Below are 72,089 nucleotides of genomic sequence, written 5' to 3'. Positions count from 1 at the left end.
GGAGAAAAGTGGCGCATGAGGAAAAAAAGGATGTACAAGAACAGAGGATACAGTCTGAGGGGAAAACAAGCAGTACAGATGGAATATTATGAAGAGTGAAAAGTGTATGAGGAAAGAGACAGAAGTATGTCAAGAGAAACAAAAATAAAGAGAGAGATCAGTATGAAAACACAAAGAATATGAGGGCTGCAGAGTGTATGCAGGGAGTCAAGGAGGAGTAAGAGAACAGAGCAAACACTATCAACAGATTTAAGAAGTATAAACAGAGACGATAGAAAATGAAAAGAGAAAAGGAATATGAAGAAAAAGAAGAAAATATGAACACAGAGAGAAGTAGTATAGGACAAAAAGAAATATAAGAAAAACTCAATACTACAAGCAGACATGCACAAGTAAGAGAAAAGAGAGGAGAATATGAAAACAGGGGGGAGTATAAGAACAGGTGGGAAAATGAGGAGACGAATATGACAAAAAGAAAAGACGGCAATATTAGTAGAGAATGCAAAGTATAAGAAAAGAGAGGAGACAAGTGAGTACAGAGAGAAGAGTATTAGAAAAAAAACAAAAGTGTGGGAAAACAAAAGAAAGTACCTACAAAGAACAGTGAGAATAACAAGAAACAGAGAATATAAGAACAGACGAGTATATATGAAGAAAGACGAAACACTGTAAAAAGACACAGACACAAAAATGTGGACAAAAGACAATTGTAAAGGAAGACTGACCGTATAAAGAGAGGGAGTACTATGAGAAGAACTATGACAACAGTGGTGAATATAAAGACAAGAGAGAATATAAAGAGGAGGACAAATATGCAAAAAGAGGAGCAAGTATGAAAAAAAGTATAAAAATAGAACAGTGTATAAGAAAAACAAGATAGTATAATGATAGAGGAAGGAGTAAGACGAGACAGGAGGGAGTATAACAAGAGAGTGTAGAAAATATGCAAAAATGTTCGAATATAGGGCCATATTATCAAGCCTGGGCGATAAAATTACTGCTGGTTTATCGACACCAAACTGCTGCTAAAGTGTCGATAATGGGCTTGATAATAGGCTCTTTGGAATTCCAATTGAAGCTCATGTTAGATGTCCTTCACATCTAACATGGGCTTCGATTGGAATTCCACAGAGCCTATAATCAAGCCCATTATCGCCACTTTAGTGGCAGGTTCCTGCTGAAAAAGAGACGATAATTTTATCGCCCAGGCTTGATAATATTGCCCATAATTCCTTAATATACACACATGCACAGTGTAATATTACCCCAAAAATTATAAGACCATACATTTTACCAAAACACATTCACTACTGTAAAACGTTTAAAAAGGTGTGATTATAACTCCTTAATGTACACACATGCACAGTGTGATATTAGACACAAAAAATGAGACCATGTATTTTACCATTTAATACTGAAAAACGTTTAAATAACTATACATATTCCATATATATACTTACAACATTTCAGTGAACAGCACTGACTCATTTTCTAAATACATATAAAATGTAACACATTTTTTCTGCCACTATTACATCAAAAAAACTAAGGGGCATATTATCAAGGACCGGTGTTAAAATTATCACCATTTAATCGGCAGGAAACTGCCAATAAAACGGCGATAATTGTCTTGATAATACGCCCTTGTTAATTCCCATAGAAGCCCATGTTAACATCAGAACATGGGCTTCTATGGAAATTAACAAGAGCTTATTATCACGCCCATTACCGCTGGAAAGGGGCGACCACTCGGTCCCCCCGAACGTATGGCGGAGTACCACGATCCCCCCGGGAAGCCATCTTGGGCGGGAGGCGAGTCTCGGCTGGTATGCCCGAAGCGGCGTAGCCGGGGTGCGCCTTTTTCCCGCCCTAGAGTGGGTTGGCCTAGACACTGACGCGGCCGGCCACGCCCTTGGGGCAGGCAGGGGCGGGTTTACGCCCGCCCTGAAGACGGATAAAAGGAGCAGCAAGCCAAGAAAGCATCCTCTTGTTCCTGTGCTCTGAAGCTGCACCTCCTCGCTGCACGTGAGCTCGAGACGGAACGAAGAGCCAATTTTGACCCACCCACCAGCCCCTGAGGACAGCACGTGGTTTTGAATAAAGTCTGATGGATAACTCTGATTTTGTTTACAGGTTGTGGTTTATTATCGTGATGACTTTTGAGTATGCAATAAAGAATGGTCAATTTGTGTTATGTTTTGCATAATAAAGTAATTCTGCTTTAGTGTTATCAGTGAGCATGCTTTTAATAAAATTGTGGTGCTACTGTCTTTTCTGATTTAGTCATTTAGTAATTTAGTTAGCATTGTCGTATTTATTTTGGTCGGGCGGTAAGGTCATGATCGGTGAGCACTAATTGGAAGATCCCTATGAGTGGGCGTCACCCAGCACGGATGGGAGCGCTCGGGGGAGGTGGCCATTGGCCCCTCAACGGGGAGGCGGTCCCTTCTAAGGATGGGTCGCCGAAAGGAAAGGAAAGGCGGTCAAGGCCCCTTCCTGGGTAGGAGGGGTTACAGCCCCCTCCTGGGGAATTTCCCGGGGCCAGGACGTCTGCGACGGCAGATGTGGTAAGTTGTGTGGGGTTTGGGGGGGGTCTACGCTACCTTCTAGATACCTCACACGAGTCCTCGTACGACCTCTAAGTGGCGTCGAGTTTTATTGGGGCCCCCGTCAAGTCAAGGGAAATTGGTAGTTGCACTTGAGGTACGCCTCTGTGCGGTCGCCCTTCACAAGTGAGGGGGATATTTCGGGGTTAGGGATCTTGACACCGGTGACGACCTTGCCGTTGGCCCTTAAACGTTAGGATGTACAATTTCAAAATTTCAAGTAATGTTTTGTAGGATGTTAGTTCGGCTAGGAGAACCTTTGTATTAGAGAATATGTTAAGGTTAGCCAAACATCGCAATGTGGTAATGAAATTGTACATATTATGAAACTGTTTATTTTATGTTTTAATTTTGTTTCATATTTTAATAAATACGGCCGGGAGGGTCACTCCCTCCCGTTTTCCAAAAACTTCATCACCGTTTCCAGTTTCCCATCCTTGGGGATTGTGTTGAGAGGGGGTGGCGGGTATCTCAGCCATATGTTTTATTTGCAGTTTCCTACCAATAAAACGACGCTAATTTTAACACCGCTCCTTGATAATATGCTCCTAACACAATACAACAACAAAGACCCACAAGAAGCATGTAAATCAACTCAGACTATATACAGAGGGAAAAAAAAAGAGGACAGAACCGGGAGTATCAAGAAAAAAATTAAATATGAAGAGAAAGGGAAGAAAATAAGGAGACAAAAGAAACAGGCATATTATAAAGACAAACAAGGGCAATATGACCACAGAGGACAATATAAGAAAAACACAGTAGTACAGAGAGTGAGAGAAAACAGTACCAAAAGAGAGAGGGAAGTATAAAAAGAAAGGCTAGAAATTACGGAAAAAGGGACAAATAAAGGGCCATATTATGAAGAAAGGAAGACACATTATCGCCGCTTTTATCGGCAGGAAACTACTGCTAAAGCGGCAAAAATGGGTTTCATAATATGTTGAAGCCCAGGTTAACACCATAACCTGAGCTTCCATCGGAATTCACAAGAGCATATTATCAAACCATTATCGCCGCTTAAGCAGCAGTTTCCTGACGATAAAAGCGGCAATAATGTATCGCCCTTTCTTGATAATATCGCCCATAATTCCTTAATAAACACAGACGCACAACATGGTATTAAACAAAAAAAACATAACAGCATGCATTATAGCAAAACACATTTACGACTATAAAACGTTTAACAAGGGACGAATATAGGGGCATATTATCAAGACAAGCAATAAAATTATCGCCGCTTTATCTGCAGAAATCTGCTGATAAAGCGGCGATAATGGCCTTGATAATATGCTCTATGGAATACCAATTGAAGCCCATGTTAGATGTGAAGGACATCTAACATGGGCTTCGATTTGAATTCCATAGAGCATATTATCAATCCCATTATCGCCACTTTATCGGCAATTTTCTGCTGATAAAGCGGCAAAAATTTTATCACCTGTCTTGATAATATTCCCCATAATTCCTTAATGTACAAGGATGCACCACACACATTCCCATACAATTTATCAACTCACCTTTCAAATTGATTTCCATATTAAGAACAATACCACTCACACAGTAGATATTCTTATACAGAATCTCTCTAGTTCAGTGTTTCCAGCAAAACCATGAAATGGAAAATGTTCCCTCTCATTTTACACATACATACATATAAACAAGAAATTAACATCCTTCACACATTTATTCAAAACGAAACACATGTTTCTATTGCTTTAACATTGCAAACCTTTCCAATTGATATAACGTTCCACCCTACCCCCAACAGATCATGCAAAACTCAACTGTCAACAGTGGTCAAAAGTTCAGCACTGTATAAAACACTGCTCCTCAACAATTTTTGACTATTCATAAGCACTTACTTATAAGTACCAATAAAGAGAAAAGGTTTCATTACAAGCAACCAACATATAAACACATAAACTTGATAGATAGCTGAAAAATATGTATTTTTTATATATTTTTTCTTGCTTACGTACGCTTATGTGAAACGACTTTCAGAATTCACACAGTACACCTACACTAAATATACCGCAAACAATTTTTTTCAAACCCAGAGACCCCATCCCCCGGTGCTTAAATATAATGTTCAGCACCGTGGGGAGAGCCCCCCACGGTCCCAGCCGACTTCCTGCATCCTTCGGGAGCCAGCATTCCTTTTTGTCAGAGAGACCAGCTTATAGGCTGCTCTCTCAGATGAAAAGCAATCTATTTTCCTACTTGAAAGAGAACTCTCGCCCTACCATAGCAAACAGTAGTGTCCCAGGGATAGGCACCCCATAACACTAGAGGAGCCGGTTAGGTGGTCATCAAAGGCTCAACAAAGCCCATCCAAAACTTTGATCTTGCATATCATTCTAAACCCCCCTAAGCAGTCCTAGGGGACAGGAAGTCCTATAGCAAATAGCAAACTTTTCCTGTCAATCTACACACTCAATCTACACACATATATATTTCTTTTTTCAAAACTGCATGTTGTCCACCATTTTAGAAAAATCTTACTTTTCAAACTGCCATTTCATTTACAGAGACCTTCAGAGTGCATCCAGATCTCTCTTAAAGATGTTTACAGAGTGGATTGTGGGACACAGCTATATTTTCTGGAGCCAAAGGTACGCACAACAGAAAAGAATTCACAAAGACCTACATTTACCAAATGTAGACATTAAATGGATTGGACAGAGAGTGGCATCAATTGATGCCATTGGTGAAATCCTTTTTACATCTCCAACACCCTGACCTCATAATTGTGCACTGTGGTGGCAATGACCTAGGCACTTTGACTGGGGTAGGTCTGGAAATGCTTATGAAGGACACCTTTCAACAATTGATGACACTGTTCCCCAAAACTGCCTTTGTATATTCTCATATATATGCCAAAGGCAGAAATGGAAATGGTCCAACCACTATTGCCCACAGAAAAAGCTAGGAAACATGTGAATAAATCTGTTTCTGCCTTTCTCCGAGACTATAGAATGGGGTCCATCTACCACAACAATCTATGTTTCAATATGGATGGCATCTATAGGAGAGACGGTGTATATATTACAAATGAGGGAAACAGAGTATTCCTCTTGAACTTTAGACTCTGCATTGGTACTTACTTGTAGGTACTAAAATCTCCCAATAAACACAAGGGCACTTTTTAGAGCCACCCAACATCTAAACACATACACTTCATAAATATCTGCAAAATATTCTTCTTTTTCTTCCTTCAGTACGCTTATGGGACGACTTCCAATCTTCGCACTGTAAGTGGTACATACGTGCTTGGTACGCGTACCATTATTCAACCATTAAAAAAATAGCCTTTATCACTAATTTTTCATAATGCCCGATGACCCCATCCCCGGGGCTCAAACGTAACGTTGCTGACCTTGGGAAGACCCCAAGGCCTCCTCGGTCCCAGCTGCCTCCCTACTTCCTGCGAGAACCGTCATTGCTTTTCGTCACAAATAGCAGCATCCATGCTTCCATTCTACTTTCAAAGATGATTTCAACACTTATACATTTTATAAAATAATATAGTACTGCACGCTAAAGGAGAAAAGTCAGCCCAATTATAATAGAATAAAAAATAGAAGAAAAAAAATACTTCCACACTCAACAAACTCGTGAGCAGACTTCACAGTTTAATTTAAAAGCACGCTACCACAACTAGTTTTTGAAACGCATTATATAATAAAATACGTCACAAAATAGTCTACATACATGGTGACTATTTTGTAACATCACATACAAAAAGAAAGCCACTCTTACGCTACCAGGAAAACACAACAACAATATAAAGCACAAATTTCCATTGTAGTGATTTCTCAGTTGCAGGTCTAGTTGTCGGATAGACACACACACTCCCTCATGACTGGTATACACCCACACCACACCCATTCAGCGTATCCATCACTACACACATAACCCTATGTATATAAAAGACGGAGCACACGTGTTGTGCGCCATTTTAGAGTTGTTCTCAAAGCATTGAACAAAGGGCACACTACCACATGCGTGGCCTCTTTAGTCACTGAGTTAGTGGGGCAGTAGCACTGAGTGGGTGAAGAACCTGCGATGATGATAATAGGAGCACGAGTATGTTGTTACCCATAGAGATATCAAGACTCGGCACCATATATGAGACTTCTTTATTGGAGATCGGGACTACATCATGCAGAACGTGTCTTTGCCACGAAAAGGTGAGCAGTGAGGCTTGAGTATGCATCGGAAGAAGTCAAAGGGTTGTAGCTCACTACATACAAAAATGCAACTTAGTATATTATACAAACACACTTCTTCATAATGTATTAATTTACATGTTTAATTTTTTTCCCCAATAGCAGTAACGTTTTTATTATTGCTGAAATGTCCGGAATATATTCACAATACAAACAGTTCGTAGAAATCTGACAATCAACGTCTATAAAACCGCGATATTGTCTAACTCCAAATTAATACAGCAAGAATTAACAATCATAACAACTTTCTTTTAATATCTTTTAGATGTACAGCTTCAGGATGGATTATGTAACACAGACAATGGCAATAGCACAAGGTGAGCAAAGAAGCCTGTTTCTGAAACAACGACAAGTTATCTGTCAAAGGAGAGAATATGTAGTATGCAGCAGGCGCGAAAAAAACATTGAGCTAACAGGGCTTCAGCTAGGATGAGATAGCTTCCTGGACCCACACACAGTCGCACCCGAGTACGTCACAGATCTTTTAAAGCATTTTGCTTGTTAATAAGGCTTTGATAATCCCCCCTTACACCCCTGCAGCTCCTCTCTTCTTTTTGCTTGAACTAAAGCCCCCATCCCAATTTTTTTTTAGCCAGCCACCCCCGATATTTTTCACTGTGATTGCGCCTCTGGCTTCACGTACCCCTCCCCTATCGTGTGTGTCTCTGCCACATTTTAATGTCCTTTTTTGCCTTTCTCTTTCTTACTCTCTCACATAATTTCTCTTTCTTTTTTAAAGATTTGGACGCTGCTATCTCCACTCTGCTGTATACAACCATGTCTGAATTGAAATGATTAACTCTCTTGATTACAGTGAAGGCTTCTTCCACACGTAGAGCACCATCTTTCAATAACGCCAATGGCACTAGGTGACAAAGAATTTTGCTTCCGAAACAACAAATTATCTATGAAAGAAGTGAGTGGGTACTGTGTGCACCAGCTTCACTGTGTAAAATATATAATTACCCCCCAGCAGTGACTACAGATAGGTTACAACAGTCTGACAAACAGATCTACAAGCTTATTACGCCACTTTTGTGTCACTTTTAACATAGGAAAAGTGACGCAAGCAGCGTGTGAATCTACGTCTAACTTTTCAAGAAAAAATCTCAACTCCATACTCTGCGAGACAGTTTTAATGTTGTTTTCTCTCTCTTTCTCTCTCTCACTCTCTGTGACATCATTTCTCTTTCTCTTTTAAACTTATAGAAAATGCTATCTGCTTTGACCTGTAGAAAAGTATGGTTTTTACAATCTGATGTACTTGCAAGGTGCATCATATTGTAAAACAATGCACAAAAGAAGGATTTCCTGCATAGATGGGGAATGTTCAGATGCAGGAATGCCTCCTAAAAGTGAATAAGTAAAATGTATAATATTTCATTCAGTCACTTTTAGACTTATACTACGTAAAAATCCTGCACCTGTTTGCAAAAGAAAGCAAAGGGGAGTAAGTGAAAGTCAGTGCAAAAGGGAAGGGGTGTGAGAAACAGACAGGAGGAAGGGGAGTAGGGGAAGTGGAGTACGAATGAGTGAAGGCTTAGTGACAGTAAAGAAATGGATAAGAGGGTGAGGGAAGGGGAATAAGGGCGAAGAAAAAAATTAAGAGAGAGGGAAAGTGAGTGAGTGAGGAGGAATGGTAGAAAGAGTGAGAAAAGAAGATTAAGTGTAAGGAAGAGACAGGGAGAGAGAGGGAGAGCAAGGAACTGAGAAAGAGTGAGGCAGTTATTCTGTCACAAAAAGAGAGTGATGACAAACTTTTTTTGTTTCTCATACTTACCTTATAAATAATGAAAACTTAGTGTTGAGAAAGTATATTTTTGTTTGTTACACTTACCTTCTAAGAAATAAAAAAAGTAAATTAAATATTTATTATAAATATAATATCTGTGAAAGACAAGAAAAAAATAAATTATAATATATACAATATATATTTCACAATATAAGAGAGAAGGCAGGAGATTAAGAGTCAGGAAAGGGGATTGAGGGATAATGTAGGAGTGAAGGTAACCGAAAGGGAAAGAGAGAAAGAATGAAGGATAGAGAGAGAGAGAGAGAGAGAGAAAGAGGGAGCGCACCAAAGTTTGCCGCCATCTGTGTGCACCAGGAGGAGCTTACATTTACATTACGGCTCCCGCAGCGTGGGACACACGCAGGCAAAACCTGGCCCAAGGGCAGACCCATCAGTGCCTCTCTTCGCTAGAAAGAGGCTGGGCTGGGCCCCCCTCTTAGTTTTGGTGGACGTACCCAGGCTTTCGTTGCAGCTTTTTAAAAAAGGTACTGTTGTCAACAATATTTTTGTCAGCTAAGGACTCTGAGACAACCATTGTACTATGGTTATTTTTTTTACTATTTCTACCTTTGTGATTTCCCGAGTACTGGGTAAAGAGTGAATTCTGGGTTTTCTCGTTGAAGTACATATAGCTTAGCACTTGTTGCACCAAGATTGATCCAAGGTTATGCAAAAGAGAAAGGTTCAAGATGAGAGTGGGGAAACAACTAAGGGAGGGCTAAAGCAAAACATCAAGAAAAAAAGCTAAAAAGGCACATAAGGCTATCACTAACAATTGTGTCATTGACCAAAGGTAGATTTGTGAAGACAGAGACACACAAGGAGAGAGAGAAAGAGAGGGAAAATGAGGGACTGTGAGGGAATGAGGCAGTTATAGTGACCGAGACACAGGAAGAGACTTACACACCGAAGAAAAAAAGGGGAGTAAGGGAGGGTATAAATGAAGGGGAGTGAGCAAAAGGGAGTAAGGAACTGAGAGAAAGGGATTGAGTGAAGGTGAATGAGGGATGATGTTATTAAAAGAGAGTAAGAGGTGAGTGAGAAGACACTAAGCAATACACTAACACAAGGGTAGTGATAGAGGAAAATAGGAAAGAGCAATGAGAGACAAACAGGAGAAAGAGGGATTTGGAAAAGATGATTGAGAATGAACAGAGAGTACTGATAGTGACAGAAAGGCTGTAAACGTGAATGAAGGGCAGTAAGTATAGTGGTTGAAGTGGAGGAATAGGACTCAGATTGAATGAAGGGGAGTGACAGTGAGGGAAGGGATATAAAGGTAAGGGAAGAGGAGTGATGGAAAACAAAGCATATTGAGAAAGGAAAAAGAAATAAGTGACAAACAGAAAGATTTATGGAAAGAGAGAAAAAAGAAAAGGAAGAGTGGTGGACAGAGAGGGAGACAGTAAAAGAGACAAGCAGAGGAAGAGTGATGGACTGTGAAAAACTAAATCAGTTATAATGAATGACACAGAGGAACAGACTTACAGATGGATGGAAGAAAGGGGACTGAACGAAAGGGAGTAATAAAGTGAGAGAAGTGAAGTGAGTGAAGGTCACTAAGGGATGATGTGAAGGAAATACAGTAAGAGGGCAGTGAAAACAAACTGATTGATACAGCAAGACAAGAGTAGTGATGGAGGAAGATAAAAAAAACAAGTGAAGGACAGACAGGGGAATGAGACAGTTGCACAAAATAAGTGAGAGTGAAGGAAGAGTACTGATGGTGAAAGAAGGAGGGAAAAAGAGTAAGATGAGTAAAGGTGAAGGAGTAAGAGAGAAACTGAAGAAAGGATAAATAGAAAGACAAGTAACAAAGTGATCCAAAAGTATTTTTTGTTTGTCGTACTTACCTTATAAATGTAATATCTGTGGAAGATAAGAAACAATAGAGTTATAATATATATTTCACAATACAAAATACAAAATAACTTGTACAATATGTTATATGTTTTATTTTGCTGTTCTCAGAATATATTGAATTTCACTAAAAACAGTGACTTCAATACTACTCATCATATGACAGCAGGCAAAAAAAAACACAATCAAAATGATTGTGTTTAAAAAACCCATACAACATTTCAATACATAATGTCAAAATTAGGAAAAAACATATCTTAAATGTTTTCTTCCAAACAACAATTTCTAACGTAAATAAAAACATTTACGAACTAATTAAACCTTCCTACTTCCTTTTTATACTTTCAAAGTAAAGTTATGTATAAACATATATTACCAACATTTACCCGAAATACACATTTTAATCCACATACTTCTCCACATGGCCAAATAGTATATAAAAATTCCTTTTTTTGAAAAGTACTTAATAGAACTCTTAACCTTCCATTTCGCGATCTTCTGAATGATCACCTTCACTCATAAAGTAATTTTTAACAGCAGACTAACTTTTATTTACTGCACTAATCTTCCTAGGCCAATTATTTTCCCTAAAATTTGGGTTCTAAAAACACTAGGTAAGAATTTCGTAAGTCAAAAGGCAAACATTGTCTGAAAGTCAATTCAGTATCATTACAATAAGTCCAGTCTTTTTTACATTTTAAATAAGTAAGCTGTATAATGTCCTGATGTTGTAGAAGGACCATCGTGAAAAATAATTGCAACAGTTACAAAAGTTCTTCCTGAAATTGATAATTGAGAAGCCACAAAATTTTTAATTAAAGTTGTCAATTTAGTTCCATCAGGTCTACATCGTTGGAACATTAAAATTACATACTGTCCATATCTTTGTATAAATAATGTTGATAACATTTCTGAGTTACATTGGGTACAGACCATGTTTTGATCTGCTTCCCTAAGTAGATTATTAAAAGACACTGATTTGCAGTCTGGTAAAGTCAAATATACAAATCTTTCAGTGTCTATTATAGTACTACTTGAAAAGGAACAATTGTTACAGTCATGTTGCCATTTATAAGAAAGGCCAAAAAGATTTTCAATATCTATACCTTCATCTTGCAATACAACAAGCTTATACATTAGAAATTCCTGACAATCTTGCTGAATATTCTGTGAAAATTGATTTACACCAGAACATATGTCTAAAACATTTCGGATATCAGAAACACTTTCTAGTTTTGTTTTATCACTGCTACATTTCTCACAGACAGAATTCAACAAAGAACAAAATCTTTGATCCCGATTTTCAACAATCTGTTCTTGTAAAGTTTTGAGAAAAAAACAACATTAACCACTACATTAGCATAGCAGTTGACACCAGAACTGTTTTCAAACTGAAATCCAACAACATCTTCAACAGAATCCTTTTCCTTACTGCTTACAATTACTGGTACATCTACTTTTATTCTTTTTGCTACAACCTCGCTACAATTTTTCTCATTTCTTCTTTTTTGACCTACCACACGCTTTTCAAATAAAGGATATTGAGGTAAATTTGGAGCATATTCTCTTCCTAACCTAATATATTTTTTTACACAATTTAGATCTGTGCTAATCTTTCTGTCATCAAAATCAATCAAGTATAATCCAGATAAAGTTCTGACTCAAAATAAAGCAACATATGCCATACCCTCCTTGAACACAGAACTTCCAATATTCACCAAAGCACTATCTACACTTAAACCTTGAGATTTATGAATAGTCACCGCATGTGCCAAACAAACAGGAAACTGTTTTCGGCGGACATCTAAATCTTTGACAAGCAAAAACCGATCAGAACAACGACTCAATTGTTGTACTTCTTCAATTTCATCAAATTTGATTTTCAAAAATTCAATTTCATCTCTATTTCGGTAATTCACAAAATCAACAACATGACCCATTGCTCCATTTACCAAACCTCTTTCAACATGTAAATTCCGTCGTAAAATTATACGACAATTTAAACATGCATACAGACTCTTTTCAAAACCAGCAGTTTTAGATATTATCTTCTCTCAAGAATCCAATTTTGACTTCAACTTTTCTGACAAAATAATAGTAGCTCCTTCATGCTCTATTCTATCAATAGCTTCCAGTTTTATAATTTCTTGATTTTCTAACTTTAACATTTTGTTGTTGAAGACTGAACATTCTTGCAAAGTTGGCATCAAGCATATCACTGATTTATTTTCAGCAATTTTTCTACAAATATTCTCTGGCAGAATATTTTCGTTTGGAAACAAATTTGAAAGTTATCGTGCCCGTAACGCTTTCTTGCCATGTTCACTTATTTTCCAATTCTTATATCTTGAAGAATTCTTTTATAATCATCATCCTTTGCCAAAGCATATTTTGAAGGAGTTCTGTATATTTGAAATATAACCATATATTAATATTTCCAATGCTTCCTAGGCACTTCCTGGTATCTTCATGTGTAAGCATTTTAAACACTGGTTGTCCTTTTACAGGAGTCAGCTGTAGTAGATCTCCAAAACAATGATGTGTTTGCCTCCAAATAACACATCATACTCTGTTTTAAGAATTTGTTGCATTCTTAAATGCACAAAAGCAAGCATTACATTTGATACCATGCTTACCTCATCAACAATGAGAAGTTTCATTTTTTTGAGGACTCTGGAAACTTCACAACAAGCTTCTCCAGATTACTTGTGGTATTCTAATTTATTTTCATGCTCTACTGGCAGCATCAACAAATGATGTAAAGTAATCCCTTTAATGTTATGTGCTGCCAACCCAGTTGGAGCGGTAACAACACAAGAGAGCGATGGCTCAGTTCTTTTTTGTAGATAAGTTGCAATTCGTTTAATTAGGAAACTTTTTCCAGTTCTGGCTTCTCCACTCACGTACAGTCGGACAGGTTTAAATGACGTACATAAGCACTCTTTTTTCTCATGACAAAAACCATGCTCAATCTGCTCTGTCACTTCGTCATATATTTGTTTTTGTTCAACATTTAGTTGTTTCTCCAATTCTTCTAAGTTTACAAAATCCTCCTGAGCTTGTTCCATGGCTCTTTCCACCTCATCCATGGCAGTGGCAGCTTCATTTTGGATAATTGGTCCTCCTAGTGGATCCTGACTCAATGAAGCAGAACTCTGACTGTCTTGAGAACTGTCTCTAGCAATCTCTGCTACAATTGTAGCTTCTTGCTGTATTTCGTCATTCAACATTTGCAGATAATTTGTAAAAACAGGACATTCTTTGGTATTTTTGGTTCATTGAATGAATCTTCATAATTGAGAAAATCTCCAAGTAGTTCCTCTTCTGTACGCCATGGCTTAAAGAGTTGCAAAAGAGCTAAATAGTAAAATTCCTTTTTGTCAGGAGATTTGCAACTCAATTTTCGATGATTAATCAAATGTCCTTTTCTTTGTTTCACCTGACATACTTCACATCCAATCACAGCATATACTCCTTTATTGATATCTTCTGTAATATTCCTCTTAAAAGTATAGCTTTGCAGTACTTCATAGAGACAATCGTTCTCCAGATGATTACTTCTATTTGGATAGTATGTATCCAACATGTTTGTCTTCAAAATATCTGTACTGTTTGGTTCTTTCTCTGCTAAATACTCAATTTCTTGTACAGATTTCAAAACTCGGTTTAGTGTTGCAGGAAGACCTAGACTCACCCAAATGATTGTTCTAGATTTTGCATATAGACTTGCAGATGATCACCGATCTGAACATTCATATGCTCCAATTTCTCGATGAGACAACATCTTCAAACTGTAGCTGTATAATTTCTTACTTAGGCTCTCTTCCTGAGAATTTTCCTCCCACATTTCCTTTAGTTCTGTCTTCTCAGATTTTGTGATGTAAGACATTACATACCAAGCCACAGCAATGGAGTTGCCTGCAACATTTTGAATATCCATATTAGCATTCCACATGGACAAAATGAATGGGTTATAGTCATTTATGTATTTTGACTCTTCATTTCTTTTTAAGTTGTAGGTATTTTTCTGTGATTTTCTTGTCACAGTATGTCGCAAAGAAGACATGAAATTGTTAACTCTTCCTTTTGATAATACTGGTCGTGGAAATCCAAAACGACATTTTATGTAGAACTTGTACTTGGATTTGAACTTTCGACGACAGTATTTTCCACAACGATGGGTTTGAAACCGTAAGACTTGATGTCTTAAATTGTTTTCTTCTGTGCATTTCGGAACAGCACATGTAGAATACTGTTCAATAAAACTCATCACTGTGTCATCCGAATCTGTTCCAAATTTGGGAGCATCTTTGATCCATAGCAGCATATGTATGATAGGAGCACCTCTTGCTTGATATTCCTTTCTCCAAAAGAAATCCAAAACCTCTCCAAGAGGAGGATTTTTTTTGTTTGTGATAAAAGACATCATAGCTTCAAATCTATGATTGAAATACCTGCATACATTAACTGGATCCAAAGAGCACAGCTCCTCAGGTGCCTTGAATTCTATATTTTCTATGTTTGCATTTGCCTCTCGAAGAAACTCAAGTAAGTCTACCCAAGCATACTCAGCACAGATAAGAGTAAGGAACCATGTAGGAGTTCCTACGTTTCTTAGCATCCATTTCAATTTCCCATGACGACGGAACCAATACTCGTTAGTACCACGCTGACAAGCCATGCGATTATGTTATGTTAATGTTATCATTTATTTTATTATAACAATATTTACAAATACGTTGATCAGAACTCAACTCAAAAGAATTCTCTACCAACAAATAAGTTGCAAAATCCTTCCACTCATTATTTTCCTTTTCACTTTTAACATATAAATCCACTAACCTAGTCTGGTTCTTATAATGAGTTCGTCAACAACACACACAAGAAAAATGTGGCCTTTCACTTGAAATGACCTTAAACTTTGTAATTTCTTGGTCAAAATTTTCTGTACATAAATTCTGTATATTTTCATCCACATTGCCTTATATTACTGCATCAGTTTCTGCACTGTCCTCTTTTTCACCAAAATAACAAAACTCAATTTCTTCACAAATGTTCTTTACATCTAATAAAGATCCATGCAAAAGAGCACTCTTTAACTGTTTTAGCTTAAGTGCTGGACTTTTTGCATAATAAACCTTCTCACTAATTTCCTCACTTTAAGCGCCGGGACCCTCCTCGGAGTAGCCGTGCGCTATCGCAGCACCCCCTATAACATAACATAACATAACATTAATTAACTGAGAATCCAAAACAGTGTCTTTCTGTTGGACTTTTTCAATAAAGTCCCTTGCCGAAACATTTTGCAGATGAACTTCACTTTTTAGTATATGGTTCACTGCATAAGAAAGTCCAGACAAGTCACTCTCAAACAGAAGATGAAACAAATATGGAATGCATTGGCGAAACCTTGGATCTTCTGCATATAATCTTTATGTCCGGTATTCAGATGCAGGAATTTGCACAGGTCGGTCATCATATCTTCCACCTACTCCTGTTGGAAATAACTGAGGAAAACAACGAGCTTCCAAGCTTTCTTCCCATGCACTTATAGGACTTCCTTTTACTTCTTTCATTTGGGATAAATCAATAGCATTCCCCATTACTTCTTTGGAATGCAGTGGATGAAGACTATAATGTTCATAAATTTGTTCACTTCTGGACACATCCACTTTTTCAATTTGCCCAGCTGCCAAATCACTGTCCTCTTCTACTGTTGTTTCCTCTTCTCCTACATACACATTTTTATAGTACTGATTGTTTTTTATCAAATACAACGTTGCCTTTTTGACTTTCCTAACATCCACTAATTCTTGCTAGATTTTCTTACTCTTTGTAGGAACGCCATTAACTAGAATAACTAGAGGTTCCTCTTCCACTTTCTCTACACCAATTGTGTCAATATTTTTCTTAAACTCTAGAGGCAAATAAACAACTCTTCCCTTTAATCCTCTCTGTAAATCTGAAGGAGGCAATTTCCCTGTCTTAGGCTCCATGTGAACAATAGCCTGAAATGGATACACACATTGAATCAAAATAGACTCATAGGTATTTAAATCCATCAATTCAGAAGGAATATTTACCAACTCAAGATTATTATGTACAGCTCTAGCAGGCATTTGTTATCATTTATTTTATTATAACAATATTTACAAATACGTTGATCAGAACCCAAATCAAAAGAATTCTATACCAACAAATAAGTTGCAAAATCCTTCCACTCATTATTTTCCTTTTCGCTTTTAACATATAAATCAACTAACCTAGTCTGATTCTTATAATGAGTTCGTCGACAACACACACAAGAAAAATGTGGCCTTTCACTTGAAATGACCTTAAACTTTGTAATTTCTTGGTCAACATTTTCTGTACATAAATTCTGTATATTTTCATCCACATTGCCTTATATTACTGCATCAGTTTCTGCACTGTCCTCTTTTTCACCAAAATAACAAAACTCAATTTCTTCACAAATGTTCTTTACATCTAATACAGATCCATGCAAAAGAGCACTCTTTAACTGTTTTAGCTTAAGTGCTGGACTTTCTGCATAATACAACCTTCTCACTAATTTCCTCACTTCATTATGATGCACTGCTAACATCCTAAAATGATGAAAAACACTCTGACATACTTTTCTAGAAAGACAAGCCAGTGAATGCCCATGCAATCCTGTTTTTTCTCTCAATCTGCAAGGATCTAATTCTTGCAATATCTTAATCTTTTGTTTTAGAATTTTTTTAGTATATTTACGTAGGAAATTCTGAAACAAATCAATTGAATCCTGTTGCACACTACAAATACTACTACAATTCCAAGTGTACACCGGAGCCTTAGGACGTCTCCCTAAAACTTCATAAGCTAACACCTCTTCTGCATTTCTAGGCACAATTTTTTCTTTTTCAATTGGACAACCGTCCTTCACCTCATATGCTCGACTACTGATGTCAACTGCATGCAACAAATCATTAGTCTGAAAGTAGGTCTCTTCATTAAAAAATGGCTCACAACTTGAACTATGCTTCCATTCTCCAGAAAAAACATCACAAAAATTAGCCCTATTAATTACTCTTTTCCACTTACTTTTTGTTTGCAAAACATTGATTGCCTTGTCTAGTGTACGAATTCTATTGATTACTAAAATATATAAAAAAAAATCACTGCAAAAGCCTGATCAACTATCATCTCTATAGTTTCTTTTTCTTGTAAAAAATAGGTTTCCTTTTACAATTCTTTACACTTTTTAATAAATATAAAACAACTCTGTTATAAAACATTCGCCTACGAATGTCAATGAACTGATTTTTACGTCTATTATTATAGACCAAATCATCTCCATGTACATTTCCAACATTTTTTGGGGGGGCTCTGCTTTTTCTTTGTAGTTACAGATGAATTTTTCTTCTTTTGCACATTATCCACAATGTTTTTACATTGGGTTAATTTCCTTATAAAATCTTTAGTTGGCTTACCAGGAGCATTCTTCTTTTTCTCTGAACATTGTTTTTTGGATAAATCTTCTAATTGTGTTTTCTTGGAGAATAAAGCCTGTTTATATTTTTTTCTTTTCGACTCCTTTGTAGGCATATTCCTTTTTCTTTCTGTAGATAACTATAATCTGTTGTCAAGAAAAAATAACATGTTAAAGACCACTACTAACATACTACATAGCAATTATAATCACTAAATTATATAAACACTGGTTTACTTCATAAGTAATTTTAAAGCACAGCAACTATGTCTGACCAGAGTAGGAAATCAGGCTGTTTGTGAGTTTATAGCAGTGCAGTAGTGTTTCAACATTATAGAGTAATTTGCTGAGAATGGTATTTCAGGGTTCAGCACACACAGTATCTAATTTGCACAACATAATTAAAATTTGGAAATTAAAAGGCCTAAGACACATACTGCATAGAACTTTGTACACGTACATCTATTAATTCATGACTAACTTCATGATTTAGGTGATTTACAACACAAAAGAAAAGAAAGTACAAACAGAGATAAAATGATACAAGCAGAGGGTGCAATACTACAGGCACAAAGACAGGAAAGATTTAATATGATGGCACTGTCTAATACACACCAGAAGCCATATCATAATAGGCCTCTGCAGATGTACATAAGAAGGTGCAAGCAGAGGATGCATGCAGAGGGAGAGGGACGGTATAGACAGAAAATAACATAATGCAGTCAGAGACTAAACTGGAACAGGCTGAGGAGAGATGATACAAAGCAGCAGGCAGAGGGGCAGATGGTGTAGTCCGAAAAAAAGATGGTGCAGAGAGAGGGTGCGATATTTCAAGCAGACACACAGATAGTGCAAGCAGTCACAGACATGGTACACACTGAGAATAAAATGATACAACAGAGAAGAAATGCTTGAAACAGTGAGACAAATGCTATGTGCAGAGGCAAATTGGAGTACACAGAGGGAGAGATAGTGAAGACAGAGATAAAATGGTACTAGCAGAGGATGCGAAACTACAGGCAGAGAAACAAAAAGATTTAACATGATAGCAGTGTCTAATACACACCAGAAGCCATTTTGTAATAGGCCTCTGTAGATGTACATGAGAGAGTGAAGGCAGAGGATGCAGGCAGAGAGAGAGGGATACCATAGACGGAAAATAAGATAATGCATGCATAGACTAAACTACTAAAGGCAGAGAATACACGGTACAGGGCTGCAGACACAGGGACATATGGTGTCCTCACAAAAAAGATGGTGCAGAGAGAGGGTGAGATGCTTCAAGCACACAAACACATAGTGCAAGCAGACACAGACAAGGTACACACACAGAGGATACAATGGTACAACAAAGAAAAAATGCTGGAAACAGTGAAACAAATGCTACATGCAGAGGCAAATTAGAGCACACACAGGGGAGATAGTGAAGACAAAGATAAAATGGTAAAAGCAGAGGGTGCAAAACTACACACACAGAAACAAAAACTGTAACAAGGTCGTGCTTTCTAATACACACCAGCAGCCATATCATATTAGGCCTCTCCAGATGTACATGAGAAGATACAGGCAGAGGGTGCAGACAAAAGAAGAAGGGTGTTATAGACACAAAATAAAATAATGCAGGCAGAGACTAAACTGATACAGACAGAGGATAGACAGAGAACAGGCAGCGAGTGAGATGGCGCAAGCAGAAGGTAAGATGGCACAGGCAGAGAGAGACATGGCACAGACAGAGAATGAGATGACACAGGCAAAGGGAGAGATGGCGCAAGCGGAAGAAGAGATGGTGCAGGAAGAGGGGAGATGGTACAGGCAGAGGGAGAGATGGTGCAGGCAGAGGGAAGATGGCACAAGCAGAAGGAGAGATAGTGCCGACAGAGAATGACATGGCACAGGCACAGGGAGAGATGGCGGAGGCAGAGGGTGAGATGACACAGACAGAGGGAGAGATGGCGCAAGCACAGGGAGAGATGGCACAGACAGAGAGAGAGATGGCACAGGCATAGGATGAGATGAAGCAGATAGACGGTGACATGGCGCTGGCAGAGGGTGAAATGGCGCAGGCAGAAAGAGAGATGGCGCACACAGAGGGAGAGATGGTGCAGGCGGAGGGTGAGATGATGCAGACAGCGGGAGAGATGGTGTAGGCAGCTCGTAGAAGGCGCACGCAGAGGGAGGGATGGCGCAGGCAGAGATAGAGATGGTACAGGCGGAGGGAGAGATGGTACAGAGAGAGAGAAAGATGACGCAGGCAGAGGGAGAGATGGTGCAGGCAGAGGGAGAGATGGTACAGGCAGAGGAAGAGATGACGCTGGCAGAGAGTGAGATGGTGCAGCCAGAGAGTGAGATGGTGCAAGCAGAGAGTGAGATGGCGCAGGCAAAGACAGACATGGCACTGGCAGAGGGAGAGATGGCGCAGGCAGAGAGAAACATGGCACAAGCAGAGGGTAAGATGGCACAGGCAGTGAAAGACATGGCATAGGCAGAGGGTGAGATGGCATAGGCAAAGGGAGAGATGGCGGAGGCAGAGGGTGACATGTTGCCATATAAATGACCACTACATTACAATGCAGAAACCTGACTAATATCCAAAATACATTTCCAATATGCACCATTCGTTTTTTGCCAGCATTACATACAAACATGAGACACAATACACAGTGAAAAGGGGAGTCTTGGTAGTTTAAGCTATCAGAATTCAACATCATGTGGTATGCTGATAACAGTCTGCTCATCCTTTATCTTAGAAAGGAGCTGTATAACATAAAAAATACATGATAATAATTGAGATGGCACAGGCTGAGGAACAGATGGTGCAGGCGGAGGGTGAGATGGCGCAGGCAGAGGGAGAGATGGCGAAGACAGCGGGAGAGATGGTGCAGGCAAAGGGAAGATGGCGCAGGCAGAGGAAGAGATGGCACAGGCAGAGGGAGAGATGGCACAGGATGAGATGGCACAGGTAGAGGGTAACCTAACACAGGCAGAAGGTGAATTGGTGCAGGCAGAGGGGAGAGATGATGCACGCGGAGGGGAGATGGTGCAGGCAGAAGGTGAGATGGCTCAGGCAGAGGGTGAGATGGCGCAGGCAGAGGGTGAGATGGCGCAGGCAGAGAGAGAGATGACGCAGGCCGAGGGAGAGATGCTGCAGGCGGAGGGAGAGATCGTGCAGGCATAGGGAGAGAAGGCGCAGGAAGAGGGAGAGATAGCACAGGCATAGGGACAGATGGTGCAGCCAGAGAGTGAGATGGCACAGGCAGAGAGTGAGATGGCGCAAGCAGAGGGTAAGATGGCCAAGGCAGAGAGAGACATGGCACAGGCAAAGGGTGAGATACCACATGCAAAGGGAAATATGACGGAAGCAGACGGTGAGATGGCGCAGGCAGAGGAAGAGATGACGCAGGCAGAGCGAGAGATGGCGCAGGCAGAGGGAGAGATGACGCTGGCAGAGGGAAAAATGGTGCAGGCAGAGATGCTGCAGGCAGAGGGGAGATGGTGCAGACAGAGGGGAGAGATGTGCAGGCAGAGGTGATATGGCACAAGCAGAGAGAGAGATGGTGCCGACAGAGGGTGAGATGACGCAGGCAGACGGAGAGATGACGCAGCCAGAGAGTGAGATGGCGCAAGCAGAGACTGAGATGGAGCAAGCTGAGGGTAAGATGGCGCAGGCAGAGAGAGACATGGCACTGTCAGAGGGTGAGATGGCACAGGCAAAGGAAGAGATGGCAGAGGCAGAGGGTGAGATAGCGCATGCAGGGGGAGAGATGGCACAGGCAGAGGGTAAGATTGCGCAGGCAGAGAGTGAGATGGTGCAAGCAGAGGGTGAGATGCTGCAGGCAGAGAGAGACATGACGCAAGCAGAGGGTAAGATTGCACAGGCAGAGAGAGACATGGCACAGGCAGAGGGTGAGATGGCACAGGCAATGGGAGAGATGGCGGAGGCAGACGGGAGATGGCGTCATATAAATGACCACTACATTACAATGCAGAAACCTGACTCATTTCCAAAATACATTTCCAATTTGCAGCATTACTTTTTGCCAGCATTACATCCAAACATAAGACACAATATTTTCATGAAAGAAAACAGTATAACCAGAGGGAGATAGACTGTGAAAAGAGACAGGAGAGATTATAGTAAAAGGTGCAAATATAATTCTTTTATTTACACAGACGCTCAGTGTGATCCTGGTCAAAAATTTTAAAACCAAACTTTTTACCAAAACTCATTTACCACACTAAAACAATTAAGAGACAGAACACATCCTATCTATTTCAGCGCTACAATACAGTGCAGAAACCTGAGTCATTTTCAAAATACATTTCCAATTTGCAGCATTACTTTTTTGCCAGCATTACATCCAAACAAAAGAAAAAATATTTTCATAAATAAAACAGTATAACCAAAGAGAGATAGACTGTGAGAAGAGACAGGGGAGATTATAGTAAAAGGTGCAAATATAATTCGTTAATTTATACAGACACTCTGTGCGATCCTGGACAAAAATTTTAAAACCAAACTTTTTACCAAAACTCATTTAACACACTAAAACAATTAAGAGACAGAACACATCCTATCTATTTCAGCGCTCCAATACAGTGCAGAAACCTGTGTCATTTTCAAAATACATTTCCAATTTGCAGCATTACTTTATGCCAGCAGGATTTATAGAGAAACTGAAAAGAAGGAAAAAGAACACTGTTGGACAGAAAGGAAGACAGTGAGAGACAGTGAAAGAGCGGGAGAGTGCGTAACTTCCACATTGCAACTCATTTTTATTATTAACTTAAAATACACAACATATCTTCCCTCACAGATTAATAACTCACCTTTAAAAATGCTTTTGAAGATTGAGAACAGTGCCAAAAACACACCAGATTTTCTACAGTAGAATCTCTGAAATGTACCTCAGACACTGCAACCACAAATGGACCTGATTTACTCTCATTAAACACACATATCTCTGTACATACCCAATCAAATTTCTTCCCACACAAATTTAAAACCAAACTAACATTTTAATTGGTTCTACATTTCAACACTTTTAAACTCACATATTTTCAAACCATCCCCCACTGCTCTCTCTGCCTGTTACCATGGCAACTCTCCATAGAACACCAATCTGAACTCAAAAGGTTAAAAGTTCATCTCTCAATGTTGCAAACCAAAGCAGCAGGTGTGTTTGACCTCTCAATATTCCAGCTTATCCTGTGCAATGTTCCTTTCAATGACTTTTTCTAAACCAATAGTATTATTACTTTAAAAAAACAGTAGGATGCACCCTAGTTTTCAATCTTAAATTATCAGAAACCACCAATCATTTCTTCTTTTGCAAGTACACTGAATCTCAACCACTTTTTTTTCTAAACTCCTACTTTCAAACTGCCATTTCATTTCCACAACTCATCTGAGTACAACCACATCTGCCTTCAAGATGCTGAAAGTCTGGATAGTAGGACATAGCTATGTTTTCTGGAGTGAAAGGTATGTAGCAAATAGATGCTTTCACAACCTTGATTTACCAAATGTGGATATTATGTGGATTGGCCAGAGAGGATTGAGATGTCACCAATTGATGCCATTGGTAAAATCCTTTATGCATCTTATGTCTTATATCTTATCTTTATGCATCACCTCATAATTGTGCACTGTGGTGGCAATGACCTGGGCCTTTGACTGGTGTAGGTCTGGAAATGCTTTTAAAGGACACCTTTGGACAATTGATGTCACTTTTTCCAAAAACTGCCTTGGTATATTCTAATATATGCCAAAGGCAAAAATGGAAATGGTCCAACCAATTTTGTACACAGATTGAGAAAGCAAGGACACATGTGAAGAAGTCTGTTTCTGCTTTCCTCAGAGACTATGACATGGGTTCTATATACCACAACAACTTGCGTTACAACATGCAAGGCATTTATAGAGGAGATGGTGTACATTTCACAGATGAGGGGAACAGAATCTTCCTCTGTAACTTAAGACTCTGCATTAGTACTTACTTGTAGGTACAAAAAAACACACAATGAACACAACGGCTCTTTTTAGAGCCAACTAACATCTAAACACTCAAATTTGATTTTTAACTTTATCGTTTTTATAAATTTTTAGAGAGGTCCGCGCACCGAGCACTCACCGTTCGCGCACCTTCTGATTTTCTTTTGATTCTTTAAAAAATAAACATTTCTTTTCACCTTAGGAGTCCTTCAGGGACCCCCTGGGAAAGCCTAGGGGGTCAGGGACACTCTACCCTGCCCCCTTTTCACGTTTTCAACTTTTATTTTTCACTCTCTTCTGAAACCAAAAAATGGCGGCGATAGGGTTCGCTCTCCGAGCACTCACTGTGTACTCTACAAGCACTCACCGTGCGCAGACCAAGCAAATTTTTTTTTTAAACATTTTTTTAAACTTTGAAGTCCTTCAGAGGAGAGCAGTGAGGGGATGGAGAGAGTTACAAAACTGGATTAAAAAAGGGAAGTAAGGATTTCAATGAGGAAAGAACAGTATAAATTTAATCTTCTGAATTTTGGAAATATAAAAGAACTTCTAACATTAAATCATCAGGAATTTCCTCATTGAAAGTCTCCAAAAAAGAATCCTGGAACTCAATAAACTCCAAACATTCAATTAATTCAGAATCCAAAGATTGATCATAAAAATCCCCCATGCCATCTCCTCCATCAAAAAGGTCTTCATCGTGAGTACTGTCATCAACAGGAACATTCAAGTCCTCAATAAAAGTCGCAGAAATTTCAAAAATGATGTCAACTGACTCCTCATTCAGATCCATCGTTGCTGTTAGGGTAGTATAAAAAGAGAGAGAGAGAAAGACAGTGAGAGTAAGAAACTTCCACATTAAAAAATATTATTCTTAATAACTTAAAGTGTACAACATAGTTCCCCTTACAAATTAACAACTCACTTTTTAGAATGCTTTAGAAAATTTAGTACTGTGTGAATCTCACACCAGATATTGAAATCCAAAAATTCCTCACAAATGTACCTCAGACACTACAAACACAAAATGGCTGTGTTTCCATCTCATTTTTCACTCATATCCCCGTAAATAACCAATCAAATTACTTCACACACAAATTCAAAACCAAAGTAATATTTTAAACCAAAGTAACATTTTAATTGGTTCTTAATTTTTAAGAATTTCAAACTCACATAATATCCAACCTATCCCCACTGCTCTCTGCCTGTTACCATAGTAACTCTCCACAAAACACCTATCTGAACCTGTCTTTTTTTGCCTGCGTCCGCGCACCGTGCACGGACCCCGCGGTTTAAAAAAAAAAAAATCTTTTTTTCGACCTTCAGGGACCCCCTGACAAACTTTAGGGGGTCAAAGAGTCTCTACCCTGCTCCCTTTCCAGGTTCTAGACTTTTGTTTTCAGTTAGCTTCTGCCTCGGAGACAAGATGGCGGCCAGCACTTCATGATTTCCACTGACTGGAATGTTGACTGACGTCCAACAGCCAATCAAAATTCTGCTCGCGCACGCAAGGGTCCGCGCAGGGGTGCGTGCACGGTGCGCGCAGGGTGTCCCGCCCATAGATATATATTTTTTCAAATTCGATTTTCTCAAAAACTACTGGAGGGATTTACACCATTTAAACAAAAGGGCGATCTGCGAATCAGACTCTACCATTTTGCCAAATTTCTTGTAATTCCATTCAGCCGTTCGGGCTGTAGCCGTGTCTAATCGTCCTATGGAAAATTGCATGGGGAAAACATGTTTTGGGACCCCCCTTTTTTCTCTGCCCCCGCTAGACAAATCCCCTTGAGACTTTCAGGGAAGGAGCGAAGCGTAACGGGCCAACATTTTGGAAAATTACACGCAAAGTCCCCAATCGACGCCAAAGTTATTCCAAATAGAATGTTGTGGATTTCCTATGGAAACTAGGTCCTCCTAACTATAACTACCTACTGGCGACCGCCAGTAGGATATATATATATATATATATATCAAGAGAGAGAGAGTGCAGCATTAATGATGTTTGACGAAAAACAATCGGAACCACCGAAGGAAAGTGGTGCTGCAAATGCAAACAAGGAATCGAGCAGTTCACTAAAAGAAAAATTTAAGCTTTTGGAGAAAAAAAGCCGCGCAGAACAGAGCAAATGGTGGGAAGCGCGGTCATTGAGAATGTATTTAGATGTGAACAGAGTGCCACGTGGGCTCCGCATTCTTTTAGCGCCCACATACGACAAACCGAACCCTGCCCTAATGCGTGAATGGGCTGATTGCAACCTTGACAATTCTAAAAGACTCATGGCAATTCTAGTCAAATATGCTGAATTGGACAGAACCGAACTGCTGGAGGAAATCAACAAAATCAATGAAGAAATTGATACTCTTAATGATGTGGATGAAGCGACCAAACTCAGAAAGGAAATGGGCATTAGATTAAAAAAAGAGGAAGACATCATAAAAAATCGTAAAACATACAAATTCTTTAGAGATAAAACGGACTATGAGACAGGCCAAATTTTTACTTTCTCTAGAAAATATGAGGCACTAAGGAAAAACAAACAAGCAAGTAAACAAGGAGCTATCACTACTAGCACTAAGAAAACAATTTCCAACACTGATAAAAATGCCACTGTATCATCCATATCCGAGGACAGTTCCAATCCTGACAGTGACCAGGAGAAGGATGAACAAGCGAGGGCAGCAGGACCCAAAAACACATTAGATGATGAGCTGGCCCTTTTTTGCGAGGACAGAAGACAAACCTTGCACCCTTGGACAAGGCAACAACATTACGCCGCACAAAAAACATCAAACGACGAGAGCGGAGGAAGGCAAACAAACACAGGCGCAAATTGGAAAAACAAAAACAAAAAGAGAGGGGGGTGGAACAAAAAATAATCACTCCCATGGATGTCGATAAAACCATTGTCAACCTCGCAGGCATTGAACTTAGTGAAAGAGAGAAAGCTATTCTAAGCCTGGGTTTAACCTACTGCCCAAAAAGAGACTTTAACTATGTGAACACGAGACTGGATGTCTATAAAAGTACAAGAAAACTCAAACTTAAAAAATATTTCACATTGAATAAATATGAAAATGCGCACACACCTCTACCAATGAATAATGAAAACAGCGCCAGCCAGGAAACAGAGGCACTAATGGGTGAACTGGCGGAAATGTGGGGGTCAGGTGCACCCAATGATAATGACCAAACTGTATCTTTGATTGGAACCGAAAGTCTTAATTTACCTGTGAATCAACAGATAAAGAAACCGTTAACCAGTTTCAGAGCTAAATCCACATATACTCCAATCATGCTTAAAGACTCGATAGACTTATTCCATGAACAAGTTACCAACCAACTAAAAGAGCTGAACATCAAAATACACAGGGGCAGACACAAATATAATAAAGAAATAGCGGACTATAGAGCCCTTATCTCCAAATTACAGAGCAATCGAAATGTGATCATCAGAGCCTCAGATAAGGGTGGAAATATTGTATTGCTCCAAAGAGAAATGTATGTGAATGAAGCACTGCAACAATTGAATGACAGAATGCGCTACACCAGATTTTCCAGTACAGAACTCTATGGCTGAGATACCCGCCACCCCCTCTCAACACAATCCCCAAAAGGAGGGAAACCGGAAACAGTTCTTAAAGTTTTTGGATGTGGGAGGGAGTGACCCTCCCGGCCGTATTTATTAAAACAAAAAATTAAAACATTAAACGTTTCATGTTATGTACAATTTCATTATCACATTGCGATGTTTGGCTAACCTTAACATATTCTCTAATACAGAGGTTCTCCTAGCCGAACTAGCATCCTACAAAAACATTCTCTAGAAAACACTGAAATTGTACATCCTAACGTTTAAGGGCCAACGGCAAGGTCATAACCGGTGTCAAGATCCCTAACCAGACTTACCCCTCCCACTTGGGAGGGGCGACAGCACAGAGGCTTACCTCAAGTGCAACTACTAACAATTTCCCTTGGCTTGACGGGGGCACTTAAGACTCGACACCATTTAAAGGTCGTTCGAAGACTTGTGTGTGGTATCTAGAAGGTATCGTGGACCTCCCCCCACCCCACACAACTTACCGCATCTGCCGTCGCAGATGACACTGGCCCCGGGAAATTCCCCAGGAGGGGGCTGTAACCCCTCCTACAAAGGAAGGGGCCTTGACCGCCTTTCCTTTACTTCCGGCGACCCGCCCTTAGACGGGACCGCCTCCCCATTGAGGGGCCAATGGCCACCTCTCCCGAGCGCTCCCATCCGTGTTGGGTGACGCCCACTCATAGGGATCTACCAATTAGTGCTCACCGATCATGACCTTACCGCCTACCAAACTAAATACGACAATTCTTACTCAAACCTATGAAAACATTGGTCGCTACGACCGAAAGAACATGCTTAAAATGCAACAACACATATAATCATTTTAATCGTAACAGCTTACACGATATTCACCATACTTTATTATGATCAACAACAAACTGATACTTTCACAGCCTGTAAGCGAAACGGAAAAACATACTTATAAAATTCACTTTATTGCACAACAACTTGCTGTCTTCAGGGGCTGGTGGGTGGGTCAAAATTGGCTCTTCGTTCTGTCCCGAGCTCACGGGTAGCGAGGAGGTGCAGCTTCGGAGCACAAGAACAAGAGGACGTCTTCTGGTCTTGCGTCTCTTTTTATCCGTCTTCAGGGCGGGCGAGAACCCGCCCCTGCCTGCCCCTGGGGCGGGGCTGGCTACGTCGGTGTCTAGGCCAGCCCACTCTAGGGCGGGAAAAAGCGCGCCCCGGCTACGCCGCTTCGGGCATACCAGCCGAGACGCGCCTCCCGCCCAAAAATGGCTTCCCGGGGGGATCGAGGCACTCCGCCATACGTTCGGGGGGACCGAGTGGTCGCCCCTTTCCATATGGCTGAGATACCCGCCACCCCCTCTCAACACAATCCCCAAAAGGAGGGAAACCGGAAACAGTTCTTAAAGTTTTTGGATGTGGGAGGGAGTGACCCTCCCGGCCGTATTTATTAAAACAAAAAATTAAAACATTAAACGTTTCATGTTATGTACAATTTCATTATCACATTGCGATGTTTGGCTAACCTTAACATATTCTCTAATACAGAGGTTCTCCTAGCCGAACTAGCATCCTACAAAAACATTCTCTAGAAAACACTGAAATTGTACATCCTAACGTTTAAGGGCCAACGGCAAGGTCATAACCGGTGTCAAGATCCCTAACCAGACTTACCCCTCCCACTTGGGAGGGGCGACAGCACAGAGGCTTACCTCAAGTGCAACTACTAACAATTTCCCTTGGCTTGACGGGGGCACTTAAGACTCGACGCCATTTAAAGGTCGTTCGAAGACTTGTGTGTGGTATCTAGAAGGTATCGTGGACCTCCCCCCACCCCACACAACTTACCGCATCTGCCGTCGCAGATGACACTGGCCCCGGGAAATTCCCCAGGAGGGGGCTGTAACCCCTCCTACAAAGGAAGGGGCCTTGACCGCCTTTCCTTTACTTCCGGCGACCCGCCCTTAGACGGGACCGCCTCCCCATTGAGGGGCCAATGGCCACCTCTCCCGAGCGCTCCCATCCGTGTTGGGTGACGCCCACTCATAGGGATCTACCAATTAGTGCTCACCGATCATGACCTTACCGCCACAGGTCCGGATAGTTGACCGGCTATCCGGACCCCCCACAAAACTCCTACCTAAAGGTCATGTTTTAACGATTTTAACCAAGCTAAGAAGTCTCCTATGAGTAACTCATTCCCCACCCTCGACAAATGCACACCATCCCCCAGATACATACTGTCATCATTAATACAACTATGCGAGATCGAATGCAATGTCTTGGAACGGAACAACCTACTCACTTTGTTATTCAATTTTCTAACAGAATGATTCAAAGCAGGGATCGAGATAGCCCCCCGCCACACTTTTCGTGGGATCATATGAGACCACGCAATTATGCACCCCGGAACTCTCTTCGCTAACCAACTTACCGTGGAAAGCATAGCCTCCAGGAGAAGTCGTCTACCGGTGGTGACCAAATCATTGCCCCCCAAATGCACTATGACTATGGACGGCGGTGACCTCATCCGCTCTAACAAACCCTCAAAGAATTCCTGAAACTGGTCAATACAGAGACCGCCCCTTCCGTAGAAGGACACTCTGTACCCGTATTCCCCAGGTACGTGAATCATGTCACCTGCTTTGAATACGTCTGCGGCCCGTCTCACGTATGAGTGGCCCACGACCCACACCTCCTTCCTCACAGCCGGTGACGTGTGACCGCTGGCCTGGTGTTGGGTCGACTGCACAGTCCGCCCTGCCGCGTAGGCTTGCGCAACTGAAAACAAACAAAAGACAAGAAGCGTGAGTACATGATTACAGCTTCACAACATGTGCAATCGCACGTACCTCTTATAACAATTGGAGGACCAGCGCCCCACACGTTTCACTTGTTCTACATTAAGACCCCTGGCTGTAGCTTCAGTGGCAGCCCCTATTCGAAAGGAATGGGTCCCAAATTCGCCCGGGTCCAAGCCCGCTGCGGCAATGGCCATTGCAAGCACCCGCTGAAACTGAAACCTCGTCAGCGGGGTGGCGTCTGCATGCCTCAACAATGTCCCCCCCCATGATGCCACCCTTCGTGCTAGGTAATCTTCTAAGCACTGTACCGGACACATGGACGACTCGGGGTTCCTGCGAATGATCGTGCAGTCCCCTCTCCCATCTTGGTCAGTCTTGGACCTGAGAAAGGAGACAATCATCGCATCGCCCCTGATCTGAACATGTTCCCTGCACAAGCCCCCCGTCACATCCTGTTTGTTCCTTGCAACTAGCTCACTAACTCTCATAGCCCCGTGAAATGCCAGCGTAAATGCAGTCCGGAACAAACAGGTCTCGAAAGGGGACGAGCATGTGTTAGGGAGTGTGGCCAGTAACTGGGACAACCTGTCTAGACCTATCGGTCGTCTTACGTCTACTCTGCGACCCTCTAGGCGTTGCCACCCACGCAGCGCTTTCTGTACTGTAAAAGACGCTGTTGGGTCCAGGATGCCATGGGCCCTGGCAACAAAGGAAATGGCGGCACGATGCCTTTGGGCCGTAGCCACCGATTTCCCAGCCCTACGTAAGGACATCAGAAAAAGTACTACCCACTCTTCCTGACCCCAAAGTCCCCCTCTCTCTGACCCCAAAAAGGCTAAATAGGCCTGGAACGCCCCTTCATATGCCTTCCTTGTCCTGGGTGCTAGACTCTCTCCCACGAGGTGACGAAGTTCGGGGCACCGAGAGACCAGAGAGCTTCGGGGAAGGGTGCCGGCTCCGGGTCCGCTGAAGGAAGGAAACCCGAGAAAGCCTGCATGTGAAAACGAGACAGTGCATCAGCAGCCTGATTCATCACCCCTGGGACATGTTTTGCTCTGAATACCACGTTCAGTTGCATACACAGTAGGACAATTTCTTTGAGCAGCCTCAAAATCAATTTACAATGGGCTGCCTGACTATTGATGCATTCTACCACGGTCATATTGTCGGACCAGAACACGACAGAATGATCTCTGAACCCTTCTGGCCAGGTTCTCAGGGCCACCAGAATGGGAAATAGTTCAAGGAAAGCAATATTACTCGTTAGCCCCTTCTCGTGCCACCATAGGGGCCACCTTTGAGCAGACCAATTTGTGCCGAAGATGGCGCCAAAGCCTATGCTTCCTGCTGAATCTGTCCATAGCCCAAGCTCTTCTGAGGACACGGCTGGCTTGTTCCAGACGACTCGGCCATTGAAGTCCGCCAAAAATGCTAACCAAATCCGCATGTCCTGGCGGACCTCAGCCGATAACCTCGTGCGATGATGACCCTCCTTTAGGCCAACCATCGCTTGGGCAATTGAGCGGGAAAAAGGGCGAGCCATTGGGATCACCCTCAAGGCAAAGTTCAACTTTCCCACTAATTGTTGCAACTGATGCAGTGTAACCTTATATGCATTCAAACATACTTGGAGGGCTGCCCTGAATTTCAACACTTTGCTAGCTGGTAAACGGAAACACCCCTCCCTTGAGTCCAACTCGATCCCCAAAAACTCGAGGCAAGTCGTGGGACCCATAGTTTTACCCGGTGCCAATGGCACGCCAAAATGACCCATCAACACACAGAATTCAGCTAAGGCCTGAGCACATTCGGGATTTCCGGCGGGACCAATGAACAAAAAGTCGTCAAGGTAGTGCATTACATTTCGGAAACCCGTTTTCTTAGTGAACACCCATTGCAGGAAAGTACTGAATTGCTCAAAATAAGCACATGATATAGAGCATCCCATTGGCATACACCTATCCATGTAAAATGACCCCTGGAACCCGAATCCCAAAAGACGCTGATCGTCTGGGTGTACCGGGAGCAACCGGAACGCTGACTCGATATCTGATTTCGCCATCAACGTCCCGGGCCCCAGGCGATTCAAGATGGCTACTGCCTCATCAAACGATGCGTATCGCACCGAACAAACTTCTGGATCAATTGCGTCGTTCACCGAAAGGCCGTGCGGAGCAGACAGATTATGGATCAAACGAAACTCACCTGGGTCCTTCTTGGGGACCACCCCTAACGGAGAACAAACAAAATCCGGTACCGGGGGTACACTAAACGGGCCGGCGACCCGTCCCCGGCTAACCTCTTTCTGAATTTTCTCTTGCACCACAGATGTATGTTGTAAAACGGAAAGTTGATTTTTGCAAATCCCTACACCCTGAAAGTCCCCCACCGGGATGCGGAAACCATGTGTAAAACCGTTCCGCAGCACCCCAGCAGAAGTACGATCCGGGTATTCACTGAGCCAGGGAATCATTGCCAAGGTATCAATCGGGGTTGGTAAAGGCGCCCCTCGGACTAGTTTAGACCTGTTTGGCGCCTCCCTTACCCCCATTCTCACCCGTTCTGGCTCTGCACGATGACTCAGGATGGGACGACCCACACGTACTACACTCATGTTTGAATTTACACGATCCCGGAGGTCTGGTACATTTCCCTTTGTTGAAATTAAAGCAGAAACCCTTCCTCCCTGTATTGCCTGCGGGCCTCGACTGATCGTCGGTGCTCGTACTTGGTCGAAAGGGCGTCCCCACATTTTGGCGGGAGTAATCTACAACATTGCTCCCAACCAATGGCATTTTTAACATTCCTGATTCTTTCATTTTATCCCATGTTACAGAATCGTAACAATCCCAAGTCAAACCCTTGTTATGTTCCTTTTCTTTCCTGAACAGATTGTCATAACAAAACCAATGGTTACCTTGATACGCTGTCGAGTAACCCATAATTCGTGATTGATAAATGGGAAATTCAGAAAGCAACTCGGGCCTACGTTCCCCCAAAATCGATGTAAAAATACCCCACGCATTGCCCCAGTTGCCAATATTCTCATTTACCTTAAAGGCGGCCATTTTTGCGCGCCAAACACTCGGATGCATTAGGTCCTTCTGACTTTTAACATGCTCCACCTCATAATGATCAACAAGCAAGGAGAAAATATTCACGTACTCCCCAACCCAGATCTTTTCCTTTATAGCTAAAGGCACATGTTGTCCCAATCTCTCTCTACGAGAGGGTGCTGACTCGTCCCTTGCAATCGGCAATGGCCGCTTACCTGCACCGGACGCAGCTTCGGCCGCTTGCGGCTTGTCTATTCCCGCCAACGGCGCAGTCACTTTAGCTGCATCTCTCCTCTCACGAAGCCCTTTTATCAGCGCCTGTGCCTCGGCAGCCGTGGCGCCATCACTACTATCCCCCAACCAAGCTGCTAGCTGTGCTGCCAGCTCGGGGGCATGTCTTCTTTGGATGTCGGGGTGACGACAACGGGGATTGGATTCCCCTCCATTGGTACTGGGGTCGGCGCCTCGAGCGGTGCAGAGGGGACCGGGATGTCTCCACCGGCTGGAACCCTTCTCGGCCTCTTAGGTCTCCCTCCAGCCGGCGCAGGGCCCGAACCCTCCTCCCCGTCTTGCTTCGCCAACCGTTTCTTTATGTCGGACACCTCTTTGCAAAGGGCCCGCACCATCTGGTCGGTCGTCATTCTCTTTGCGACTTTCTTTGGCATCTCTCCGACGAAGTATCTAGAAGACAAAGAAAAAGATCAAAACGCTCAAAATTGGCTCTTCGTTCTGTCCCGAGCTCACGGGTAGCGAGGAGGTGCAGCTTCGGAGCACAAGAACAAGAGGACGTCTTCTGGTCTTGCGTCTCTTTTTATCCGTCTTCAGGGCGGGCGAGAACCCGCCCCTGCCTGCCCCTGGGGCGGGGCTGGCTACGTCGGTGTCTAGGCCAGCCCACTCTAGGGCGGGAAAAAGCGCGCCCCGGCTACGCCGCTTCGGGCATACCAGCCGAGACGCGCCTCCCGCCCAAAAATGGCTTCCCGGGGGGATCGAGGCACTCCGCCATACGTTCGGGGGGACCGAGTGGTCGCCCCTTTCCAAAAAACATGTACCTAAATTGCAACAAAATGCTTTCTAAATGGAAATCAAGGGGCCTCATCACTAATCAGGAGCACAAATTCCTAAAAAATGACTACCCTGTGGTACCGACTATATATTTTTTGCCAAAGCTGCATAAAAATCCCACGAATCCCCCTGGACGACCCATAATCTCAGCGAGGAACAGCGTCTTAGAACACATGTCTCAGTATGTAGATTTTTTTCTACAGGGGGAGGTTAAAAAGCTCCCATCATATGTCAGCGACACGAGCGACTTCTTGAATAAAATAAAAAATATCCAATGGCAGGAGAACTATATACTCATTGCTCTGGACGTCTGCTCGCTATATACTAGCATTGTACATCTAGATGGTCTTAATGCCCTTGACTACTATTTACAAAGATCCTTACCCAATATGCCTGATCACAGAATGATGCTACTAGAAATGGTTAAAATGTGTCTTGATAATAACATCTTCATGTTTAACAACCTTATGTACAGGCAGTTGCGGGGTGTGGCCATGGGGGCCAGCTTCTCCCCCAGCTACGCATGTCTCCACATGGGCTGGTGGGAGGAGATGGTCCTCATGGTATCACACTCAACAACGATGCAGGCCCAGGTAATTACCTGGCTACGTTTCATTGACGATCTTTTTGTGATCTGGGAGGGGGATATGTTATCAGCTGAAAATTTTATCTCTGATCTCAATAATAACAATCTCAACCTCCAGTTCACAGCTACACTGAGTAAGTCGTCCATTACTTTCCTTGACACTGAGGTGTTTATAGAACAGGGTAAAATGGAGACAAGACTGCACCGTAAGGCAACAGCTGGAAATTCCACCTTACACGCCACCAGTTCCCACATTAAGCACCTCATTAACAGCATCCCTTATGGCGAGATGCTACGCCTCAAAAGGATACATAGCAGGCAGACTGATCTAGATTTGGCACAGAGGGAGAGCAAAGCAAGATTCTTAGCCAGGGGATATTCTCCCAAAATTGTAGATGCGGCTATTGAGAAAGCCAATCAGAAAGACAGATCTCTTTTATTGGCAGGTAACTTACCTTTAACAACAGACTCTGAGGACACCGCCACAATGAACTCTGAGTTCAGATTTATTGTACAGTACAACACCCAATACAAGGAAATAGCTAAAATCATTAGCAAAAACTGGCCATTGGTCCTTAGTGACCCAGTGATTGGGAGGGATCTCCCTAAAAGGCCCAGCATTACATACAGCAGAGGGCAGTCAATGAGGGACGAACTGGTCAAAACCAGTCCTGAGGTACTGGAAACAACAGCCTGGTACCAAACCCACACAGGATTCTATAATTGTAAAATCTGCAAGGCATGCCAACAAGCTATCAACAAAAAGAGCTACCATTCCCCTTTTGATAGCAGAGAACATAAAATCATGAAACTATTAACATGTAAGACAGAATTTGCTGTCTACGTGTTAATATGCCCCTGCAACCTGTTGTACGTTGGGAGCACTAAGCTCCCAGTACACAGAAGGATCCTGCAACATCTTCGAGCCATTGGGAATCAGGACAATACCTATCCTGTAGCGAGGCACTTTAAGTCAAAACACAATTCCAGAAGTAGTGACCTCAAATATTATGTTATTGACTGTGTACAGGCTAGCAGGAGAGGTGGCAATAGGGAAGACAGATTACGCCGCCTTGAAACACAGTACATCATTGAGCTGAATACAAAGCATCCCTCAGGCCTGAACATTACGGAAGATTTATATACTTGTCTATGATAAAGTATACACACAAAACTCCCCGTCAATACACAACCTATTTTAAAGTTCCATGGGTCCTTTTCAACTCGGAGAAATACTTAGGATTATCTATGTTATTTATACCCTTTTGTACCATATACATTAATTAGCCTGTGATTTTATCAATCTATTTATATGAGGTTTTAGACATATTTCTATATTCATTAATTTTAGTCTTTTATGAAAATTACCATTTTAAGGTATTTATATGGCTTTATATGAACTATGAACAAAATATCGTATTGTCTTTTAATCACTGGGTCACTTGCTGTTAATGGAACAAACGGCTCTATATGAATAATAATATATTCTCCCTAATATATTCTCCCTAGTACTGTACATATCGTGAATGCTATCACTGGTAAAACGACCAAATTGGGGATTGTATTTCGTATTTTACAGAGATTATACCTTTATACCCTCAATGTAATATCGTTTTGCCACCATAGGTGATGTTGTCCTCATGAAATTTGGCAGCTATTCAGTCTTGTTTGCACCAGCACTTTACAGCACTTTTCATGTCTTTGCAGTTTGCACATATTATGTGGCAATGTATTCACTTGTGGGGCTCCACATGTGTACGTGTTTTTTAAACACGGACTTTAGCAATAGGGTACTATACCGGTATCATTGCAAAACGTTGAACATCTAAAAATGCTGCACTTTAACCGATAATTAACCATGATTGTTTTTATCCTATTTAAAAATATTTTTTGGTTAAACTCCTATTTTAAATCACTTTCACCGAATGTTTATCACACATGTTTTTTTACTTATGTCTACAGCCAGTTATTTAATTCTACACATGCTTAAATGTGTTCAAAGACACTAAAAACAAATGCATTTGCAGACATTGCAACAATAATGTGAGTAGTCCCTAGAGACTTAACTCTTCCATTTCTATTGCACTTGTAGTTTGATTTATATTGGTAGACTGTATTTAAACGTGTGTCAGGTGATCACCTGTGTCATGTGATCAAGCGCTCTGTGAAGCGCGAAACGCGTCGTGATGACTATGGGAACACCATCTGCTGAATAAATCACCAACTTGCACAAAATTTTGGGTTCGAGTCCGTTTTTGCAGCTGTCTGGAAAGCTCTGCGCTCCATCGGATTATTCTTGGAATATATATATATATTCACTGAAAAAACCACAGGTTTCGCACCAGTTATAGTTAGGAATTAGCATTTAAAAAACCTTTGAAATTCACTGAAAAAACCATAGGTTTCACACCAGTTATAGTTAGGAATTAGCATTTAAAAAACCTATTAAATTCACTGACAAAACCAGTTATAGTTAGCTGGAAATTTTACTGATATAAAACCAATGAAATTCCACGTTATAGTTAGTTGGACTCACTATAACTTGCGCGTGCAATGCACTGCTGATGACGTCACATATTACATCACTCATGACATGGTCAGTGACATCACTCATGACATCACTGATGACACCATCCAGTGAATATGTGTCTTTCTGAAAAATAAATATTAGTGAGTAATGTTTAAATATTTAAATATATATATTATTGTTTCACTTTGTGTATAAGTGGCTACATGTGTTGGTAAGTAGCTACATGCGTATGTATATGGGTTATTAGATGTTTCTCTTAGTATCAGTATGAGTGTCTATATGGTTTGGTGGGGGTATTACTTAGCACATAGATGCATGAGTGACTGACTCGCTGTTTGTATGTGTTTTGAAGACAGCATATGTGCAGGACTGTATGGATGGATGAGTGTGTATATGTGTTTGTTAGTGAGTGAATGACTGTCTCACTAGTGTCTTTATCAGTAACTACATATGTTTTAATCTAGTATATGTGAATATTGATGTATATAAGTGAGTATATGTGAGAGTAAGAGATTGTAAGAGTTCCTGTTTAAATAAGTATGTGTTTCTATAAGTGATTGTTTAAGAGAATAAATATGTGTAATTTTCAATACAAGTAAGGTGGAAGTGTGTGTATAACTCTATATTCAAATAAATGGATGTTCAATAGTTTATTTGCACGTGTGAGCATGTGTGTGAGTAACTTTTGGATGACTGTCGGTGTGTAACAGGATGTATAGGTGTATCACTTCATATGATGAGTGAGTATATGTATGAGTGACTATATAGAACTGTTGGTGAATGACTGGATGTGCATATAGATGGTGGAATTACTGAATTGCTTGTTGTAACTGATATGGGTATCTCCATTTTTTTTTAAATTTCAGTTTCTATTTTTGAATATGTGTTTCAAGGGTTACATTACAGTGAAAGGAGGTCTGTCACTATGTCACAAGGATGGTGTCATCAGTGATGTCATGAGTGATGTCACTGACCATGTCATGAGTGATGTAATATGTGACGTCATCAGCAGTGCATTGCACGCGCAAGTTATAGTGAGTCCAACTAACTATAACGTGGAATTTCATTGGTTTTATATCAGTAAAATTTCCAGCTAACTATAACTGGTTTTGTCAGTGAATTTAATAGGTTTTTTAAATGCTAATTCCTAACTATAACTGGTGTGAAACCTATGGTTTTTTCAGTGAATTTCAAAGGTTTTTTAAATGCTAATTCCTAACTATAACTGGTGTGAAACCTGTGGTTTTTTCAGTGAATTTCAAAGGTTTTTTTAATGCTAATTCCTAACTATATAAGACCTGAAAGCCCACCAGGAATCTCCAGTATGCGCCAGGGGACTGCATTGCAGAGAGGTGTAATGAAGCCACAACCCTTTTTACACCTCTCTGCAACGCAGCCCCCGTGCATGTTTGAAGAGGGGAAACTAATTCCCCTTGCATACTGGGGGCCCCTGGGGGCCAATTAGCCCACCTGGAACCTCCAGTATGCGCCTGGGGCTGCATTGCAGAGGTGTAATGAGACTATGCCCCTTGTTACACCTCTCTGCAACGCAGCCCACTGCCGCGTTTGCAGAGGGGGAACTAATTCCCCTTGCATACTGGGGGTCCCTGGGGTCAACTAGTCCACCAGGAGCCTCCAGTATGCGCGAGGGAGCTGCATTGCAGAGAAGTGTAATGAGGCCACACCCTTGTTACACCTCTCTGCAATGCAGGCCACTGGCGCCTTTGCAGAGGGGGGACTAATTCCCCTTGCATACTGGGGGTCCCTGGATCATATCTGCCCAAACACCGATATTCCGAACGATTGTAAATGACTTTTCTTGAGAAACATTTGGATTTGGATTATCATGTCCTATACTTTGGAATTTTTGAAAGACTGACTTTGAGGATGCTATAAATTACTCAAGTCTGCCCGAATTGTGTGGGTAAAATTGATACCTAGTCACTTTTAATAAGAATATACTTATGTCTCGTCTAACATTTGGAGGAAATATCTAGTTATATGACAACGGGATACCGACATAACTTGAAGGAAATAAGAACGCCCTGAAGAAGTTCTGTTGTACAGAACGAAACGTTTCGGCTGGCTGTGGTACATAAACTTAAGGAAAATAAAAGCATTTGAATATACACCAAGATTCAGCGCTTCAATAAGTACTCTAAGTGATATGATTTGATTGGACTCATTGTGAAAGTGGTGCTGTGCCAAACTTTGGAATATTCTCCACTACTCTCTACTACTTACTCTCTCCCACTCTCTACTACTCACTCTCTACTGCTCTCTACTACTCACTCTACTACTTACTCTCTACTACTCTCTACTACTCAGTCTCTACTACTCACTCTCTACTACTCTCTACTACTCACTCTACTATTCACTCTACTACTCTCTACTACTCACTCTGCTACTCTCTCTACTGCTCTCTACTCCTCTCTACTACTCACTCTCTACTCCTCTCTACTACTCACTCTCTACTCTCTATTACTCACTCTCTACTCTCTACCTCTCTACCTCTCTACCTCTACACCTCTACCTCTCTACCTCTCTCTACACGCACACATATAGACATATATGCATATATATATGTGCATATGCATTTATATATATGTATGTGTATATATAAAAAAAACAACTAAACATTTTTTTTTCTAATCAACTACTTTTAAAACTGTCATTCTTTTTCCCCATGGTACACTCCCCGGTACGCTTACCGGTGCGCGTACCGGGCGCTCACCCCGCGAAAATCCAAACATTTTTTAATTTTTTTTTTGCCCCGTGGGGCCCTTTTATGGCCCCCACATCAAACCTAGGGGGTCAAGGGGGGTCTACTCTGCCCCCTTATGGTCATTTCCCCCTTTGTTTTGGCCACCTCTTGTGTCTCGATCCTACCGAGACACAAGATGGCGGCCGCTCCGGACTGTTTAGAATGTTTACAGACACCCCAGAGCCAATCAGCTTTCTGCGCGCAAGTCGCGTGACGCGCCCGGTGCGCGTACCGGTGCGCTTACCGGAGCGCTGCTATAGATATATATATTTTTTTGAACCTTAATTACTCAAAATCCACTGGAGCACATATCTTGAGACATAGCAAAGGCACATCGGGCTACCAGTCCCTACAATTTTGCCAAGTTTGGTGGAAATCCATTCAGCCGTTCGCGCTAAAAGTGAAATCGACCGCCCTATGGAAATTAACATGGGGAAAACGCGTTTTGGGACCCCCCTTTTATCTCGGCCCCCGCTTGACGAATCCCCCCCCAAACTTTCAGGGAAGGACCGGAACGCCGCGAGGCCATTTTGAGGAAATTTTCAGGCAGATTCGTCAACCGGCGCCAAAGTTATTCCAAATAGAATTTTCAGATTTAACATTGAAAAAAATCCTAACTATAACTACCTACTGGCGACCGCCAGTAGGTAATATATATATATATATATATATATATATATATATATATATATATATATATATATATATATATATTACCTACTGGCTATCGCCAGTAGGTATATATAGTTAGGATTAATTCCCTATGGGATTTTTGAAAATTCTATGTCTAATAACTTTGGCGTTTGAGGACGGAATCGGCTGAAATTCTCAGGAAAATTGCACATTTTGTTTCTGAGCAGCTCCTGGAAATTTGGGGGGGTTTCGTCAAGGGGGGGCTGAGAAAAAAGGGGGGTCCCAAAACGCGTTTTTAACATTGAGTTTTCCATTGGGCGGTTGGACTCACTTTTAGCTCGAACGGCTGAATGGATTTGCACGAAACTTGGCAAAATTGTAGGGACTGTTAGCCCGATGTGCCTTTGCTAGGTCTCAATATATGTGCTCCAGTAGTTTTTGAGAAATTAACGTTCAAAACAAGATATATATCTGTAACAGCGCTCCGGGCAGCGATCCGGTCCGCTTACTTTTCGCGAAACGGAACTTTGCGCGCAGAAAGCTGATTGGCTCTCCGGTGTCTGTCAACATTCTAAACAGTCCGGAGCGGCCGCCATCTTATCTCTCGGTAGGATCGAGAGAGAAGAAGAGGTGAAAAACGAAGGGGGAATTTATTGAAAGGGGGCAAGGTATACCCCTCTTGACCCCCTAGGAATGTTGTTGGGGTTATTAAAGGGTCCCGTGGGGAAAATAAAAAAAAATATTTTTCACGGTAGAAGCGCTTCACGGGCCGCGAACTGGGCCGCAAACTGGTAGCGAAACGGGAATTCGCCATTTTGTGCTTCGTTTTAATTGTTTAGAGACAAAAATTATCGCCGCACATTGGCCACAATGCATGAATATCGCTGAAAAGTCAGCGATATTCATGCATTATCCAGCAAATGCTCTTAGCCATGTTATCCACCTTCCATTGGATAACATGGCTAAAAACTGCTCTGTGCGTGAGCTTTTTTTTTTTTTTTGCTGCGTGACGTTTGTTAACGTTCGATTCGATGGAAATCAGGAAGTGTTGACCACCATTTTGTCACTGCGAGTAAATATTTTGTTATAAATGAATCCTTATTGATAAACATTGTCTGCGCCATCTTGCGTTTTTGTCCAATGCCACAATTTTGTCGTGCACGGCAGCCATTTTAGATGCCTTGACCAGGGCCACTCTCTGCACGCCGCCGATCCTCAGCATGGCTCCCCCCCCTCACAAGCATCTACCCCACGCACTGGTCACCCCCGCTCTCTCTCTCATGCATGGGACATATACTTCCCCCCATCTGCGCTGCTCTTCTCTGAGAATCACACCCTGTGCCCGCCCGACACCTCCCTTTCACCCTATTCACTACCGCACCCTCTGACACTCCTCTTCCTCTGTGTCCGATTGTCCAGGCCGGACCTAGGCTATCACCTAGCCCTGCGGATGTAGTTTATGGCCCCAGCTGTAGAGTATCCAGACATGCCAACCCTCCCGATTCAGGCGTGAGACTACTGATTTCAGTGCTAGTCTTTCGCTTCCCGATTCCTGCAAGGAAAAACCCGGGGGCATATTACCAACAACTAGCGGTAATTTTTGTCTCTAACTTGTTTAGAGACAAAAATTATCGCCGCACTTCGGCGAATTTTATCGCACATAAACCTTGCTATTAGCAAGGTTTATCGCAAATGCGATAAAAAACGGCCGCAATGCATGAATATCGTTGAAAAGTCAGCGATATTCATGCATTATCCAGCAAATGCTTTTAGCCATGTTATCCACTTCCCATTGGATAACATGGCTAAAACTGCTCAGGGCAGGTGTTAGGTTTTGGAGATATTCGCGCTTAGCGCGAATATCTCCAAAAGTTGGTAATAGGAGATAGCGATGGTTAGGGACTGTTTCCAGTCGCTAAAATCTTGGCACGCCCACTTTGCATGTCATTAGTGATAAATATCACTGATATGCAAAGCGGGGCCCAAGATGGTCGCTATCTTCTTTTAGCTGTTACTAACTGGTGTTAGCGACAGCTTGGTAATAGGGAGATAATTTTATCTCTTTTTTTTTTGGCTTTTAAAGCCAAAAAAGCGGAAATAAACCCCCTTGATAATATGCCCCATGATTTCTCGGGGGTTTCAGCTGACAGGGCTTGGTATTGTGTTACGTGCTAATTCTTCCAGGAAACGTCAGAGGGTCGATGCAGGGGTTCTAGAAGGGGTGATAAACCATTTAAGCCTCATGAACAAGCCCATGGTCTTTTAAAGATTTGTGAAGTACTCGGGGCGGCGGTGTGTGTGTGCCCTCTTTCAGGAGCGGGCGGGGGGGCACTGCCAGCAATTTGCAGGCCAGGCAGTGTTCAACACGTGCATCACCCTTTCTCTGCCTGCTATTGCGCTCCATGCTTCGGAAAGGTAAGAAAAAGAACGTGCATTTGAGTTTGAAATGTCCGATCTTGTAGCAGTACACTTGCAAAGCCCACACATGACAATAACCCGATTCAAGGCCCCATTCACCCGATTTTTTAAACATATATAGCACTCCAACAAAGTTAGATTTTAAAACTTTATTAACATTTAAATATAACGAACGCAACAAAAACTGTAAATATATTTAACCATTTTTTGAAATTAACCAGAACTATAACGATAACAACAACAACAACAATAATATAACTTTTATGCCTAAATTACGCAAACATTTAGCTAATCTGCTAAAGGGGGGAGTCGCCATTTCTTTACAATAATCAATAATGAAAAATCCACATCAATAGGGTTGCCCGTTTTCTCGATGCAGCACTATAGTGCAACATACACAGCACCTGGGGTGTCAAGAGTGAACAGGTCTTTCTTTGTTCCTTAAGATGTTATCTGTGTCAACCTCTTCCGAGAATGCTGATGCGTTAGGATTTCCTTGTGTTTCTTAATAGCATTGGTGTCTGTACACTTCTTTGTCAATTCTGTCAAGATGATAACTGCTTCATAAACAGACGATATCTTTGTTTAGTCATTAGTGTTAAGTGTGTCTGAAACTACAGTGCCCTTCTGTTTTTTTTTCTTCAGGCTCTACAGAGTTTTGTGTGTTGTTCTTTTGAGCGACAATTATTCCAGAGGTTTCAGGTTCACTTGTTTTGTCCTGCAGTGAGTTAACAGCTTTAGAGAGTTCATGTTTATTTGCTATGTCCTGCTGTTCGTCAACTGCTTCAGAGACGTCAGCCTCATTTGTTATGTTTCAGTAGATCCTGGACCTGCCCGGCCGCGCCCAAAATGGCGCCGGTGTAAATGGGACTCGTAACTGCTTGTTGTGTACTGGTTGCCCAACCTTGATATCACGAGATACATATGCAGTTTTGAAGCACATGGCGGAGGCTTGTCTGCTGTAGAGGGGCGCCCCTTTATCGTTTCAGTCGCCATTCCGCCCGCTTTTGCTACACTGTGCCTTTTCCGCCATTCAGCTGTTTAGCGCCCGCTCTTACGGCTACAGCGTCTCGCTCACCATGTAGTTGAGTTGCTCCCACTCTTGCGGTGCAGCGATAGGCGGCTTCCACAGGACTCTTAAAATGGCGGTCGGCTCTTCGGATTTGGGCCTGGTCCAGTAAAATGGCCCTGGGACACCTTGGAACTCGGACGCTTGTCTGCCAGGGCTTGGGTTCCATTCTCGAAAGCGTCCCCTCAGCCTTGAAGATTGTACAAAAGTCTTGGGGGCCGTCGACTCCCGCAGGCTTCCGGTGGGGAGCGGCTGCCATGATTGCTTGCGGAATGGCCACGACGGAGCTACGAGATGGTGGTGCTCTCATGGTGACGCCAGCTTCAGTCTGAAACATCCAGAAACAAGGTGGGGCTTTCATCGTTTGGGAAAGAAAAAGTTTTAATCCAATGAAAAGTGTTATTCTTAGGTCACATGACCTAGTCTTACATAATTAGGAAAAGAAAAGTAAAATGAACCAATGAAAAGTTTTATTAACAAGTCACATGACCTGTTATGCTTACGTTACGCGCTGCGCGGCGCGCTCTGGATCGTTTCCGGGAAGCTGCGCCTTGCGCACCGGAGCACTTCCGGGTGCGCTAACGCGTCGCGTCATATGACGCATTACGCGACAATGCAGGTCCAGAATATAGTCAAAATGTCTCCACCAACCAGCGGTCGGAATACAACCGCTTTCAGCAGTCCAAAAAGTTCGGTTAAATCTTAAGAGCGGGAGCAACTCAACTACATGGTGAGCGAGACGTTGTAGTCGCAAGAGCGGGCGGTAAACAGCTGAATGGCGGAAGAGGCACAGAGTACCAAAAGCGGGCGGAATGGCAACTAAAACGGTAAAGGGGCGCCCCACGACAGCGTGTCTTCAGGTCAAACGGATTGTGGGACAAGGTCCAGAATGGAAGATTCTTCAAAAGGGAAAAAATTCCGCCGGACCCCGGGAGCCGGCCGCCTATGCCGGGGGCGATCTCAGGCCTCACCAGGGCAACACGACTTGGGGAGGGGGCAGGAGCCAAGCGCCCCCTCTCAGTCCGCGCCATCTCACCGCCCCTCGGGGGCCTCCGTCAAGCGGTTTAGGGAGGCACCGTATCACATTGTTTTCCAATGCAGTCAGGTCCACAAATGGACCCCACTTACTTTGAATAGTGAAGCTGCAGCAGGTGCAAATAAGGTTTAAACAGTGTTACAAGAGCTGCTTAGAACTCTGAAGTATGGCACTCAACAACCAGGACTTATGCCATTTATGTAAGGCAGTGACATGGAAGCAACTCAGGGACAAAAAGCATGAACGAACATTCACGTATGAAAATCTTATTTGGAGAAGGGGTAGAATCCAAACGCCCCCTGCCAGTTCGCGCCACTACACCGTATGTGGAAAATCTGAAGCCATCATTCTACAAACTCTCAACGCTTGTTATCAGTGCATGAGTTTCATGCTCGATCGATTGAGCTAGCCGGATCGGGCAATAAAAAGTATAAAATAGTTATGTAAATAGTTATTTAATAAAATGTTTTACTCTGTTTCTTTGCTGGTGTGTTGTGTATATTTATAATATTTGCATAGGGTTTGTCGTTATTTTGGGCGGTGTGGGTGGCGGAGTCGAGCTGGTTTGCAGCCCTCATGGTGTGGAGCTCAGTTTATTTCACTATTTTCGTATTTCTCATGAAGGGTTATTCCTAATGTTTGTATTTTACCGAGGTCAAAAAGAGATCGAATTAGTGGTCTACTGATTTTGCTCGATTACTTTTATTTTTTTACACGATTTTTCACTATCTGCAAAGACTAAACAGAGTATTGCTACTTTGTGCTTGTTTGTAAATAGAGAATGATCCAAAGAGAACCAATTGTAAAACAGTAAATACTTGGATAATAATCAATCAAATGGAGAGACAAGCAGGTACGACGGATTACAACAGGGGTAAAGGTCTGCGTTAACTACCGTTCACTATCTGCAAAGAGAGAGTACTACTAAGAGAAAAGAGGGGAGTGGGGGGGGGGGGCAGCGTTCAAAGCACATCAGCGTGCATAAACACGAAAACGTTTTTACCTATCACGTACTTGACATTTGACAGCTTTTGATATTTGCTATTAAAAAACCATTGAAATTCACAGAAAAAACCATAGGTTATAGTCCATATATAGTTAGGAATTTGCATTTACAAAACCTTGAAAATTCAATGAAAAAACCATTGGTTTTAGGCCATATATAGTTAGGGATTTGCATTTAGAAAACCTTATTTTACTCGCATAAAACCATTGAAATTCCATATATAGTTATAAGCGCTAACTATATATCGCGCACCGGCAATCCACTGCTGATGATGTCACATATTACATCATTCATGACATGGTTAGTGACATCACTGATGACATCACTGATGACATCTCAAATGACATCACTGATGACATCACTGATAACATCTCATTTGACATGACTGATCACATCACTGATGATATCATTCATGTGATAATACCATGAACCTCTTCAGACTCTAATATAACCTTAGATACAATCAGTGTCAACAGACAGTCACTCATCCATGGAGTTACTCACACACCTAGTCAGTTATGCCAAAAATCAATCACACCTCCATTTTCTCAACTATACAGTTATACACACCTTACTTATTCAAACATATACTAACACATATTTACTTTACTCTCTTATACAATCTCTGATACATGGTCACAATGATCCATACAGACACTCACACATTCACTGGCTCTTATGCACAGTTATTTATAGATGTCAACTCTCACATGTACTGTGTTTTACATATGTACTTAATTTGACATGTAGCACTGAGATATCCATTCACTCACTAATACACTCATGCACAGTCAACCGCCCATACAGCTGTTTCCACATGCACTTTTGAATCTATACATATAGTGAATCAACTACTCACACATCTATGTACAGAGTCACACACCTCCCAGCCACCCATACACACACACTCAGTTTCCCATACAAATACTTGGACAACCAATCAATAACCCATACAGTTACTCATATAGCTACTGATCAACATATGCAGCAGTTTGTAGAACAACAGATATAATGATGCACAAATTAAAACAGTTTAGTCACTAACCCATGCACTCAGTGAGACACATTTAATCACTCACTCAATCAGTCAGTCATGCACCTAGTAAATCCTTCATCCAGACACTTATATATCCACTCATTCTTCAATATGTAAAACATATTTTAACTTTACAGAAACATACAGTGACTGGATGTTGTAATCAGTGATGTCATTTGAGATGTCATCAGTGATGTCATCAGTGATGTCACTAACCATGTCATGAATGATGTAATATGTGACATCATCAGCAGTGGATTGCCGGTGCGCGATATAAAGTTAGCGCTTATAACTATATATGGAATTTCAATGGTTTTATGCGAGTAAAATAAGGTTTTCTAAATGCAAATCCCTAACTATATATGGCCTAAAACCAATGGTTTTTTCATTGAATTTTCAAGGTTTTGTAAATGCAAATTCCTAACTATATATGGACTATAACCTATGGTTTTTTCTGTGAATATATATATATATATATTTATATATATATATATATATATTTATATATATCAAGTTTCACAGCAAAAACACGTTCTGCAAATGCACTCCGCTCCGATAAAATTGCCACATCCACGTAAAGTTGCAAGAAAGGATAAATTTATTCCAGCATGTTCAGTTTTGAGAGATAGAAAAAACCCTACACGTTTCAGCGATCACCTAGCCTTATATGTTTTACACTAATGAAGGATAGGACTATCCAAAAGGAAGGATTGTTGAAAAATATATATATGTCCATATAAATTCATGTGTATGCACTTCAAAGATATCATGCTTAGCTATATCACACTAACATGAGGCCTAGAGCTCCAAAGGGCTTCCTATCTGACCTTGACTGGACAAGCTTCAACAGCTATTCCGAACCCCCTTAGAGGTCACATTTGTTGTCCTGACTTCATTAAAGTTTCCTTATCTGGTTGTGCAAGTTGCTTACACAGTGCTGAGCCAGCCTTTCTGGTCTGTCCATATCTAGCTGTTTATAATTGGCATGGTGCAGATCTTGCACATCCCTGCTAGCCATATTTGGCTTGGTGCCCTATTCTACTTCCGCTGACATGGCATTACTAAATGTATATAGCACCCAGAAACCAGTCACTCTGGGAAGAAGCAGTCTGATAGCCCCTAAGGCAGGAGAACTGACTTCTTCCTTGCTAATTAGCAATGATGCATGCATTTGGTACCAATAACTACATTTCACTCTGTTTCTGGGCAAACCTGCTATGTCTGGTGAGTTTCATTCATTTGCTCCTGGGAGGGTGCCAGTATTTACCTATCAATAGCCATTGAAGTAATTGTGCAGGATAAATCCTGGCCTCAGCGCAAGTCACTTCTTTTTTGAAAAAAGCATATATTTATTGACATTTTATAATTTACATTGCAATATTATGGTCTTTGCACTGTAGAAGAAAAAATTCGACCAGGTTTTGGCACTGTTACGGGTAGAGGAAGCGACCCTGCATGGGCCACCAACATATATGTAAAGGAGGAACATTACTTTTCTGTCTTTCAAGTTACCAGTATTTGATGTCTAAGCAGATCTCCAGTACCAAAGGGATCCATTTATTTCCGCTAACCACTGTTCATGTCTACCTGTTTGTTTTACCTACTCAGGGAGTGATGTGTATATAAAGTATTATGACCCAGTATGGCGTCCCGCCCATGTCTTTGGTATGGCTACCAGGAGCTGGTAAGAAGATCCGGCCCTAAAAAGAACCCCTGCACCCGACACCCCATGCCTTGTTTGGCCCAACCGAAGGTGCCTAGCCAACCTCAACATCCCAACTTACCTCTTGAAGTGATAGTCGCACCCAGAAGACCTTTGTCCAGAGCCTGAAGTGCTTTTGCAAACCGGAGACTCCCCATTGAAAGCTACAGGGCTTCCGATGCCAAAACGATTCAGAAAAGGGGGTGGTGATGAACAGAGTGTCTGAATTGAGCAGACCACTCTTACCCAGTCCAAAGATCAGGGCTTGATCCATCACCGTTATTTATCTCACTGCCCCATCCCAGCTCAGAACCTGGCTATATGCGAATCAGTCTGTCCCTGGCCCAGTGCATCATGGGAACAGGGCAGACTAAACTACCAAGCCAATTCTTCACCAGAAAGGAGACAAGCTACCGGGGACCGGTTTCTGGCATTTCAGCCGTCTTCGGCCCGGCTTGCTTGAATCCTGATGGAGCAGTGAGAAAGGGACTCATGTCTGAGTATACCCTGCCACACCTATAGTGGCCAAAAACGATTCAGAAAAGGGGGTGGTGATGAACAGAGTGTCTGAATTGAGCAGACCACTCTTACCCAGTCCAAAGATCAGGGCTTGATCCATCACCGTTATTTATCTCACTGCCCCATCCCAGCTCAGAACCTGGCTATATGCAAATCAGTCTGTCCCTGGCCCAGTGCATCATGGGAACAGGGCAGACCAAACTACCAAGCCAAATCTTCACCAGAAAGGAGACAAGCTACCGGGGACCGGTTTCTGGCATTTCAGCCGTCTTCGGCCCGGCTTGCTTGAATCCTGATGGAGCAGTGAGAAAGGGACTCATGGCTGAGGGTGCACATTTTGTGCTGGCACTTACCGAAGGTCCCCTATCCCCTTTGGATAACATTGGGCCTCAGCACTCTGCTCCCCCGCCGCCCTAGTGCCGCTGTGGTTGTAACAAGAGTGCATCCTTGATCCTGGCGGACCCTTGAGTCTAACCCCAGAATACCAACTCCCACAACAAAGTACTTACCTTTTGACCATTAACACTATTTTCCTCCATAGAATAACATTGACTGTTTTTCTATGAAAAGTGTGGAGTTGGAAAACCTAAGAAATCCTTTTAAAATTGTACCGAATAACAAAAACAATTTTACTTACCTCTTTACAGGAAATGTCCCAGTGTAGAATCCAGGTATACTACACTGTGTAAGAAAAGTAATCTGAAAGTAATGTACAGGTCATTTTACTAAAAAGCCCATTCAAAGTATATCTACTGTATTTACAAAGCATTGCATTTCTCAGTAACAATACTGTAAGTCAAAACAAAGTGCATATACAATTACAACTTTATATCTACTGAAAAGTATTTATCACTTACCTGTGCCAGGCATGCTTGGTTCTAGGAAATAAAATAACTAAAAGAATATTTTTATAAAAAAACAATTGGTCTGAAGTTCAGTCTTTGAGTGTGTGAATTAATTTGCTGACTGTGTACAACAAATGCTTAATACTGTCCTCTGATAAAGCCTTACTGCTCGACCACACTACCACAAATAGAGAGTAAGGTGCTATCTAACTTTACCTCTGCCTACCTTTGGGGTTCCACTGGACTTGGTGTGCACTATACCTCACTTTGGGATAGTATTTACAGAGCCAGCTTCCTGGCTCTGTATATACGTTCGAAGCGGGCATAGCGTGTGGAAGCAGGCTGAGGAAACTGCATTGATTCGGAGGTTCAATGTGAGCAATGAGTCCAGTATGATGCCGAGGTTGTGTGTGTGGTCCATCTGGGCGGGAGGGGCTCCCAGAGTGGCTGGCCACCAAGAGTTATCCCAGGCCGAAGGCATGAGTCCCAGGATGAGTACTTAAGTCTTGTCAGAGTTGAGCTTGAGGCAGCTGTCTTTCCTCCAGGTGGCGATGGCCTTCATTCAGCTGTGTAAGTTGGCTCTGGCGGTTGTGGGTTGGTTGGTGAGGGAGAGGATCAGCTAGGTGTCATCAGTGTAGGAGACGATGTTGAGTCTGTGTCATCTGATGATGTCTGTGAGGGGGGCCATGTAGACATTGAAGAGGGTGGGGCTGAGGGAGGTGCTCTGGGGCATTCCGCAGCTGATCTCTGTAGGCTCTTAGAGGAACGGGGTAGTTTAACTCGCTGAGTGCGATCGGTGAGGAAGGAGTGGATCCAGTCCAGTGCCTTGTCACCAATGCCTCTGTCAACTTTGTTGTTCTTGCATATATTGAAGCATTCTCTGTTCAGTTGTATTTAATAATAATTTCTATTTGTAAAGCACAAACATATCATCCCAAAGGGGTTCCAGATGCTAGGAGCTGTTGGGGAGATTAAATGAGCTATTGCCCAGAGTCACATGATGCTGAGCTGAGCTGCCACCGGGAATCGAACTGTGAGCCCTACGCTCCGGTGTCAGCCACTCTGGCCGCTGCCCCACACCTCTTAAGACACCAGTAAACTCTGCTATGTGGTAGTCGGCAGAATTTTTGCCAAACTTCGTGCTCCGAGCAAAGCGCGGAGTCGCTAAACTCCCCGAACTCCACCTGGGGAGCGCAGTTTACTGCACACCCCTAAATATTAGCCATGTTGGAAGTGGAGAGGGATTTAACTTCCCTCACCACTTCTCTTAAGGCACTAGTGTAAGAATAATACAGTACTCAGTCTTGAATTCACTAGTACACAATTGATATAATTCTAGCTTACTCAATTCCTTTCCTTTATGCAGTTTAACATGACTTATGATGTACAACCATATCCGCTTGTCACTAGTGATCTTTATTTAAATATTGTTACCAATTATTTCCATTAAAAGTATAAACATTATTAGCTAAAAATTGTTAAGTGTGAGGTGTGCATTACCACAATCACTGCCTATTCTCTGCATTGAATGCTTAAGATATCTAATAATTCTTTAAGGTAGGCGAATCACTAAGGGCCACATTAGGATGGCGGGCGGATTGCCCCCACCAGGCCAGCGGTAGTCACCGCCGGCCCGGCGGGGGCAATTCACCCGCCATCCCTGTACAAAAGACCCCCCCCCATATTATTTTGGCTGGGGTGTCCGCGGCAGACGGAAAGACTGTCCGCCGCATTTCTGCCCCGGTCGACTGGCGACCGGGCGGAAAAGGCTGCAATATGGTGGCGGTGTCTGTTTGACACCGCCAGCCATATTACAATGTGCTTTTGGGAATGCCTTTCCGTGGCGGCTTTGCCGCCATGGAAAGGCATGCGGAGTCTGCTTGGGGGTCCCGTTGTGGGTCCCCAGGGACTCTGGAGGGGGTGGGGGGTGCACATGGGGGGTACCTATGGTACCCCCCGGCCTCTCCATGTGGTGCCTGCCATGTTGTGCATGGAAGTGCACAACATGCCTTCCTGGCATTGTGGCGGGCGGTGCTGTGTGCACCGCCTGTCACAATGTCAGGAATGCTTGATGCACCCACCACTGTGGCGGGCGCATCCTAGTAGCAGGCACGGGACCCCTGCCCTTATGACGGGTGTTCCCACTGTACGGCCCTAATGTGCCCCTAAGTGTTCTCCACCCACCATTCTTAAAATTATTAATTTTGCTTTAAGGTGTGCGAATCACCAAGTGTTTTCTGCATCGAATACTCAAGGTGAGCTGATCATCCCTGGGGACACTGTTACTCACTGTGCCCCAGTTGCTACTGCTATGTTCAATATGGAGGTCGATGTCTTTCAAAGCACAGCATGTGCACACACCGCTGTTCCCTGCCTCGGCATAAGATAGTACAGCTGCACGTGAGGCAAATCTCACGGCGAAGAAAGATAACCCAACCTAGCTAGAAGCGATCCGTGCAGGTAAGCGCAGTGGTTGGAAGTCGACAGATGACGGAATAGGGAAAATTAAATAAATAAATAATTCCTATTCCGTTGTCTGTCAACATTCCACCCCGCCCCACCATGTTTACCTGCACGGACCGCTGCTGTTCATAGCACCAAAACGTCTATAAATCTCCTATGTACCCCCCAATCCAAAACACCTCAATACATAGGCTGCCTGAGGAGCACGCACCTTCCGATAGCTTCAAGTAGCGGTTTCTGGCAGGAGGGGCATACAGAATGAGCACACACAGTTTTCCGTTCCATCAAGCACACAATCCTCGCAGCTCCCCAGCCAATCACGAAAAAGAGGCTCTGCTACAAAGGGTCTTCTCAACGGGACACCGACCTCCACAATTTCTCCAGCCACACATTGGAAAAATGCTGCTTCAAAGTTCTGTGTCAAAATTAAAGAGGTTTACCAGGAGACACCAGTTGGGCACACTTTGGTTCATGAATAAGGCTTGGCCGCAAATCATCGCCAATTTTGTGCAGTAACACACTACGCAAATGTAAGTTAAATAAGCTCCTTTATTATTTGACTAAGCGCTTCTCATCTTCCAAGCAACTAATTTTTACAACTGTCATTTCTCTCACTCCAACTTCAACATTCCACGTTCTACGATTGTCATCACTACCATTACTTCACCTCTACAATATACTATACTGACACTGACATCCACTGTTAATAAATATATACAAGTTCACAGTAAATCTAATGTATAATTTATTGAACCAAGCATCAGGGAGTGATTATATTGTAATCCACTCCACATATTTCAAAAACTGTGCAAAATTGAAAGACATGTTTTTTTTGTAATCTGCAACATCACTTGGTTACAGATATAAAGTACCAGTGATTTTTTTAATCGCTGTCACTATGTAGAACTGACCTCCCATGTTTTGAAACAGGTTTCATATACCATCAACATAAAAAGAGATATGTTATAAATTCAAATATATTATCTACCATCTCATATGGCAACCTACAAACAAGCTTCATTTATATCAGAACCCAAACTTAAAATGATAAAATGAATTTTGACAGGAACTGAGAGGTATGAATAATTTCAGAATTCATTATTTAATTTAAAAAAATCATAAATCATTTAGGATTTGTAATAATTCATGCTACTCTGATGTCCTTTTCTTGAAGTGTGGGGTACCGCAGGGTTTGGCCCTTAGCCCCACACTTTTTTACCTGTACGTGCGCCCGTTGGCAGATATTGTTCATAGGCTTGGGTTATCAATTGTCTCATATGTTAATGGCCCATAACTGGTTATCTCCCTTAGTCTTGGAAAAGGATCACAGCACCTTCATTTGTTTCCCTGCTTGGAAAAAATTAGAACCTCTAGAAGCTTCCTCAACTTCAAAGAGGGCACTAGGTATAAATGTTGGATCCTTGCTGAATTCTGCATGGCAATTCTGTGATTGCTGAGTTTGTCTCCATTCCGAAGGGTTTAACTCATAATAGATGGAATACCTTGCAGAGATACTGGACAGTAATGGTAATTCTGGACCCAGGGCATCTCAGCATAGATTTCTACCTAACCGGTAATCAGTGCTACTGTGAACAGACATCCACCGGATTATCCTTAAATGCTATAGCATAATGCATTAAACTCTTTGGCACTTCTTGCTCTTTCCCAGCACAAATCTAATCCACAAATCCAGAAAATTCAAACGCTCCAAATGTGGACAAGTCCCAGACTATTAAACAGTGAGCCACCAACTAGCCTTCAGCAAGACATTGAAACTCTCTTAGTTTAACCCTGTTATCAACATGACTCTCTAGGCAGGGAGGATGGGGGCATGAAAGTAGGAATTGGGCTGATTGGAAAAGTAATGGCAGGAGAGTACAACCACAAAGAGAACCTTGGGGTGGAATACCAACCTTTAATAGCTACAGCTGTCTAGAGATGGTCGATTGACCACCACCACAAAGGCAGCATGATATGATTAGTCTAACAAATACTGGAGATATAATTATAAACACATCAGAAAGCCCTACAAATAATTGTCCGCACGAGGGATGCTGTACACCGGCTAAAAGACCAATCGGATTTCATAATTCAACTGCTCATTCAATCATGCCAGATCCAACACACGAGCTCTTCGCCTTTCCCGAGGATTCCACCGATATTGTTTTTCCCACAGAAAATAACCTAGAGGCGCTGGGAAGTACTCTAGAATCGAAATGCGAAGCACAGTTAAGTTACCCTGGAGAAAACAGCACCCAGAGTAGGGTATTAATTGCCATAAGCTCCAACTCTCAAGTAAGCTTACTATTTTGGAATGTGGCGGGTTTAGCCTCCAAACATTCTGAAAATAGTTTCCTTTCTTTGGCAAATTCAAGTAACCTAATTTGCCTCCAGGAAACTTGGCTTAATGACCCTATTCACCTCCTGGGCTACAAAACATACTTTTCCGCAGCCATAAGATCTAATGCAGGTAGGAGCAAGGGAGGGCTAGTAACATATGTCTCAAACCTCTGGCCCTGCTGCGAAATAATCCCCTTAAAGCTAGAGCAGAACTACCAGCTTATTATTTTTCGTAGAAATAGACAAGTGGTCTATACGATCATCAATTTTTACAATAACTTGACTCTATCTGAGTTAATCAGGGTCCTAAGCGAGATTTCCCATCTGGTACACGATCTTGCAACAAAATACGCAAAGGAATCCCACACAGTAGTTTGGGGAGGAGATTTTAATCTGCACCTATGCAACAAGAGCAATACCCCTAACTGTGGGATCATCGATGAAGATGGAAACTGTTTAATCCACTTCACGCATACACCTGAGGGTAATAACATGCAGATGATGATGGTCAAATTAGATATGGGGTTCGCCAATAAATTAAAAACACCTGTAACTGAATTCATGCCAACCTTTCTTGGCTGGGGCCTCAAAAGCCTGATAGATTATGTTTTAGTGTCCACCAATAAAGCTTCAAGTATTAAGACCTTTGAAGTACTTAACAATTCACTTAGTGACCATTCCCCCATTAGCATGACACTCCAGTAACCTAAATCACAGAATAGAGGAGATATGGTCCAGTTAAGCTTGTTACACCAACAGACATTAACATTGGACAGGGTAAACGGTTTTACATTAAAATGGGGCAAATTAGATCAGGAAGCCATAACCACTAAAATAGTAAAATTAAGTAGAAACGCGATGGAAAGATGTCTAGATCCCTCTACAACCTAATTGAGATTTTGGCCAGCTATAGTGACATTGTCGAAAACATTAGAAACGAACTAACCAGGGACTGTAAGCAAAATAAGAGCACTAGAAAGGGGTGGTTTAGTACAGAATGTACGAAAGCTCATACTAACTTAAAGAAGGCTTTAGCCAAAGTAGAGAGAGACAGAGAGGAGATCATAAAACTAAGGAAGGCCTATGCGCTCGCATTACGAACTAGGAAAAGGGAATTACAAGCTAACTTATGGGCCCAACTTCAGAGAAGTAGCATCCTAAAAGATAGCACAGCCTTTTGGCAGATAGTGAAATCTCCTTTCCTAATAGATAAAGTAGATGCACCATCTTTAGACGTTGCTATCGATGCAGGAGAATGGGTGCAATACTTATCTGAGGTTTTTAGCGGGAAAGAAGCCCCTGAATCAGAACATCCAGAATCTCTGATTCCAGTGAAATATCCACTAGCCCTCCACTTCACACTAAATGAGATAGAGAAGGCAATAAAAACTGCTAAATCCGGAAAGGCACCAGGACCGGATTCGGTCCCTGTGAACCTTTTTAAACATAATCCAGACTTGTGGTCCCCGTTACTCACCAACGTACTGAATGCGGCCAAAGAGGTTGGCTTGATCGATTCTTGGTCGTCCTCAATATTGGTTCCCATCTTAAAAAAGGGAGACAGAGACAGTCCTGCCTGTTACCGTCCCATCTCACTCCTTGATTCGCTCGGGAAGATGGCTGGGCGCATTCTTCTCGACCATCTCCAGGAGTGGACGAATGACCACGAGGCAATCTCTGATCTGCAATACGGGTTCAGGGCAGGGACCAGGCCCTGAATCTGACATTACTGGCCGGGAAGTATGTAGAGGCAAAAGGCACTTCTCTACACATGGTATATGTGGATTTAACAGCAGCGTTCGACTGCGTTGTCCACTCAAGGTTGTGGACAATTATGCTGCAAATGGGAATTAACCCCCCAATAGTCAATTTCCTCCGTGAACTATACTCAGGGGCAACGGGAAGAGTGAGATATGGGACTGGAGGCCAACTAACTGATAGCTTCTTAATAGAGAAGGGGGTCAGACAAGGGTGTGTGCTGGCCCCTTTCCTGTTTACCTTGTACACCAATGGGTTAGAGGTTGCTATGTTAGAGGGTGCGGGAGATCTCCCAGCAGCCAGTCGTCGGCAAATACCAGCCTTATTATACGCCGACGATGCAGTGATCCTTGCCAGAACCCCAGTCCAGCTCCAACGGGTTCTGAACAAGTACTGCTCGTTTATGGCCCGCTTGAATCTTAGAGTAAACATAAAAAAGACTTACGTGATGCATGCTGGCATAAAGCGTAAAAAACCCAAGAAAATTTATGTGGACAAATCCCCCCTTGAAAGAACGGAAACATATCCCTATCTAGGGATTTTAATTGACGAGGCTTTTAAATGGAGGGAAGCCGTCAATTCCCGCAAATTGGCCTTTTTAAGGGCCGTTGCTGCACTGAAGGCTTTTGCACTTCGATTGGGCAAGAGACCCCCGACTGAAATGCTCAAAATATATAATGCAAAATGTCTTAGCATTGCGATCTATGGAGCAGGGGTCTGGGGTGGGGCGAACGTAGATCAGCTCCAAAAAATTGAAAACTCATTTCTAAGGTTTTTATTGGCAGTCCCAAAAAGTACCACAACATATGGTTGTCATCTTGAACTTGGTTTGGACTATATTTCGGACATCATTAAAATCCAACCAGTCATGTTTTGGCGAAGGATTTGGGCAACGGAACAATGTCACCTTACGAGAACAATTGTCCAAGACTGCATGAAACTTGACAATATGGGGAAGATCAGGTGGCTGGTTTATGTCAAATCATTCCTTACTGACATTGGACTTGCAAGATTTTTTGACGACCCTCCATCAGTATTGGACCTCTCAAAAAAAGATCTAAAAACAGCATGTTTGTCGCATCTGTCCCGAATGCATTTGTTAAACGAAATAGGGAAACCTTCTGTACAGCAATGTCTGCTAATACAACTTGTTCCTACTATCCAACCATACCTGCAGTTCAATTTAAATCAGTATGGTAAATTTTTGTTGACCTGTTTCAGGTTTAACATGTTTCATCGTATGATTTCCTTCCCTTCCCAAAATGATTGGTCTACAAATCTCTCCCCCTGCCCCTGTGATTCTATTTCTTTACAATCTACTATTCATGTACTTTTTTTCTGTACATTTTATGTTCCACCACGCAGGCGGTGGATAGTACCACTTCTGAAGGTCCTGAGGTTGCGTCAGCGTCGCCCAGCTTATCTGGCCTTACAGTTCTTGGAAACTGAACTTATGACAAAATCCATAGTGCACTTTCTTAAATTTTGCATTAGACATGGTACCAATCTGTGATAAGTGGTTCAAATTGTTTTACGTTAATATGAACACTGGCAAAAAATAGCTTTTAATATTTGAAACTCAAAATGCTAATTCTTTTATGCTTTTAAATGGGCTTTTATATATGAATATGAAATTGATGTATTTTATGAACTTTTATGGTATTTCAAAAACAATGGGAAACCGAATAAAGATAATTTGATTTGATTTGATTTGATTTGACTCTCTAGGCATCACAAAAAACTATACATTTTTCTTCTTTGTACTATGTAACATAATTCATCAAATTATTTATTCATTAATTTGCCTGTTTGATAATTTGATCTCATATTCAAACCGAAATTCCTTCTTAACTGAGAGGACTGCTCTTCTGTCCAGAGTGGTTACGAGGTCTGATTTGTTGTCTATTTATGGGTAATAAAAAACTGCTCATGTGAGACACACCCAGATTAATAAATATAGCATAAAGGTAAGTAAATAATTCAACGAAAGTGGCCTGCAGATTGACTCTGTGAGTTAGGCACTCAATGCTGACATAAGTGGGGAGCTTCTTTACATTGTTTGAAATAGCGGCATGGCTGACCCATCCTACACTTCTTTTTGTATCATTAAAAAAAGTGATTGCTACACCTCTTATTCACAGTGCTTATTTATTTATTTTAAAAGTTTTGTATAGCGCGAGCATGACCCTAGAGGGTATTAGAGCGCTTTACAGAGAGATGCGACACATATAGGCAATTGTGTTAGAACATCATCAATAGACCAAATTGACAGTACTTAACGCCATAATAATGGGCAAGAAAATATGACAGTGAAATACCACAAAAAAAGAGTCCTCTTGGCGTTAGATCAGGAGTAGCTGATCAATGGGCTAGAAAGGCCCCATCAGTATTAGGTAGATGTAACTCAGGGCCCTGGCTAAACTTCAGGTCAGGAAAGAATTTATCAGTAGCGCTTTCACTTCCTTTTTGAAGGACACTTCATTGAATCAATCTCGTTTCCATAGTCAGGGAGTTCCAGATTCTTGGGGCGATTCCTGAGAAGGAACAATTGTAGGTTTTCGTTTTTTTTTATTATTTCGGCTTAAGTAACAGGGTGCTAGCTCCTGGAGGTACCACCCGAAAGCTCAAGTGTTTTTGGGAGGTAAAGAGGAGTGTTGAAGTGAAGGGCTTTGTGCGTCAGGCAGACAAAATCACCCCTGAGGAAGTAGCAGTTTCTGCCCTGTAAGCCTAGGGTCTCCACCTCATCTGGTCATTGTGGTAAAAAATGTAGGCCTCAATATTGACAACGACCTGTGTATGGAGACACAAATCAACTCTCTAGTGCCTGCATACTTCTACCAAATCAAACTCCTTAGGAAATGTCTCAGAGTTACCCTGGCTCAGTTCCGGGCTATTGGAGATGCCACATCCATCCTTCCTTTCTAGGATAGACTATGTCAGTGCCTTCTATTTGGGCCTGCCCGACATTTTTCTGTCCACGCTTCATTTTAAATCGACAATACAGCCATAAGGCAAGATCTTTGAATGCTAAAATCTGAGCACATCACTGAAGCCAAGTCTGACTGGGATTAAAGCATTTTTCAGTTCATACCCTAAGGCTTGGAAACAACTATCAACTGACCTCTGAGCATTGAGATTACAGGGTCTTCGTAATTTGTCTAAATATAAGGACAATTGTTATCCACCTTGTATTAGCAATGCCGACTACTCTGCACGACACTGCCATTATTTAGTTCCTTCTTTTTTGTCTCATTCTCCTAGCGCCAAGATGCCTCCAAGGTTTATGCTTGGGATCAATAAGTATATTCACTCATTCCTTCATTTTTATTCTCTGATGCACACCTGGTATTCTATACATGAGATTCAGAATCAAAGAAATTGTAAAATTAACCTTTCAAATATTTGCACGGTTTACAATGCCATAGAGCCTAGAAGCGAGGAAGGCCCCCAATTTCTCGGTTTTTTTTGCGTACTTGGATGAACGGAGTCCTTTTATCGCTGCTTCTGGCCTGACATTGAATGTGGAAAGAAGGAGTCTTGGGATAGAGTCGTCAGTCCGCCTCCTCGTTGCATGCGCTCGTGCCTGCCTCTTCCGGCACATTGCGCTGCAGTAATTTATGTGTCATGCAAAGCAATAGAGGCATCTGATTAAAAATGCCTCCATTATGATTTATGGTAAAGAACGAGCTAACTTCTCCGGGGAGTCTGCAGCCCGTGGCTTCAGTAGCTCCGAAGCTCACAATCAGTGCAACGGAACAATGCTCTTTCTAATGACCAAATAACCATTAAATAAAACTCTAGCTCAACCCTGTGCAATGTTTACAGCCGTATGAAGCCTTTATCAAAATTGAATTTTTAAGGAAAATGATTCGGAGCTCTGTAAATGTTTTATATACTGCAGACGGAATAGCTAGTAATTATGAAGGCATTATGTTCTAGCGCTGTATTCTTTCTCATATCCCTCCCCGAGGGGGGACATATAATCTTTTTATGGGCTCAATCCTCGTGTGCTTGGGGAGAAAAGTTGTTTTCACGAGGAGACATATTGCTTTTAATATCAGCGCAATCGTACTTAAGAAGTACAGACAATACACATGTGTTTTGAAAACCCGGACTTGAAATGGGTTACACTTGCAAGAAAAGTGAACGATGCATAAATCATTAATGCACTGCATTATATTTCGGACTATTTACATAGCCGCTCCCTGGAGCGTGTCTCTCCAAAGGATGAAATATAGTTTTGGAAAAGCAAACAATTCGGAATTTAGAATAGCTCCTGCAACTGAGGTCTTTGGCAAATATTCCGCTTTGCACTGCTTTTAATAGCCACTAAAGCCGATCAGTGGGTTGAAGACCTGAGGAAGAAGTATTTGCATACATTGCGGGTCACAGATTGGGTTTACTGAAAGGATATACGTTTGCAGAAATATGCCTATTTCAAAGTGATAGGTGGCAATTGTTTGAGGTGTGTGCTACAAAAATGGACATAACTATGAAAAACTCTTTGGGCCTGGTTCACAAAGGTAAACTTGCATTTACTATTTGTAAGTTTGCAGATGTTTTTAATTTCACAAACTACCAGTTAATCGGAATGTCATAAATCCACGTCGGGGAGAAGATGGCACATTAAAAAAATAGGACTGTCCTATATTTTTATCTGCTGAGTTAAAGCCCTTAAACTGACACAAACGTGTACGTTTATATTTGTGAATCAGGCCCTTTGTTTAACTACAACTGATGAGTAGGTTGAAAGTGGCCTGTTGTTGGCGATGTTCTCATCTAGAGGGAACGTGGACTGGCAGATCGATATGGGCTATTCCCATTGGAGCAGGACCAAGGCAGGACCAAGGCAAGCCCTTGTTTGTGCAGCTGGTGCCCTAAGCGCGATCAGTATGCACTGCGATGAACGGTTGTGCCCAGACATGTGTCCTGTGTTTAGTGTGCCAGGACTCCAGCTTACCTTACTGATGAGACCTCAGGAGGTGAAAACCTATCTGGGATTGCTATTGGCGTTGTCTGGAGTGGACCAGGCCTGGCAGTTTCCACTAGAGCAGGATGAAGATTGATTTGCATATGCAGGCCTTTGTCTTAAGCAGCATGGGTGGCAAATAACAGAGGTGTGGAATGCCGCCTGCATGATCACCAGAGGCTGAGATCAGTTTAATAATTTCTTCCATCACCTTGTTGTATGTTACAGGGTTCCAGTCAAGGCACACTTAGGCAAAGTGTTGCACCAACAAGGAAGACACCCTCAGATGCATTCCCTGTTAGCACTATATGGGTCTGGAAAAGCTGTAGTCTGCATCACGCTGCAAGGCAATGAAGATTTGACAAAGCCAATAGATCTCGTCTTTGCAAGGTCTAGTGGCTTTAGCAATAAGTTTTATCTATGTTGTACACCAGCGTGGCTGCAGTTTAGAATGGCTAAAAGTTAGTGGTGTAAAGGAGAGTGGAGTTGTGTAGTAGAGTGGCGTGTTATAGAATGGCATGGAGTGGCGTAGAGTGGGATGGAGTGGCATACAGCAGAGGTGAGTGATGTGAAGTGGCGTAAGGTTGTGGAGGGAGTAGAGTGGAACGGTGTACAGTGGAGTTGAGTGTCGTAGAGTTGAGTGGTGTAGAGTATCATAGAGCGGGTACAGTTTTCATAGAGTGGAGTGACGGAGTGCTGTTGAGTTTAGTGCTGTAAAGCAGAGTGAAGTGGTGTAGAGGGTGTTGCATAGAGTGGAGTAGAGTTTTGTAGAGTAGAATGGCGTAGGGCAGATTTTATATTTATCCTGTCTCTTTTCTGTCTGTGGGTTTTCATTGTCACCCACATGATGTCAACACTAGAACCTTTGGTGAAATTATGGAGTGTTGATGGCTTAGCCTGGTCTCAACTGGCAGTTGGCACCAGGCAGGCTGAGTGACAAGGAGGTCACTCCTGGTGGGTCTCTTTTATCTTACCATCTTAAAGGCTTGACCTGTGATCTATCTTGAATAAAACAACCTAAGTTATACCCGGCTCCAGACTTCTATTTACAACATTTTTGGCGACGCTTGGACAAACAAGAAGCAACTGACAGCGTGTAAAGAATAGAATTAATTAAGAAGAGCCTACAGCATTAAAAAGAGGGAAGAGTCTGGGTATTTAAAAGAGAAGAGGAATATCATTGTAACTGAAGAAATGAACAAAAGATAAAAGAAGCAGCCTGGTAAGTTCCACCAGTGTCCTATGTAATCAGGACGACCTGAAAACCCAGGGTGTTAGTCTGCTTGAGTTCAATATTGTGGCAAAGTTGGCGAAAATTATTGTGAGTGAGGATATACAGCAGAAAAAGAGCTTGCTGCATTGATACTTTAGTTTAAAACTGCGTGCAAAAGTGATTGGTAGGCGGATGTGCCGCCAAATCAGCATGCGCTTTTGGTCTGCTATTCAAGAATATGATCGTTAGCTGTGATCGAACGTCTGAGGCTGAGGCAAGGTTCAAGTCGAACAAGACACCGTTGTTGGCACTCAGCGCTGTGTGAGGATATGCTGCAGTACAAGCATCTAGTCTAATTTGCAGTGCTTTAATTTTGAGGCCGTTGGGATTGTGAGCCTTGCAGAGTGGAAATCGGAATGACACTTTGTGCCTGTGATTCAGAGGCTGAGCGGGGTCATGTGGAGAACAAGTCATACCATACTTTGTGCGTCATTTAACCAACATAATTTCGACTGCGCAATGCCAAGTGCGCCACTAATGTTTAACTGTCATCTTCATATTTGAAATAGAGGTGCGCGAGGAACGTGAGAGGCTTACCTTCGCTTTTCAGCTCCTTGTGACGTTGTGACTTCTTATTGTGCTGCGCTTGCACACTTGGCAGCAGAGGCGTGCCCAGAGCCACCCGGTGCGACGCGGTAGGCGTGCCGCCGTCTTGGGCTGATATAATTTTAAGGAGGAACCTTGGAGGGAGAATGACCATTGAGACGTGATTTCGTGGGATGAACTGGACCGTTGGAGAAGTTCTCTGCTGTGAAAAGTCGCGTAGAGTGGAGATTGTAGGGGCGTGAACAGTAAAGGTACATTACAATACTAGTGCTACATAGGATAATCAATTAATCAATCAATCAAAGACATTTATAGAGCGCACTACCTACCCGTAGGGTCTCAAGGCGCTTAGGGGGGGGGGGGTGCCGTTACTGCTCGAACAGCCAGGTCTTGAGCTTCTTCCTGAAGGAGAGGTGGTCTTGGGTCAGGCGCAGGTCGGCCGGGAGGGAGTTCCAGGTCTTGGCGGCCAGGTAGGAGAAGGATCTTCCTCCTGTTGTGGCTCTATGGATGCGTGGGACGGCGGTGAGGGCGTGGCTGGCAGATCGGAGGTGGCGTTTGGGAGCGTAGAAGTTGATTCGGTTGTTAAGGTAGCTCGGGCCTTGATCGTGAAGGGCTTTGTGTGCGTGGGTGAGGAGCCGGAAGGTGATTCTTTTGTTGACGGGGAGCCAGTGCAGGTCTCTCAGGTGTCCGGAGATGTGGCTGTTCCGTGGGATGTCGAGGATGAGTCTGGCTGAGGCGTTCTGGATCCGCTGGAGTCTCTTCTGGAGCTTGGCGGTGGTTCCGGCGTAGAGGGCGTTGCTGTAGTCCAGTCGGCTGGTGACGAGGGCCTGGGTGACGGTCTTCCTGGTCTCCGTGAGGTTCCACCAGAAGATCTTCCGAAGCATGCGCAGGATGTTGAAGCACGACGAGGAGAGGGCGTTGACTTGCCTGGTCATGGAGAGGGAGGAGTCCAGGATGAAGCCCAGGTTGCGTGCGTGGTTCGTCGGTTTGGGTGCGGTGCCCAGGGCGGGGGGCCACCAGGAGTCGTCCCAGGCGGAGGGCGAGGAGCCCAGGATGAGGACCTCCGTCTTGTCTGAGTTCAGTTTCAGGCGGCTCGTCGTCATCCACTCGGCTACCTCTTTCATCCCTTCGTGCAGGTTGGCTCTGGCGGCGGCGGGGTCGTTGGTCAGGGAGAGGATCAACTGGGTGTCGTCGGCGTAGGAGATTATGTTGAGGTTGTGTTGGCGTGCGATGGCCGCGAGGGGGCTCATGTAGACGTTGAAGAGTGTAGGGCTCAGCGAGGATCCTTGAGGGACGCCGCAGATGACTTCGGTGGCCTCTGACTTGTACGGTGGTAGGCGGACTCTCTGTGTTCTTCCGTCGAGGAAGGAGATGATCCACTCCAGTGCCTTCTCCTGGATTCCGACGTTGCAGAGGCGCTGCACTAGGGTGTGGTGGCAGACCGTGTCGAAAGCCGCGGAGAGGTCTAGGAGGATGAGGGCCGCTGTTTCTCCGTTGTCCATCAGGGCTCGGATGTCGTCTGTGGCGGCGATGAGGGCGGTCTCGGTGCTGTGGTTGGCACGGAATCCGGACTGCGAGGGGTCGAGGGATCCGTTCGTCTCGAGGAAGGCGGCCAGCTGTTTGTTGACGGTCTTCTCGATGACTTTGGCTGGAAACGGGAGTAGAGAGATGGGGCGGTAATTCTTGAGTTCGGTGGGGTCTGCCGTAGGTTTCTTGAGTAGAGCGCTGAGTTCGGCGTGCTTCCAGCTCTCGGGGGAAGGTGGCGGTGTCGAATGAGGTGTTGATAATGTCCCGCAGGTGGGGTGCGATGACAGCGTCGGCTTTGTTGAAGACGTGGTGAGGGCAGGGGTCGGTCGGAGATCCGGAGTGGACGGAGTTCATCATGCGGATGGTGTCTTCGGTGCTGATTGGGGTCCAGGCTCGGAGGGTGGTGGTGGGCGGCGTTGCTGTGGTCGTGGCGTGGGTCGGATGGGTGCTGAAGCTGTTGTGTATGTCCGCGATCTTGTTGTGGAAGTAGGAGGCGAGGGAGTTGCAGAGGTCTTGCGAAGGGGTGATGTCGTTGTTTCCGGTGTTGAGGTTGGAGAGCTCTTTCACGATGTTGAAGAGTTCCTTGCAGTTGTGTGCGTTGTTATCCAGTCGGTTCTTGAAAGCCGTTTTCTTGGCGGTGCGGATCAGTTGGTGGTGTTTCCAGGTGGCGAGCTTGAGGGTGGACCTGTTGTCCGGTGTGGGTTCCTTTCTCCAGACTTTCTCGAGGGCTCGGCAGTTCTTCTTGGAGCTCTTGAGTTCGTCGGTGAACCATGGGGCTTTCTTACTGCCGGGTCTGCTGGGCGGGGTCCTCAGAGGGGCGAGTTCGTCCGCGCAGTTGCTGATCCACTTCGTGAGGTTGTCGGCGGCCTGGCTGGGGTTCGCTGAGCTGGCCGGAGGGTGCTGGCTCAGGGAAGCGGCGAGCTGGTCGGCTGTGATCTTGTTCCAGCTTCTTCGTGCAACCTGTTGCTGGTGGTGGTGGATCGTCGTTCTCCTGAAGGTGAAGTGGATGCATCTGTGGTCCGTCCAGTGGAGTTCTGTGGCGTGGCTGAAATCGATGTCTTTGCTGGATGAGAAGATGGCGTCGAGTGTGTGTCCGGCGAGGTGGGTGGGGGTGCTCACCAGTTGCTTGAGTCCAAGGTTGGCGAGGTTGTCGAGCAGGGTGCTGGTGTTGCCGTCGTTGTTGTTCTCCAGGTGGAAGTTGAAGTCCCCCAGGAGGATGTAGTCAGCGGAGGGGAGGGCATGCGGGCTGACGAAGTCGGCGATGTCCTCGCTGAATTGAGTGCGTGGTCCCGGAGGTTGGTAGATCAGGGTGCCTCTGAGGGTGGTCTTCGGGTCGGTGTGGATCTGGAAATGCAGGTGTTCGGCGGAGGGTGGGGTGTTGTCGGTGCTGGTCGTGATGCGGATGGTGTTCCTGTGGATGATGGCGATGCCTCCTCCCACCTGGTTGGCATTGCGGTCCCTCCGGGTGATCTTGTAGCCCTCTGGGATGGCGATGGCGATGTCGGGCGCTGAGGAGGCGTTCATCCAGGTCTCCGTGATGAAGGCAACGTCAGGGGCTGTGGCGTCTAGGAGGTTCCAGAGTTCGATGGCGTGTCTGTGGACGGAGCGGGTGTTGAGCATGATGCACTTGAGGTGGTTGCTGCTGGTGTTCGGCTTGGCAGGTGCTGGTGCCGGGCAGGTCCGGATGCAGGTGAACTTGCAGGCGTGGCAGCTGAAGGGTCCGTGGGTGTGCTTCGGAGTAGCTCGGTAGCATCCCTGGGTCCTGCCGGTGTTGAGTGCGATGAGTGTTGTGGCGTCGTAGGACTGTCGGGTCGTATTCCGTCGGTGGGGTCCAGGGGTCCTGGCACTGGGCGCGGTCCAGGCGCGGACGAGCATAGACAGGCTTACCTTTGGCGCGCCTTCGGCGCACAATCGGCGCCTTCGGCGCAAAATCGGCGCGCCCGCCGCGCGTGACCGCCGCGCGTCCGCACGGTCGCCATATATGCACACTGAAGAGGTACTTTTCAACGCTAATGCTACATGGGATAATGCAGCTGGCATTTGGAGAACAGTAACACTACTGGCACTTGGAGAACACTAATACTACTCGGGTGAGAGACCGCTCACCGGAGCACGAGACTTTTATCTTGCATTACTATGCTGGTCATTGTGATGTTTGTCTCGTGGTTCGTGTAGGGTTAATGGTGAATCTGTTTTTGGGGTGGTGAGTGCCCGTGCAAGTTTTTTTTTCACGTGTGGTGAATGGCAAGTGTGTGGTGAGTGACAAAATATTGTGTTTTTGGGGAGGTGTAGTTGGTTATAATTTAGTGTGTTACCCTGTTGCATTTTTGCTTTATTTTTTTTTCTAGATAGAGGTTATATTTGAAGTTCACAGGGTGAGGTACTTGGGACTATATGTATACTAGTGTTTGGGACTATATGTGTCCTAGTGTTTGGGACTATATGTGTCCTAGTTAAGTGTTTTTTTAAATTTAAGGGTGGTGAGTACCCCATTAGAAAATTGGGGGTGGAGCAATGGCTACTCCAAGGTGTGGTTCACGGGGAGAGTTGTACCCCGTTACGGTATAGAGTGTTTTTATTAAGATTTAGGGTGGTGAGTACCTCATTAGGAAATTGGGGGTGGAGCACTGGCTACTCCAAGGTGAATTCATGGGTAGAGTTGTACCCCGTTACGGTGTAAAATGTTTTTTTAAATAAAGATTTAAGGGTGGTGAGTACCCCATTAGAAAATTGGGGGTGGAGCAATGGTTACTCCAAGGTGTGGTTCACGGGGAGAGTTGTACCCCGGTGAGTACCCCATTAGAAAAGTGGGGGCGGAGCAATGGTTACTCCAAGGTGTGGTTCACGGTGAGAGAAGTACTCCGTTACGGAGCAAAGTAGGCTCCAATTTGTGTTCATGTTTCCCAATGAAAGGGGATGGGACTTGGGACTAGTTGTATTTTGATTTGTTAGTTATTACCTTTGGGACTTGCTGCTGATTACCTGTAGATGTAAGGTAGTGCAAATGATATCTTAATGCTCTACCTTTAGTATGTGTTGTGTACGTTTATCTCAATGGTTTGTTTTAGAATGTACTGTGTACTTTTACATGGATGTGTACACTGAAGCTACTTCTACTTATTCGTATTTCATTCTTTTTGATTTCCCTAAAGAAAGGAGATGTGTTATATTTAGCCTGTCTCCTTTCTATTTGTGGGTTTTCATTGTCACCCACATGATGTCAACACTAGAACCTTTGGTGACATCATGGAGTGTTGATGGCTTAGCCTGGTCTCAACTGGCAGTTGGCACCAGGCAGGCTGAGTGACAAGGAGGTCACTCCTGGTGGGTCTCTTTTATCTTACCATCTTAAAGACTTGACCTGAGATCTATCTTGAATAAAACAACCTAAGTTATACCCGGCTCCAGACTTCTATTTACAACAGCAGAGTCGATTGTCATACAGTGAAGTGGTATATAGTGGCACATAGTGGAGTAGTGTGGTAGAGTCGAATGACATAGAGTGGAGTAGAGTGTTGTAGAGTGGAGTGGCTTAGAGTGGAGTAGTGGAGTGGAGTAGTGTATCGTAGAATAGAAAGGTGTGAAGTGGCATGGAGTGGCGTAGAGTGAGTTGCATAGAGCGGTGTAGTAGAGCGGCATAGAGTGGTTTAGAGTTTAATGGCGTCATAGAGTGCAGTTTCGTGAAGTCCAGTGTTGTAGAATGGAGTGTCATAGAGTGGAGTAGAGAGGACTAGAGTGAAGTGGTGTAAGCCACAGAGTAGATTGGAGTAGAGTGTAGTGGCATAGAGTACATTGGGTTTAAGAAAAGGGGCTTAGAGTGCAATGATGTAGAGCACAGTGATGTAGAGTAGAGTAGAGCAGCTTAGAGTGTAGTGGCATAGAGTGCTTTAGTTTTAAGAAAAGTGGCTTAGAGCACATTGATGTAGAGCACAGTGATGTAGAGTAGAGCAGCGTAGAGTTCAGTAGTGGTCTAGATTATCAGCAGAGTGAAGTGCTGAGCATAGAGTACAGTGGCACAGGGTGGAGTGGTGCATGGTGGAGTGGCGCATGGTGGAGTGGCGCAGGGTGGACGGTTCAGAGTGAACAGTTGCAGAGTGGAGTGGCTTATAGCAGAGGGGTACAGGGTAGAATTCAGAGGTGTAGAGTAGAGTGACATAAAGTAGAAGGCATAGAGTGCAGTGGTGCAGAGTAAATTAGAATGGTGCAGAGTGGAGTGGTGTAGAGTGGAGTGGTGTAGAGTGGAGTGATGCACAGTGGAGTCGAGTGGCGTAGAGTGCCTTGGCATGAGTACATTAGAGTGGCATAGAGTTGAGTGGTGTAGAGTAGATTGCAGTGGCATAGAGTGCAGTGACACAGAGTAGATTGGCATATAGTTCAGTGGCAGAGAGTGCACTCTTGTAGAGGAGTGTTGTCAGAGTGCATTGGTTAGAGTGCAGTGATGTAGAGTAGAATGGTACAGAGTAGAGTAGTGCAAAGAGCAACTGTGTTGAGTACAGCAGAGCAAAGTAGAATAGAGTAGCTTAGAGTGTAGTGACATAGACTGCAATGGTATAGCATACAGTGGTGAAGAGTGAAGTGGCATAGAGTAGAGTGTTGTAGAGTATAGTGGCATAGAGTGCAGTGGTATAGAGGAGCTGGCACAGAGTGCAGTGGTGTACAGTGCATTGTCTTTGTGTAAAGTGCATTGGAGGGGAGTGCAGTGGTTGAGAGTGGAGTGGCATGGAGCATAGTGGTATATAATACAATGGTGCGGAGTAGAGTGGAGCAGCATAGAGTGCAGTGGCATAAAGTTGAGTGGCGCAGAGTGGGCAGAGGGGTGTAGTGTTGTGCCATAGAGTGAAGTGACAGAGTATATTGTTTGAGAGTAGAGTGAATTGGCATGGTGTGGTGCAGGGAAGAGTGGTATCATGCAGGGTAGAGTGCAGTGGCATAGAGTAGTTGAGTAGAGTGCACTGGCATGGAGTTTTACAACGTAGAGTGCATTAACATAGAGTTGAGTGATGCAGAATACAGTGGTATAGAGTGCAGTGGCATAGAATGCAGTAGAGTGGCATAGAGTTGAGTGATGTAGAGTGCAATGACATAGAATGAAGTGGTGCAAAGTAGAGAGGAGTAGAGTTCAGTGGTGGAGAGTGCAGTCTTGCAGAGTAGAGTGTCATGGAATGCAATGGCGTGGTGTAAAGTGTATTGGCATATAGTGATGTGGTGTAGAATACAGTGGTGCAGAGTCGAGTGGTGTAGAGAGCAATGTCATAGAGTACAATGGTGCAGAATAGACGAGTGGTGTAGAGATCAGTGACATAGAGAGCAATGGTTTAGAGTAGAATAAAGTACAGTGGCATAGAGTAGTGTGTTGTAGAGTATAGTTGTGTAAAATGCAGTGGTGCAGAGTAGTTGGCATATAGTGCATCAGCATACAGTGCATTGTTTTGAGTAAAGTGGTGTAGAGTACATTGGCTGAGAGGGCAACGGTTTAGAGTAGAGTGGAGTAGAGTGCAGTAGTGTAGAGTGGAATGATGAAAAGCAGAGTAGAGTGGAGCATTATAGATTGCAGTGGCATAGAGTGGAGTGGCACAGAGTGGGTAGAGTGGCATAGATTGAAGAGTGAAGTCGTGTGATGCAGGGAGGAGTGAAGCGACAGAGTAGTGGAGTAGAGTGCACTGGTGTGGAGTGTTTGAATAGAGTGCATTAGCGTAGAGTGCAGTGGCACAGAGTGCAGTGGCACAGACTGCAGTGTTGCAAAGTAGAGTGGCATACAGTGGAGCTGTGTAGGATAGAGTGGAGTGGCCTAGACTGGAGTCATGTAGAGTGCAGTGACAAAGAGTGCACTGGTGTATAGTAGAGTATAGTGGGGTAGAGAAATTGGAATAGGGTAGAGTGGTGCAGAGTGTATTGGCATAGAGTGTAGTGGCATAGAGTGCATTGGCATAGAGCGTAGTAGAGTCGTGCAGAGTAGAGCACAGTGGCATAGAGTGCTGTGGCACAGAGTACAGTGGCATAGAGTTCAGTGGCGGAGAGTACAGTGTTACAGAGTAGAGTGCTGAGTGTCAGAGGGCAGTGGTGTAGAATGTAGTGGCATAGAGTAGAGTGTTGCAGAGTAGAGCATAGTGGCACAGAGTGCAGTGGTGCAAAGTATGTATGCATGGAGTGCACTGACATAGAGTGCTTTGGTTCTGACTGAAGTGGTGTAGAGTGCATTGGTGTGGACTGCAGTAGCGCTGGATACAATGGTTAAAGTAAAGTGCAGTGGCATAGAGTAGAGTTGTGCACAGTAGAGATGAGTAGCACAGAGTGGAGTAGTGCAGCATAGAGTGGAGTGGGGCAGATTAGATTGTTTTAGAGTAGAGTGAAGTGGCGTATGGTGGAGTGGTGCCGGGTAGGATGGAGTGGTGCAAGGTAGAGTACAATGGTGTAGTGGCGTAGAGTGCATAGGCATTAGTGTAGGTTAGATTAGAGTGGCATCGATTTGATTTGCATAAAGGGCACTGGTGTAGAGTGGAGTGGTACAGAGTAAAATGCAATGGTTTAGAGTGCAGTGGTACAGAGTGCAGTATTGCAGAGTAGAGTGGTGTAACGTGGAGTGGCGTAGGGTGAAGTGATGCAGAGTAGCGTGGATTGGCCTAGA

The sequence above is a fragment of the Lissotriton vulgaris genome, chromosome 6, assembly GCF_964263255.1.
Source record: "Lissotriton vulgaris chromosome 6, aLisVul1.2, whole genome shotgun sequence".
Classification (NCBI taxonomy): Eukaryota; Metazoa; Chordata; class Amphibia; order Caudata; family Salamandridae; genus Lissotriton; species Lissotriton vulgaris.
Note: the sequence above shows the minus strand (reverse complement) of the source record.